We start from the raw sequence: 72,089 nt of genomic DNA, 5'->3' as shown, positions 1-72,089 counted from the left end.
GTCTCAAAGAACCATCGTAACGGGGCACAAAATCTTACAGCAGTTATATAGGCCATCGGGTTACAGGAGAGTGGGTTAGAAATGTTGACCATCGGGTGTTACAGACTGGGAATCGCCACACCAGATCTTTCAGTTTTCATTGATGATGGCTATCAGCATAGACTCTCCGTTCAGGGGTCATCATATTCCTAAGGAACTCAAAAGAACAAAGTCATCATCTTATCACAGCTGAGAGGTACGTGCACAAGTAGGGGTCGTAAAATCTACAGAGCAGTTAGATTTCCTGGAGGGTGTATATCCAGCTGAGTTAGTTTGTCAGAGGTCATTCAAAGTTACAATAGGGTTTATTTTCTACAGTGGCTTCCCTCATGTCAACCTTGTCTTGAGCCAGTATCAGGTGAATCAATGATGCCACAATTTCCAGTGTCTAGAGCCTCATTCACATAAGGCAAATGACAAGTGGAAGAATGCCTTCCAGGTGATGCACCTTGGCCAGCTAGTCTGAACACATTATCATGGCACTTGGCCACCCAAGCAGGTCCCTAAGACAGTCAAAAATGTCTGGAAATACCTGCGAGTTCACCAAGTAATTTAAAAGTTCATTCCATGTTTATCTATACTACCACCCAAATAACTGACAGCCTCAAGAAGAGAAGTAGGTTCTTCTGGAAGTTGAGGATTTTGGTCACCTCTACCCCAATGCTGGCTACCTGGCCTCAGATCCATGACAACAAAACTGATGCATCCAACATAGTGCCACCTCTCCATGGAGACTCTCCTCTTCTCTCTCTCCCACTCCCAGGAACTTGCAGCTAATTGGAGAAGAAGAATTGTACCTAACTTAAAGGAACAATTCAAAGGACTTGGCTGAGCCAAACTTTCTTTCTGGAACATTAGAACTAAGATAAAAAGACTCAATCAGATGGTAACTGGTCTGTGCAGTCATGTAGACGTAGGGGGTTTTTGTTTTTGGAACATATCCAAGCACAGAAGGTGACCTACTGAAAGGAGACCAGAGCAGATGTGCAGAGAGTTACCATGTGACCACTTAGACTCACTCCCTAGCCAGGACTGAGGGCAGGATGCAATTCCAAAGAAGTGAATGTGGGCTGGGCTGTGATGCCAAAACTTCACCGCCACAGAAATCCTCAAGTCTCATGCCAGAAAAGAGAGGAGTCACCTGAGTTTTTAAGGTGACAGAAATCACTTATTCCCACTAGGAAGGTTATGGGTCGGGGGGCAGTCTTGGGAAACATTGGGCAAGCTAGGGAAATACTGGCACCCTGACCAGGGAAGAGGAGGAAACTCTGCTCCTAACATATTGTTGTTTTTTTAACTATGAAAGAGTTTACTTGTTTACTCTACAAATATTGAGCACCTACTGTGTTCCAGGCACATTTTAGGTGCTAAGGATTCAGCCTGAGCAAAACAGACAAAAAATCCTTGCCTACATGTAGCTTATATTCATATAGAGGAAAACATTATACGATAACATAACAAACACCCACGCATGCACTGCACACCTCAAAACCCAGCATAGCTATATACCAGAGGCTGTGAACACTTTACAAAAAGTCCTGATGAAACTGAGTCCTTCCTAACTAGCTTGGCTTCACATCATGCTTAGTCCTCCTTTTTATCTTGTCACATTTTAACTTGGTAGTATGGTTCAGCTATCCTAATATTGACTTAGAAACCTGCATTGTAACCCAGGACACCCACATTTCTGACCAACTGGCTACAAACTTTTGGGGGTTCTCACTACTCCTTCAGATTCCATAATTCACTGGAAAAACAACTCACAGAACTCAGGAAAGCACTGTACTTACGATTACAGTTTTACTGTAAAGGATACAAATCAGAACTGGCCAAATGAAGAGACACCTCGAATGAGATCTGGGGGGAAACCTGAAGCTTCCATGTCCTCAGGACACATCACCCTCCCAGCACACTGATGTCTGATTACTAACCCAGGAAGCTCACTCAAGATTCAAGTGTGCGGAGTTTTTTATTGTGGTTTCATTACATAGGTATGATTGATTGAATCATTGGCCCCATGATAGAACTCAATCTCCAGCCCCCCTTCCCTCTCCAGAGCTTGGAAAGTTAGGCTGATCATGTGGCTCAAATCTCCAAACCACAATCACATGGTTGGGTCTTTCCAGCACAGCCAGCCCTCACCCTGAAAATATCCAGGAACCCACCAAAAATAACAAAGACCCTCCTATCACTCAGGAAATTCAAGGACTTAGAGGCTTCCTCCAAAGAACCAGGGACAAAGATCAGCCAAATTCTTTATTATACAACAAAACCAGACAATAGGAAGCTTCCCTACAGAATGGTCCCTCAAGCTCCACAAACACAAGCAAAGGGCACTGTGCCTCCACGCCAGCCTGTAAACACTGCTTACAGACAGTTTGGTGGTCAATGTTCCTTACCACCACAAAAATCTCATGTCATAATTCACTGCATTGTTCCACCACCCAACATACACCATTCCATAGCTCTTTTAGCTTTCAGATCATTATTTACCCCAAATTCCCGAATTAGCTGATTATTAGTAACACCCTGGTGGTTGACAAGTAGAAAAGCCACAGACCACCAATGGAGAGGTATGAAATACCTTCAGATGCACCAGTGACCATTGGGTTAAGGCAGCAGTGGGGATGAAACATCTGTTCCACTCAACCCTGTACAAAACTGGAAGATATTTTCCTTAGCATAGTCAAAATCTTTGTCTACCCTATAGAAGCTCATATTTAATTATTCTCACGCCTGCATATTCATCCTGACTTCCATTGATCCTTGCTAAGCCTAGTCCATCTAGATCTTTACCCACCTCCAAATATTATCTCCCAGCCCCAAAAACCTGGGCTTGGAATCCAGAGCAAAGTATTAGAGGCCTCCTGGTTGGTATCTTGGTTCCTTCTATACTTAATATAGATTACGGAGGCAGAATCTATACTTAATATAGATTAATGGTGGTGAGAATCAGCCTCCCACTGCAAGCATATCCTAGACCCTGTCTGGGGCCTTTAATGGAGCTCTCCCGATGGGGTTGAGTGGGGAGGTGAACCGTTGCATCAGCCATCCTGGACACGCTCTCATTTATTCCTGGCCTAGTCACTCTCAACTCTCCGTCTTCCTCTGAACTCCACCCTGCCTCTCTCTCACTCCAAACCTTTGGCTCTCTACACTTCAAACTTTGAGCTTGCCTCTGGCCCTGTGGATTTGGTATTCAAACCAAGTGTTCCCATCAAAGGGCTCTTGTCTTTTCCTATTAGACTCTTTTTTATTTAGTTTTCCCTTTGATCTCTGACTCTGTTTGCTGTCTATGAAAGCCCGATAAGCCCATGTGTACCCTATAGGAAAGGAGATGGCAACTCACACATTTGGAGTCACCAAAGATTGGCTGGTTTGCAATATGTATAGTTGCTAAGAAGGCAAACATTTATAATAATAAAAGCTAATATTTTTATGCCACTTACTATGGAGCAGAAACTATTCTAATACATTTTGTGCCTTAATTCATTTAATCCTCACTCTAGCTCTTCCATGGAGGTTCTTTATTATTCCAATTTTACAGATTAGGAAACCAAGGCTCAAAGAGGTGAAGTAACTTTATCAAAAATACATAGCTAGTAAGTGGCAGGGCCATCTGCAAGCCCGGAAGTGATGTTTTAACCAGAAACCAACCCTACCAGCACCTTGATCTTGGACTTCCAGCCTCCAGAACTGTGAGAAAATAAATGTCTGCTGTTTGAGCTGCCTAGTCTGTGGTATCTTTTTATGATAGCTATACCAGACTAATACAATCTCCTTCAAATTTTTATTCAAAAGTCACCCCTTTTGGCCACCCTATGTACAATTTTAACCACCCAATCACTGTTTCTGGCTTTAGCACTATATATCATATATTGTATTTTTCCTATTAATTTTGGTGTTTTTTCTGCCTCTTCCACTAGACTGTAAACTCCATAAGGGCAGAGATTTTTGTCAGTTTTGTTCACTATTATATCCCCAGCATCTAATGCAGTGTCTGGCACATAGCGGATGCTCAATAAATAAATGACAGAAGGGAAGAAAGTCCAGGAGCTGACTGGGTTCTCCTCATATCTCATCACACTCCATAGGACAGGAGGGAGTCAGGGCTGTGCCAATGAGTGAAACCTGGTCTGTACTTAGAATGGGGTCAGCATCATGACAAATATCAACTTCAACAAAAGATCAGAGTAGTCAAAGTCAGAAGGGCTCACTAGTTCCAAACCAAGGAGGCATCTGAAGTCACAAAAATTAAGGGCATGTAGGCAGCCAATGACTAACTCTGCCTGATTCTTGAGCCTTGTGGCTCTTACTTCTGCTTGCTTCACCTGCTCAGATGTCTGCCTCCAGAATGCTTTAAGTGCTTCTCACTCCTATTTTGACACTCATGTCCTTAGCCCAGGCAAGGCTGGTGGTGATCTGAGGAATGATATGCAAGTCTAATCAGTGCCCTCAAAAGTGTCCTTCCCTCCTACAGTGTGAGAATCCTAGAAAAGGAAACGCTTATAGCGCTCCCTCAGGTAGCAGCTGGAGTCTCTCCAGGCTCCACTGGAATTCCTTGCTTTGGCCCAGCTTCCCCCACTGCCTATTTCATTGCCTGCCACTTGGATTTCACTTCTCTCCCTGGTCCCTTTTGGTGGCATCTTAGTCATGGTTTCATTCCTGGATGCTGTCTTTGAATTACCTTAAGCCCTTTACTCAGAAGTCTCTGAGCAGCTGAACCCAGCACTTGTGGCTCCTGCAGGAGTGGATTTAGAGCAAAGGAATAGAGAGAGGCTCTGTAACACACCCCTTCTCCCGGGCACCTCCCCCACTCACAGCTTCTCCTAGACACTAGAGGGTGCTACTCACACTGTCATTGTACCCTATTTTGTGCCACGCAAACCCCATTGTCATGCTCTTCACCCCTGAACCTCCATCAGCCACATCTCTTGATGAAATGTTTACCATTAAGGCCTAAATCTATGATTCCCCCTCGAGTAAGGATAAACCTCACATCAGTTCCTGAAGGAGACAAAGATTGACCATTAACTAGGGTTTTGACCTTAACCTCTAGAACCTACTGCAGTACTAAGAAGGGGGTCAGAGGGAAATTTTTCTTGTTAACTCCATAGAGTATCTGACAAAGTTTGTGTATTCACCTCAGGACCAGGCAAGTGGAGGGAACTCCTTGTTCTGATCCAAAATGAGGAGAGAGAAATTCTTCTCTGAAGGAAGGGGTTGTTTGTGGCTGTGGAGGGCAAAGGAAGAAGATCGATTATTGGGGACAGTGAATGAAAAGAAAGGAAGTATGTCAGGAGCTGCTCTGAAGCTGAGCGAGGACGAATTCTCAACTTCTCACAGCACATCATCCCCCAGTCCCTCAACTCTGAAAGCCTCCAGCTCCACATCTCATTATCCTCCTCCCCAAACATCTAGTAGGGAGATTTCCTGCCCTAGGCAACAGAGGCTTAGAAGTGGGAGCTAGAGGAGGAAGGAAGAGTCCCTCATTCCTAGCATCATTAGTTGGACCCCTGGACACATCTTCCTGTAAAAATACTGTTCACCCAGTGGCCAAGTCCTATAGTTCTGTTGGAACTCTACTTCAGAGCATTACGGGTTAAACATAGCTAACCACCATGCACAATATGGTTTCTATGGAGAATGCACTCTGAGTTCCACACAACTCACTTCCACAAATGAACCACTGGAATTCTGCCATTCCAACATGGGGACTGCCTGTGCAACTCTCAAATGAGAGAGGACGATACAGTGATGTCTTTAGGGACTGTTAGGTTCATAGGACTATGCAAGATTGTGTGTCCTTTTTGCTTGAGACCTTTCTTACATTGCCTTTTGATCATTCTAGAGATCAAGAAATATGTTCCCTTCCTTCTGGCTTGGTCTTTAAGGATTCTGAGACCACTGGCCAATAAATCTGTTGATTCCTGTAAAGTCAAAGCAAATGTGTTGTGTCTCACCTGCTTTGAAATGGAAGAGAACTAGTAAACGTCGGAACAAAGTTTAATTTTAGCTTTTTTGGGCATTTTGATCATGAAAACTACTAAAGCATGTCTAATAAAAGTGCACTTCTTTACCAAAGCTCAGAGAAATAAGTTTATCTAAATTCATATTATTAAACTAGATTTTATCAGCTTCAGTATAATTGTTGTGTGTGTGTGTGTGTGTGTGTGTGTGTGTGTGAGGGTGAGGTGGGGGGAGAAAATGATTCGTGCAATCTTCTCAGTGAAGCTGAAAGTCTAGTCAACTCTGAAAACATGCCATTACTAAGTAAGCTATAACTCATTGTTTATATGCAAGCTAGCAACCAAATCATGTTTATCCTTTTGGGGGTCCCTTAGCAAAACAATGCAATCAACTTCTAGTACACGGAAATATTTCTACACTGCAAGATTTTTCTGGGGAAAAAAAAAACATGATTTGAAAATAGCAAGAGATGAAACAGGCTTTTTCATATGATACTTTGGTAATTAACATTTTTACATATAAGAAATGTCCTGCGAATATTTAAAGAGCATTCATAAGCGTGAGGACAGTGAGAGAGCTCAGTAAACCTTGATATCATGCATTTGAGCACTTGCTATGTGCTGAGGACTTTACATCTATTATCTTTTTTAATCCTCACTAAAGCCCTTTAAGGAAGAAATTAACACTTCCATTTCACAAATGAGGAAATTAAGGCAGAGAGATTAAGGAATCTGCCCAAGTCTTCAAAGCTTGCAAACGGCAGAGTGGACATTTGAATCCAGGTGCATCTGACTCGGAGCCAGGCTCTCAGCTACTCTGCTGCCTCTCAAATGGCAGAAGTCCTGCTGCCACTATTAAACATTAGCCACTATTATCAAGGATTGCCCAGGGGCAGCTTTAGAGGGCAAGCATCATTTGCAAAACACTCTCAAAGGTTTTCTCTGAAGAAAATAGGGCACTTGCCAGAGGAAGGTCTTCTTGAATGTTATTGCCAGTAACAAATCCTTAAAATTAATCTATACTTTTTGTGCAACAGACAGTCTTTAAGCAAGTATTTTTTAGAAGTAGAATATACAAGTAGAATATGAATAATGCAATCTGTATAGAAACAGGCATAATGTCTTGTAAGGATATAGGTGCCCTGCTTGGGGGAGCTGGAAAACAGAGGGGGCAGGCACGCACCTGTGCACACATCTGCACACACACATGTTCGTGCCTTAGGGAGTGACCCTGCTACCACCCGAGAGAGGGGGAGGCATAGTGTGTGCGAGTCCCATCTCTAGCCTTGTACAGAGGCTTCTTAATATTGGGAAGCTCAAGTCTGGTGACCTGTGCTAGCTCATTTTGCACAATCATCTCTTGAGGCTGTGGCTGAACTATAGTGGAAGTTTGCATCACTTCCCCTCATTTCCCCCAGGAGAGCCCATAAAGCTCTAGAGGTGTCAATCCTTCCTCCAGGCAGATGAGCAATGCCTACCAGTTTTAGCAAGTGGACCTTCATTGTTCCCCCTCTGGAATGGCTGTTGGGTTTCAGGAACTTTCACCTTCCACATCTCCTAAAATGTGGTATGTTAGAAATGCAATCAGTTTGCACCAACCAGCACACCCTCTCCTCCAATTCTCAACCAAAGCTCTGAATATTCATCAATAATTATGACTGCTTAATTTCAGAGAGTTCTGCTGAATTGCTTCTGAATTTCTCTGGATGGGTGAATAGGGATGAGCTTAGCTGCCCGCAGCAGCTACTAGCCCCAGTGTCTGCAAAAGCAGGGTCTGTATCTGCATCCCAACCTCCGCTGACTAGGTGGACCCAACAGGAACCTGTCCTTGGGGCTCTGAATTTTCCTTCTTTAGTGTCATATACCCCAGGCCCAGGGACTAAAGAAAAGCAAAGCCATTGCCTTGTTGCCAGGGAAACCAAGCAACAAGCAAACCAAGTGGTGCTCTGGATCTAGTAGTTCATTTAAAAATGCTCAATTTCTCCTTGCTGGGAGGCAGAGGTTGTTCTAGCTAAAGTAGAAGTTAGATTCTAAGTGGTCAGAACTGGAACAATGTTTGCCATGTGGCATCAGGAGGTCAGACCGGCCAGCTAAGTCAGAATCCATTAGGGAAAGCTTACGTTGGAAAGCTGGCAAAACAAAGAGCTAATACATAACCCCAAAACTGGATGTCGGGATTACAGAATCAGGATCTGAGAATCAGACAAACTAGGGTTCAGTTTACAAGAATGTAGGGAGCAAAGTAAGGTGTCCAAGGGCACTGCTGTAAAGAATCTCAGAGTGTTCGTAAGCAAAACCAAGACACCATGAAACATAAAGGATACATGAGCAGACTTGTCAGCTTCATAGCAAGGGGTGCAGCCTTCTATCTCCTGCCCAGCTCTTGAGTGAGTTAGAACAAGTCCTGTTTCCAATTCCAGGCACAAGAATGTGCATCAGTGAATCATATTATAAAAAAGCTCACATCAGGACGTCAATCATATTTGGATTCTGGCGCAGAGATTAGAATATTTAGAACTTGCAATCTTAAAAGAATAGTTCATGGATACTGGTTTGCTGACACAAACTAAATGATAAATGTAAGTAAAAATGATCAGATGCTATATGGCTATTCAGAAAGTCTATAGCTCTAAGAAATACTAATTTTATTAATGAATAGTAAGTTAATTTGTAGTCTAAGATAGCTGGCCAGTTATTACAGAGGTAAACAGAACTTATATTTCTGTTATGCAAATACATTTAAATGCAATCTGTGGTTAACTTTTAAAAGCAATCTATTTGATTTTTACTTTATCTTCTCCACTAATTTCCATAGAAATAATGGAGAGCAGTTGTCTTTCAAAACTTCCATCTGCTTACCTACATATCTGTTTCCTTTTCTAAGTTCAACCACCTGATGTTGGATAAGAAGAGTATAGAGGGCCATTTTCTTAGCTCAGATTTCTTAGAAAACAACATAAAACATAACTTTCTGCTAATTCTTCTTCGGAGATTCAGTCCCAGGGAGGGAAGAGTGAGGCAAATAGGCAAGTGAGGCAAGGGAGAAAAAAAGGTAATACAATCTTTTGCATGTTTACTGAGCTGACCACACCTTTCAAAGAGACTTAACAAGTTGTTTGGTAATGTGGGATATCTCCAGAAAGGCATTTTGGAATTACTGCATCTTGGAATCTTTGAAGGAAAACAATGTTTTTCCATCTCCTCTTTCCTGTTGGTAAAAGTTTGCCCCCTAGGGCATTAACTCCGTGCTGTTCCTGCCATGTAAAGGCAAACAGATTTTGATACTACCCACAGGTGGGGATGGAAAGAAAAGCATTCATGGGGAAGTGACATCAGCATCATGGCGGAGTGAGCTTTCCCCATGGACTCTCCCCCACAAGATACAACAGAAGGACATTCATAAACCAACAGAGGACACTCACACAACACAAAAGACGTCTGAGAGACCCACACAGCCATATATCTGAAGATGGAGGTGCTGGAGCCCCCAGAGGAAGTGGAAGGAGGTAAGGAGAACTCCTTTCCTTCCCAAACAACAGCGACCCTGGGACAGGGTCCACGAAGATCTGGGGGGGGGGGGCAGCCCTCTGCAGGAAAACTGTCACTTCCCAAGTTCTCTCACAGCCTGTGGGAAATTCCCATATGGAGGGGACTGAATTGTTGTGGGGGTGCCTTCATCCAGCTAGCACCCCCGGAGAGCAGATAGCAAGGAAAGCACAAGAAGCCCCTGGGATTGGGCAGGCAAAAGAAAGCTCGCCTGGAGTCTGGTGTCCCAGCACAACCAGTCAGCCAGAGCGCCCGCAGAGCACAGCGGGCTCAGAATATACAGCTCTTGACCTCCACCTGGTGGTGGCAGGTGGAAACTGTGACCAGATATTTTCAGAATGAGGAAAAATAAGCCCATGCCCTCAAGCAATATACAATAATATATTAAATCTCCAGACCAGAAGGAAAATGACAAGCACCCAGAAATCAATCCTTAAGGCACAGAAATATATAATCTAAATGACAGAGAATTCAAAACAACTATCATGAAAAGCTCAACAAATTACAAGAAAACACAGATAGACAATTCAATGAAATTAGGAACTTCTTCACAAAAGAGATTGAAACTACAAAGAAAACCAATCAGAAATGTTGGAGATGAAAAACACAATGGAGGAGATAAAGAAAAATCTGAAATATTTAAAGAACAGTGCTGACAGTATGGAGAAAAGAATTAGCATTATTGAGGATAAGAAAAGCATTCATTAAACCAATACCGGCATGGCAAACACCAGAGGATAAGTTGACATGTTTCTGTAAAGATAACCATATCCTACCCACCAGCCATAACTGGGACTGTCACTGGACTGGATATATGGTAGCCCACCATGATCCACCTTCATCCATCTGGTTTTTTGTGTGTGTGTGTGAGGAGATCAGCCCTGAGCTAACATCCGCCAATCCTCCTCTTTTTTTGCTGAGGAAGACGGCCCTGGGCTAACATCTGTGCCTATCTTCCTCCACTTTATATGGGACGCCGCCACAGCATGGCCTACCAAGCAGTGCGTCGGTGCGCGCCCGGGATCCGAACCAGCGAACCCCGGGCCGCCGCAGTGGAGCGCGAGCACCTAACCGCTTGCGCCACCGGGCCGGCCCCCATCCATCTGGTTTTGAGAGAAAAGAGAGGTGAATTGAGAGGGAATATGGTAGGGACGACCACTCCTACATCCTTCAAGTTTGATAGTGACACTAATTGCTGCAGACCCTTCTTGGTGAGGCATTGTTTCTAATTTATATTCTTGACTTGGGGGGGGTCAGTTTTTCGCATTTCCACTGGCCTTTCTGAAAATAATGGCCCTTAATCCACATAGTGCAGGAAAACCATGTAAAAGTTCTGATATCTACTCTAGCTGATACTTATTCCACTTATATATTTAAGGACTAGGGAAATAACTACAGGGCATGTCTGCTGACTTGTTGGTCCTACTGTGAATTGGACTTGGGCTAATAACCAATTTATCATCTGGATACCATAACTCCCACTCTAAATGGAAGACCAGGATGGCATTTTGAGTCTCCTAATATCAGTGCCAGTGTTACCTCAGACTTCATATCTAACAGATTTGAAAAGTCTAGGTATTGCCCCTTCCCCTGACACAGTTACCCTGGTAAATGACCAAAGGTCTCCTTAGGGAAGGATCAGAAAAATATTTATCATATATATTATGGTGGCATTGCCAGGTTCTTCCTCAAGGGCACCTGGTCTCTCCTTCAGTCAATGGACTCTGTCTATATAACAGTTTAGTTCTAGAAACTGGCTTATTTTTTCACTGTAGCACTGATGTCAGCTTTCTAGCTCTCAATTTTCTGTTACACAAATCAAGCAATGCCCTGGTCAATTCTCCATCTGTCTTGCCCCTAAGATCACCATAGATCCATGTAGGCCAAGGCACTCTAATTGCTATTCTGATTTTGATGCCCATTGCAGTAATTATGTCCATCTTGCATCTGAAAATTAAGTTCTGCCACTGGTCTCTGTCATTCTGGAATCCCATCATCTTCATTGATGTTAGGCAGCCTAATTTCCATGCCACATCTGCAGGCATAGCCTGCAGAGAACAGGCTTCCTGAAGAAGCGGGTATACCCAGCACTAGTGTATTTCCTATTGCCTTAGAGGTGGGAGTGAGCTCTGTGTCCTTCCAGGGAACATAATCAGTGACAGGTTCTCAGGTTGTACATAGCAAATCCACTCTAACATTTCTGCTTCCCTGATCCATATGTCCTCTTTGCTCAGTATAATGCCAAGATTACTGGCAATTTCACCTTACATACTCTAGGCCATTGTCGTGACCAAGTTTCAAGGGACCAACCTGACAGTGTGTTTAGACCAGCTCTAGGTCCAGGAACATTGAATCCTGAGCCATTGGAGTATACCCCCATACCAGTGAATTCTCCCCTATCCAGCATTATATTCCCTCCATCTGATATCCTCAAAATCCCACTCCTACACATGTTCCCTTGTTTCCTGCTGGTATATAATGGCCAGATCCTGTCATTTGTTTGATAGGTAGTCTATTTCTTCCCTAAGCAGAGACTGTATCTTCCCTCTCAGGTTGTGCTGAAATATGATCCTGGTTACTGTCTTGAAGGCAATGAGGTGTGGTGGAGGCAGGTTTTGAGGAGAATAAGTATCATCTTGTTAGGCACCTGCTTCAGGTGAGGCCATTGCACAGTCTCTAGGAAAGGGGAGGCTGTTTTCCTTTGGCAAAGGAAGCAGGTGGATTCCACTGGCCCGGGAACATTCCAGGGAATTTTTCAGTTCAGGGTTCTTAGATTTATCCACTCAAATATCCTCACTGCAGGTCTTCGTGCCCTCCTCCCCATCTGGGTCCTGGTTTTAATATAGTATATTCATGGAAGCAACAAATTTAATTTCCTCTATGTCTCTACTGTTCTTAGAGTCTGGATCTGATTTTCAACCTCTTCTGTCCTGAGGCCAGACTGCCATTGACACCTCTGGTTTTCAGAGGATTCCTTAAGTTAGAAATTAGTTGCCCAGAGTCTATCATTTTCTTTTTATAAGATTTCCACTGTCACCAAAAGCAGCAACCTCATGTAACAAGTCTTATAATTATCATTTTCCACATAATGATCTCACAATGTCTTGCCGTCTGTCTTGTATCTCCTCCCAACTAGCCACAGGCAAAACTTCATTAATTGTGATCCCACTGCCAGGGGTTATTACCGCCCCACTTACCACCAGCGATGGGGTTCCTATTGCCTTTAGTCAAGTAGGCAATCCAACTCCAGAATTCCAACCTGAGAGTTTGCTTTTTATGGCTAATCCTGGAATCCATTTTCTTAGCCTCAGTTCCCTAAAAAACAGAGCCTGAGGCAAAGCTTTGTGCTAATGTTTTATTGGGAAGTGCAATCCCAAGGAAGCAAGGGTGAGGAAAAAAGAGAAGTCAGTCAGGGAAGGAGAGAAGGCAAACACAGAATAGAGCATTACTAAGATGACCATAGCTTCCTAAGGCACGTGATGGATTGCTCAGTGTCACAGGACCTCTCTAGACAGGCCATATGGAGCCACTGTGTCTTGAAATCATCTGTTAGGGAGAAGACAGTGGGCAATTTATCTGCTGATTCCTTCCTGTTTCCTATCTCTCTTTAGTCAAATTTGCCCCATATAGCTGTTAATGCTCCTGCACTTCCATATTCCCTCTGGACATTCACTGGTTTCAGATAGATCAGACAAGTTCCTAGAGTTACTGTGATAAGCAGCCAAGAACCACGGAATCTGTGGGGTTGAATGGATTTGAGAAGGCACATAAGCTAGGTATGGTATAGCCATAGCACAAATGGGGGGAAATATCCTCTCACAGCTAGAGCCATTCAAACTTATTATGAAAACTGTCAAAGAGAAAGCTGGACACTAGTTAAAGGTAGTAAAGACAGATTTACTCAGTAAATACTGCAGTAGGGAAGAGAGTCCAGCATAAACCGAGCTCAATTTTGATTCATATAGAGGTGACTGGATGTTTTAAAGGGAAAATGAGGGAGTAAGGAGGGAGAATAAGCAGGAGCTCAAAAGAGTCGGGGAAGTAGAAAATTACAAAAAGTGGGTGGGGAGGTTGGTCAATGTGATTAGGCCATCTCAGTGTGCTAGCTGCTACTTATCAAAGTTAGGCTCCTACCCTCCCGCAGAGACTGGGAGACAGGGATCCTATCTTCAGGTGTTGACTGAAACAAGCAGTAAATTCTTTTGCTAGACTTGAGCTTTCCCAGGCAGGAACTTAACAGGGGCTTGATCCCAGGTATATAGCCTTGAGCTGTTAGAAACCACACTAGAGTTTGTTCAAGTCTCTTAGTGTGGGGAGAGGTGAATGGAATTGTTTGTGCTGAAAGTCTGCAGTCTTTATAGACCAAGCTTGATGCCTAATTGAAAAGAGGGCTCAGAGGAGTCTGAGTTTGGTCAAGGAAAGGGTCTTTGTCAGTACATCCATGTACTGGATGGATAAGGACTATGGTGTCTGATACATATCATTATCTAACATCAGCCAATTCTCTAGCCTAGAACATCCCACACTACAGATGCAAAAGCAAGCCTTATAAAGTTGGTGCCTTTCACTGCAACCCTTTTGTCTTTTATCTCAACTATTTTTTAACTTCTTGAGGGATGATGATAATGTTAAATGAGAAGATGTATATAAGAAAGCATTCAATAAATGTTAGTTCCTTTATCTGTTAAACTTCACTAAGAGACCCTCTGATACCAACTCTTTGTTCCCAATGGTGATTTCCTCACCAAATGTCCTCTTCAGTGGAGCCCCGGACTTTCAGACTGATGCTCATGTGTATTTAGTCCCACACTTGTCTGAGAAGGCTAGGGCCTTTAACAGTTACTGCCTGACTCACAAATGAAAGCCTCGAGCACCTTAAAATAAGACCCCTGCCCCAGCCTCCTAAAGCCACAGATAGTCTCTTCTGATTTCACCTCTGCCCTCACCTCTGGGCATTCTCTTCCTAACATCCCTTGACTCTAGAAGGCTAGCCCTGGCTCTTCAGGCAAACTCAGTGTCCTAGGGCCCTGGGTTGGCAAAGAAAGTTCAGAAACATTCACCCCAGTAAGAAAATCATCTTCCTTTGCAGGTGAATACCATCCCCTCAACCCTGACAAAACAGCGAGAAAACTCGATAAATATTCCCTCACCCCCCACTCTTCTCTGCAAGACACTGGGTAGCTACACTGCAATTTAGTCAAGATTAATTAAGCCCCTAAACCTCTAAGTGTTAGTAAATTTACTCTGGTTCTACATTGTCCGAAGAAAAATGCGTATGTTGTTGTTGTTGTTATTGTTTTAGGGGATAATGGGCATTACCCCCTACTCACTATAAACTCAGGTTTTAGTATCATTGACTTATTAAAGACATGGTTTTTAGAGAACAAATTCCTTCATTTACCTGGCTGTAATTTTATTTAAATTGGGTTTAATGGCAAAGTGACTTGCATAAAAACTAAGGAGTGGTTGCCCATCTAAAATTGTTTAATATACATTCAAGAATCTGAGTTACCTCCCCTCTTTGCTCTATGATCCAATCCTGACCTTAGTTAACAACTATTTTAAATATATGTATATATTTATAGCTGTTAGCTATATATATATGTATATATACAGCTAAACATATATAACAGCTAAATATATATATTTGTATATATAACATATATAAATATACATACATATATAAATATATAACATATATAAACAGCTAAATATATATATAAATATGTATTTATAACACAAAGTGTCATACTTTCCAGTGAAGCTACTGAACACATCATTACAGAAAAGAACTCTCTCAACTAGGGAAACTCTTTGGCCAATACTCTCTATCCCCTTATCTCTCTTTCTTCCTTCTTTCTTTCCTTCCTTCCTTCCTTCCTCTTTCTTTCTTTCTTTCCTTCCTTCCTTCCTTCCTCTTTCTTTCTTTCTTTCCTTCCTTCCTTCCTTCCTCTTTCTTTCTTTCTTTCCTTCCTTCCTTCCTTCCTCTTTCTTTCTTTCTTTCCTTCTTTCCTTCCTTCCTCTTTCTTTCTTTCTTTCCTTCCTTCCTCTTTCTTTCTTTCTTTCTCTCTCTCTCTCTCTCTTTCTTTAATGTTAAAAATCCTAGGTCTTGGCCAGTCCAAAATTGCAATAAGACAATTTGTCAAGGCTGAGAAGATATTGACAATCTGCCAGACACAGCCACCACGACTTCCGTCCTCATGCTTAACAACAAGGGCTCCTTCACAGTGTGCCAGGAGTTCATCATATACCAGTTGAAATCTAGTAGATGAGATCACAGTAGACTGACTGTATTGTATATTTGAAAGTTGCTAAGAGAGTAGATCTTAAAAGTTCTCATCACAAGAAAAAAATTTTTCTAACTATGTGTGATGATGGATGTTAACTAAACTTATTGTGGTGATCATTTAACAATATAAACAAATATCAAATTATTACGTTGTACACCTAATATATGATGAATATGACTGAAACTAATATGATTTTTTATGTCAATTATATCGCAATAAAAAAAAAAACAACAACAGTAGACTGAATTCTTTGCTAAAGTAACCATCTGCCATACAGATGCCTTTGTGTTTAGTGGGGGTTAGGTGATGATGTTCATGATTCAGCACAACTCCATCACCAGTTCAGAGCCACTTCACTGATGCTAGGTAATTTAGGAATTTATCTTTGCAGTTTAAAGTTTGGAATCCATGCATGTTTAACATTTAGCATTAGTCTCTTTTCTTTGTCCATATTAAGCTTCAATAGGTATTGACTCACTTTGGCCAAACTTGCTAATTTTCTAAAGAATTCTAAAGAATTAAGATACATCTTAATACATGGTTCTGAACATAGTTGAACCCAAACAGTATCCAAGGAAAATTTTCATGTGGGCGTATTTTTTGCTATAGTTGACCCTACAGACAAAAGACCCACATGGGACGAAAAGGGCATATGCCTCACAACATTTATGTGGGTAAAAACTATTCCTTTAAGGACACTGATGTTCTGAAGTACATTACTTTCTCCATAGGTGAGTCACTTTAAGCCACTAGCTAAGAAATATTAAATAAAATAAGGCCCTTAAAGATAAGCATTTTGAAAAAAAGTTTTAAGTAGACATTGGACTTTCCATATGAAGTTGAGTATCAAACCATGCCCCAAACTTCCTCTAAGTGATGCTTCATAAGCCCTTTCATACAGACAATAGGCCTTCTAAGGCAGACTGTAGCAGATTGTATCTTCTACAGATGGCCACCACAATATTTCTTATCCCACAAGCTCTTCTTATAGTGTACCATTGACATTTCTCCCATGAAGTGGTAGGATCTTTCTCCTCCCCCCTTAAGCCCAGGCAGACCTCTGTGACTGCCTGGACAAAGAGAGTATAGTAGAAGGAATGCTATATGACTGCCAAGGCTAGATCGTTAAAACATCATGCATTTCTGCCTCGCTCTCTTGGCATGCTTGCACTTGGAGCCCAGCCACTATACTGTGAGGAAGCTACGCAGCCACATGGAGAGGCCAAGTGTGGATGTTCCAGTCTACAGCTCCAGCTGAGGTCCTAGCCAGAAGCCAGCATCAACTGCCAGATGTGTTAGTGAGCGAGCCTTCAGAGGATGCCAGTTCTCAGACATCCAGTCACCACCAGCCTTCAAACCACCCCTATGTAGATTACAGAAATCCTCACAAATCCCAGCCCAAATCACAGATTTGTGAGAAAAGGAGATGATTCAAACCATTAGATTTGAATGGCTTGTTAGGCAGCAATAGATAACCCTAACATCCCTCTCTTTTACAGATTAAGAAAGAAAAACAAAAAACTGAGGCACAGAGATGTTGAGTGATTTGCCTAAGATCATACTGACAGTAAGGGGTTAAACCGGGATTTGAAGCCAGAGTGCGAGCTCTGAACCACTACCCAGTACTGCCTCTCATGCTGCCAGCACTGTCACTGGAAAAACAATCTAAAGCTTACGCTTGACTCTTTGAGGTTGGGAAGTAGATTTGGTTTGCTGATCAAATCTCCTCTCCTTAAACTGACTGTTTAGCATTAAGCCCTGTTCTCTTTTTTCTAATACCAATTTTCAAGGAAGTTCACTTTCTGCCCAAACTTACTCTACTAATAGTGGTACCCAGCTGGAAACAAACTAGTGGCCACTTAAGCTTTCAAATAGGCATTTATTATGTAATTTCCACATAATTAAATGAAATCTGGTGTAATTCACAAGAAAAACAGGAGGCTGAATAAGTCATTCTATTTGTGTATATTACAAATATTACATATTTGTTTTTTATATACTACAAAGCAATTTAACTACTTAAAAACTGCGCCCTTTAAAAAAACCAATTTGATTTTTTTAAATTCCCGTGCTCTCATTGATGTCTAAGGAGCATTGTTTACACTTTAGGGAGACACAGTCACAGAAGCACCTGTGAAGGAAGGAAAGCGGAGAGAGAGAAAGGGAGGGTGGAAGGAAGGGAAAATCCCCAATCGTTCCATTCTCACATCTGGCATTTCTGCAGCCCTTCTGTTCTCTCTTGAGGTGCAGTGTCCATAAAAACACATGGTACGTGGCCTTTGTGGTTAATACATTGGTTTCCAGAATTCATCCAAAAGGCCTTCTTGACTGAAGCAGACTGAGGGATGGCCTCACCAGGAAAGAATCCACAGTCTGGGTGTTAATTGACAGCCCTGAGCCCATCATCCCAGAAGCAGACTCTGAACTTTTTCCCAGTGGAATCCCTTTAGTATCATACCTACAACCTCAACCCTAATCCAAGCCACCACTGCTCACACTCAAATTACTGCAGTAAGTTTCAAACTATCAACAAGCATGCAGTGAACATCAACTTGTGAAAGGCCCACTTCTAGTCCCTGAAAAGAATAGATGGGGAAGGAGGAGGATAGAAAAGTCACTCTCCTAGGGGCTCTAACAATAATGCCATGGATATGGAACAGCTAAATAAAACAACAAATGACATCAGGGGACAAGCCCTGCACTGCTAAGAAGATAGGCTCATAACAATAAGTGTTCTTGGGATGAGACCTAGAGATGGATCAAGTTATAACAGGATCTTGAGGGATTAAAAAAAAAAATCTGAATGGATGCAGAAGAGAGGAAAAAGGATTTCATGTGAGAGGTGAAAGGTAAAAGAGAGGCAGAAAAGCGAGAGGAATGTTTGGAGCAGAACTCATCCCATATGCATACTTTGAACACTATAACCACGTACCAGGTACTGGACAGAATGGTTGGACTGACAACCTGTAGGGCATTGTCAAGCTGGATAAATCTCTCTCTCCACCTTCCATCTCTGTTCCCATCACACAGAATAACCCTTTTAATCTACTGATTTCATCATGTCACTCCCATGAGTCTATTCTATTCACAGAGCTTGAGTAATCTGGAATGCTATGACCATGAGGCTTGTGAGAAGATATAGGGTCCTGAGTATAGGCTAGATTTAGAATGGCCAAAATCTATAAGACCAAGTTAGGGCTGATGACCAATTAGAATGGAGGAGGGCAACCAGAAGTCAGAGCCAAAGAAACAGCACTGTACATCATATTATTGATGAAAGGTTGTAGACAAGAAAACAAGTTTCAGGGACAGCAGCCAAAAAGTCTCAGTTTCAGTTTCAGTTTCACCTCAGTCACAGAGATGACTGGGGCAAATGATTTAGGATGGAGGGGATGGGCAATGGGGGTCATTTTTATATGGCACCAGCTTTATGGCACTAGGGCAGGAATGATAGATCGAAAAGGTCACACGGACAGACCTGGATATCCTCTGTTCAAAATCTATGCTGCTTTGCTGTGAAAGCAGACACAGAGACGGATAGTCACTGCTGACAGTGCGATGGTGAGAGAAGAGAAGGGGCTGGGGCACACAGAGGAGCATCTGTCCCTTCTGGGTGGACAGTGTTCTCATTGGAAAGGTGACGATTATAAAACCTGACTCAAAGGTCACTGTGAGGCCATACACAAAAACCAGAGGGCACAGTCCTAAAGTATATTATGCTGCAAAAACATTAGGCTGGTGGTAAGATATCTGGTGACTTTAATTTTCTTGTGTGTTTTCTAAATATTTGATAATGTCTATAAATCTTTAGGAAATAAAATTTCGGTATTAAAAATGAGAAGAAAATACATTTTAAAAAATGACAGAATGACTGGAAGACAATTCGATAGCTCCTTTGAACTGGGGTCCTCACTGAGGGTCTAGTCTTGACTACCAGACCCTACACTGCCAACCCAACCAAACCACTGAACAAGCTCTCTACCCTGTTCTAGCTTCATTCATCTTCAGCTCATAAAATGATGCCATTCCTGAGTGGTTGGGGAGTTCTTTGTCTTGTTCTATCTTTAGTGAAAACAGTTCAGGTTTCTGGATTAATGCTTGTTTAATAAGCCGGAGACTCATGGCTTTAGTCTCACCCAGAAGAGTCCCAAACACTGCCCAGCCCATATACATTACTAGGAGAGACTGTCCATGGCTAAGGCTCACACAGGAACCCTGCTCTCTCCTTAGGAATGTTGGGTTCTTTGCCTCTTAGACCGTATCAGTCACCAAGGTCAGCATCCTGACCAGTGACACCCACTCCCCACGTAACTTCCAGCAGAGAAGCAAGACGATCAGGCTTTGCTGAGAGTAACTTTCAGTCCCTTCTCCTTGCTCCATAAAGAAACCACAACTTTAGAGGAATCCTCCAGATTCCTTTCCAATAAGTCTAAAAGGCAATTTTAAAAATCCTTTTCCTTCATTCTCATTCATAGAGTAAGGCTTAATTTTTCAAAAGGGAGCTTACAGTTATTTTCCAAGGCTCCATGACTATGAGGAGGATATTATATTTCCTAGAGAGAAATTCTTCAACAGATGCTTTATTTTCTCCAACTCAAGGGAAGAAATCCAAGACTGCTTTTTTTTTTTTTAATTTCCTTCCACTATTCTAAATTGTTTTTGTTGTCTTATTTTTACAATGTGAGAAAGCGGAGAAAAGAAGAGGAACTGGCAATAGCTAGTGAAAACAATTCATCATAATGTCTCTAAATCAGTCAAGTCTGAGATTTACAAGTTTGAAAACAACTTTTTAGATAATTAGATAATGAGCAGATTCCAAAATCTTATGAGAAAGCCCCTACTATGACAATTTAAATTTTCATTTTTGATTAGGAAAACTTTTAAGAAAAGAGAATGATTATCTAAGATAAACAGTGTTATACTAGATATCCCCGAAAAAGGGAATGTCTGGTTACATAAAGGTCACTAGACTCTTGACTGACAGTTACTGGCTGAGTAAGGAACTAGTTTCCCAGAACAAGTCTATATCACATTAAAGTTTATCAGAAAATCAATTAAACATCCCACCTGTACTGTTCATTTCTTTCCAGAAGGAGGCTGTGAATTATATCACGCAAACAGTTCTGTCCCAGGTTTGGGATAATTTTAATTTTTTTTAATTAATAGATTTTATTTTCTATAACAGTTTTAGATTTACAAAAAAAAATTGAGAGGATAGTACAGAGAATTTATATCCTAGACCCAGTTTCTCCATCGCTACATCTTACATTAGTTTGGTACAACTGTTATAATTAACGAATCAATATTGACCAATTATTAGTTACTATTAGTCATTATTTTAGTAAACTGAAGTCCACAGTTTATTTAGATTTCCTTAGTTTCTACCTAATGTCCTTTTTCTGTTCCAGGATCCCATGCAGGATACTACATTACATTTAGTTGTCACATCTCCTCAGGCTCCTCTTGGCTGTGATAGTTTCTCAGACTTTCCTTGTTTGTGGTGACCGTGACAGTTTTGAGGAGTACTAGTCAAGTATATTGTAGGATGTCCCCCTACTGGAATTTGTCTGATGTTTTTCTCATGAGTAAGCGAGGGTTATGGATTTCTGAGAAAAAGATCACAGAGGTAAAGTATCATTTTCTTCACTTCATATCATACTATTGACATGATTTATGATCTTGATCACCTGGCTGAAATAGTACGTGTTAGGTTTCTCTGCTGTGAAGTTACTTTTTATTTTCCCCCCTTTGCATTCTGCACTCTTTGGAAGGAAGTCATTGTGTGCAAGCCACACTTAAGGAGTGGAGAGAGAGGCTCCACTTCCTTTAGGGTGGAATATGTACGTAAGTATTTGGAATTCTTCTACATGGGAAAATTTGTCCATTCTCCCCTGTTTATTAATTTACTCATTTATTTATATCAGTATAGACTCATGGATATTTACTTACGCTTTGGGTTACAACCCAATACTACTTTATTTTGTTGCTCACGTTGTTCCAGTTTTGGCCATTGGGAGCTCTTTCACTAGGCTCTTGTGTCCCTTTGACATACCCTCATCATTGTGGGTTTCTGGCATGGGGGAGTGTTTTTTCCTCTCATTTTCTTACATCCTGGTATGGCAAAATGTTCCAGGCTCATCATGTATGTTTCTGTCCCAGTCATAGAATCAGACATTTCTCCAAGCAGCCCTGTTTGCTTTTATTGGAGAGTGGTATTAGAAACCAAGATCTGGGTGTTCTTGTTGCTACTAGGATGTCATTTCTTTTCACCATGTTAATTTTTCAGATAGATCTGAATAGACATTTTTCCCAATAAGACATACAAATAGCCAGCAAGTACATAAAAAGGTGCTTGATATCATTTATTATCAGGGAAATGCAAATCAAAACCACAATGAGATATCATCTCACACCTATTAGAATGGTCGTTCTCAAAAAAAGAAGAGATAACAAATGTTGGAAAGGATGTAGAGAAAAGGGAACTCTGGTGTACTGTTGGTGAGAATGTAAACTCGTGCAGCCATTATAGAAAACAGTATGGAAGTTCCTCAAAAAATTAAAAATAGAACTAACATATGATCCAATAATCCTACTTCTGAGTATATATCCAAAGAAGATGAAATCACCATCTCGAAGAGCTATCTGCACTCCCATGTTCATTGCAGCACTATTCACAAGAGCCAAAACATGGAAACAACCTAAGTGTCAATCAATGGATAAATGGCTAAAGAAAATGTGGTATATATATATGCGCGCACACACACACACATATGTATATAAGATTGAATATTATTTAGCCATAAAAAAGAAGGAAATTCTGCCATTTGTGACATGGATGGCCCTTAAGGGAATTATACTAAGTGAAATAAGTCATACAGAGAAAGACAAATACTCTATGATCTCAGTTATATGTGGAAGCTAAAAACATTGAACTCATAGAAACAGAGAGTGGAATGGTGGTTGCCAGGTACAGAGAGGTGGGGAAATGGGAAGATGTAGGTCAAAGCATTTAAACTTTCAGTTATAAGACGAATAAATTCCGGAGAGCTAATGTACACATGGTGACTGTAGTTAACAATACTGTGTTGTATACTTGAAAGCTGCTATGAGAGTAGAGCTTTAAAGTTCTCACCATAACAACAACAACAAAATGGAAATTATGTGAGGTGAAGGAGCTTAAGCATCCATGCAAATGGGAGGCACTCATTTTGAAAGAGGACATAGGAGGAAAAGTATCTGCAGAGAAAAATGGCTAGTTCAGTCTGGGAGTGTTGAGTTTTGGGTAACTTTGTAAAATCCAAGACAATGTATTACAATTGAATATACACAGGAGGAAAACCACAAACTATTAAGTTACGAAAATTTAGTAAAGAGAATGTTTCCAAGAGTAAGTTATCATCATCTATAGCTGCTGTGAGGCCAAGACAAAGAAAGAAAGGTGTCCCTTAGGTTTAGCTATAAGGAAGTCATTGGTGACCTTGGCAAGTGATGTTTCAGTGAAGAGAATATCATGCCATTTACTTGTGTCTTGTTCAATTTCTTTCATCACTGTTTTATAGTTTTCATTATAGATCTTTCACTTCCTTGGATAAATTTATTCCTAAGTATTTTATTGTTTTTGATGCTATTGTAAATGGGATTGTTTTCTTTATTTCTTTTTCAGATAGTTTATTATTACTATACAGAAATGCAACCCATTTTTGTACATTGATTTTGTATCCTGTAACTTCATTGAATTTGTTTACTAGTTCTAACAGTTTTTTGGTGGAGTTTTTAGGATTTTCTACATACAAGATTATGTTATCAGCAAACAGAGACAATTTTACTTCTTTCTTTCCAATTCAAATGACTTTTCTTTCTTTTTCTTGCCTATTTGCTCTGGTGAGGACTTCCAGTACAATGTTGAATAGGAGTGGTGATAGAGGGCACCCTAGTCTTGTTCCTGATCTTAGAGAAAAAACTTTCAACCTTTCACTATTGAGTATGACGTTAGCTGTGGGCTTGTCATATACGGTCTTCATTATGTTGAGGTTTGTTCCTTCTTTACCCAATTTGTCGAGAGTTTTTATCATGAAAGGATGTTGAATTTTGTCAAATGCATTTTCTGCATTTATTCAGATGATCGTATGATTTTTGTCTTTCATTCTATTAATGTGATGTATCACATTTATTGATTTGCATATGTTGAACCACCCTTACATTCCAGAAATAAATGCCACTTGATTATGATGTATGATCCTCTTAATGTGCTATTGAATTCAGTTTTCCAGTGTTTTGTTGAGAATTTTTACATCAATATTCATTAAGGATATTGGCCTGTAATTTTGTTTTCTTGCAGTGTCCTTATCTAGCTTTGGTATCAGAATAATGCTGGCATCGTAAAATGAGTTTAGGATTGTCCCTCCTCTTCAGTTTTCTGGAAGAGTTTGAGAAGAATTGGCACTAATGCTTCTTTACATGTTTGGTTAATTCAACTGTGAAGTCATCTGGTCCTGGGCTTTTCTTTGTTGGAAGGTTGTTTTTTGTTTTTTGGGAGGAAGATCAGCCCTGAGCTAACATCCGTGCTAATCCTCCTCTTTTTGCTGAGGAAGACCGGCTCTGAGCTAACATCTATTGCCAATCCTCCTCCTTTTTTTTTTCCCCAAAGCCCCAGTAGATAGTTGTATGTCATAGTTGCACATCCTTCTAGTTGCTGTATGTGGGACGCGGCCTCAGCATGGCCGGAGAAGCGGTGCGTCGGTGCGTGCCCGGGATCCGAACCTGGGCCGCCAGTAGCGGCGCGCGCGCACTTAACTGCTAAGCCACGGGGCCGGCCCTGTTGGAAGGTTTTTGATTACTGATTCAATCTCCTTACTCATTACTGGTCTGCTCAGATTTTGTATTTCTTCATGACACAGATATAGTAGGTTGTATGTTTCCAGAAATTTACCCATTTCTTGTAGGTTGTTCAATTTGTTGACATATAATTGTTCCTAGTACTCTCTTATGATCCTTTGTATTTCTGTGGTATCAGTTGTGATGTTTCCTCTTTCATTTCTAATTTATTTACATGAGTCTTCTCTCTTTTTTCTAGAAAAAAGCTGGTTTTGTCAATTTTGTTTATCTTTTCAAGAAAACCAACTCTTAGTTTCATTGATGTTTTCTATTATTTTTCTATTCTCTATTTCATTTATTTCTGCTCTGATCTTTGTTATTTTCTCCCATCTGCTAACTTGGGTTTAGGTAGTCCTTATTTTTCTAGTTCCTTCAGGTGTAACGTTAAGTTGCTTATTTGAGATCTTTCTTTTTCTTAATGTAATCATTTGTCACTATAAACTTCCCTCTTAACACTGCTTTTGCTGCATCCCATAAGGTTTGGTATTTTTGTTTCCATTTTCATTTGTTTCAAGATTTTCTTTATTTTCCTTTGATTTCATCTTAGATCCATTGGTTGTTCAGGAGCGTGTTGTTTGATTTCCATGTATTTGTGAAATTTCCAGCTTTCCTCTTGTTATTGATATCTAGTTTTATACCATTGTTGTCAGAAAAGATACTTGTAATGATTTCAATGTTTATAAATTTGCTGAGATTTGTGAACTAAAATATGATCTCTTGTGGAGAATATTCCATGTGTGCTTGAGAAGAATGTGTGTTCTGTTGCTATTGGATGGAATGTTCTGTATGTCTGTTAAGTCCATTGGGTCTAAGGTATAGTTCAAGTCCAGTGTTTCCTTATTGATTTTCTGTCTGGATGATCTATCCATTATTGAAAGTGGAGTAATGAAGTCTCCTACTATTACTGCGTTGTTGTCTACTACTCCCTTTGTATGTGTTAGTATTTGCTTAATATATTTAGGTGCTCCAATTATGTGTACATATATATTTCCAATTGTTATATCATCTTGATGAATTGACCCTTTTAAACTTATATAATGATCTTCTTTATCTCTTGTAAGAGTTTTTGACTTAAAATCTATTTTGGCTGATATAAGTATGGCTACCTCTGCTCTCTTTTAGTTTGCACTTCTCATAGAATCTTTTCCCATGTCTTCACTTGAGCCCACGTGTATCCTTGAAGTTGCAGTGAGTCTCTGGTGGGCAGCATATAATTGGGTCTATTTTTTTTTTTTACCCTGTCAGCACTCTATGCATTTAGATTTGAGAAATTAACCCATTTACATTTAAAGTAATTATTGATAGGTAAGGACTTACTCTTGCCATCTTGGTCATTGTTTTCTGGCTGTTTTGTAGTTCCTTTCTTCCCTTCTTCCTCTGTTGCTCTCTTTGTGAATTAATGATATTCTATTATGGTATACTTGATTCCCTTCTCTGTATCTTGTGTTTGTCTACAAAATAGGTTATTGTTTTGTGGTTATTCTGTGGATTACTTGAAACATCTTACAGATATAACAGTCTGTTTTAAGTTGTTAACAACTTAACTTTAATTGTATACAAAAATTCTACTTTTTTACTCCCTTCCCCTCACATATTATGTTTTAATGTCATAATTTACATCTTTTTATATTGCATATCCATTAACAAATTGTTGTGGCTATAGCTATTTTCAATACTTTTGTTTTTTAACCTTTATACTAGTGTTAGCTGGTTAACACAACACCATATTACATTATTAGAGTATTCTGAATAAGACTATATATTTACATTCGCCAGTGAATTACATATTTTCATATGTTTTCATGTACTAGTTAAACTCCTTTTGTTTCAGTTTGAAGAACTCCTTTCAGCATTTCTTGTAAGGCAGATCTAGTGGTGGTGAATTCCCTCAGCTTTTGTTTATTAGGCAAAGTCTTTTTCTCTCCTTCACTTCTGAAGGACAGCTTTGCTGGGTAAAATATTCTTGGCTGGCATTTTTCTTTCTTTCAGCACTTGGAATATACCATTCCACTCTCTTCTGACCTGCAAGGTATCTGCTGAGAAATTTGCTGATAACCTAACAGAGGCTACATTGTATGATACAAATTTTTTTCTCTTGCTCCTTTTAGAATTCTCTCTTTGTCTGATTTAGACAGTTTTATTATAAAATGTCTTGGAGAAAATCATTTTGGATTGAAATTTTGAGGTTTCCTATTAGCTTCATGAACAGAGATGTCCAAACCTCTCCCTGAGGTTTGGGAAGTTCTCAGCCATTATTTCTTTCAAAAAGATTTCTACCCCTTCTCCCTCTCTTTTCTTTGGCTGTAAGATCTTGCTATGGCTGCATACAGGCAATGGATGTTGATGGTGTGCAAGTGCACAGATTGAGGGGCTAGCCCCAAATGCATGAGTGTTGGTGGGGGTCAGCCACAGGGGTCCAGACTAGCATTTTGCACTCATGCAGCTGTACAGGCTTGAACTGGCTACCAGCATGGGTCCCAGGCACCAGTGGGAATGGGAAGCAAGGGGGAGGGTCAGGCAGCTGGCATAAGCAAAAGTGAATATGCACCTGTGGGGTGAAAACCAGTCAAATCTGCAGGGGGTTTGCAGTGGCCACGCTGGCCATTGGTTTCTTCAGTGGTGAAAGCAGTCATCCCACTGCTTTCTACAGGCCATTTCCTCTGATGAGAAGCAAACATTATTTATATTGATGCTCTCCTGTACATATTAAGTTGTCTTTCTCTTCTTTTAAGATTTTCTTTTTGTGTGAGGCTTTTAACAGTTTGACTATGGTGTGCCTAGGTATAAAGCTCTTTGTATTTATCCTACTTAGGATTCATTAAGCTTCTTGTATGTGTAAATTAATAATTTTTCATTAACTTTGGGAAGTTTGGGACCACTATTTCTTCAAAATATTATAACTATTGGATCCACAATATGAGAAGGTATGCTAGATGAAATTTGGGACACTTATTGGGAAAGTCTGGGAACTTGGAAATTGGAATGAGTGCATGTCTTTGGATTCTGATATAGCCTAAACTCATTGGGCATAACGAGTACCCTTTGATCTCATAAGCAGTTGTTTCTCCCTGTGTGAGGCTGTTCCTGCATTGCTGGTACTCAACGATAGGATGAATCTCAAAATCATTATCCAGAATGAAAAACAAAAAGCCACACAAAAGAGTATGCACTGTATCATTCCTTTTGCATGAAACTCTAGAAAAGATGAAACTAATCTATAGTGACAGAAATCGAGAGGGATAGTTCCCAGATGGAGGTGTCTGGACTGTTTAAAAGTGATCCAATATATTTGGGCTCTCAATAGAGGGAAAGTATCTCAAGTACTCATTAAGATAAGGTTTGAATACAAGAATATCTTCAAGAGGGACATTATGCTCCTGAATCTTTTATAAAATGATCACTACCCATATGAGGATGGATGCCAGGTAAGTACATCTTCTCCCCCAATCCCTACTAGGATGGACTCAGTGTGAGGTCAAGATCAGGGTGAAGAAATTGTATTCCTCCACTTAGGTGGATTTACCAAGCATCCAGGAAGCCAAAAGTTATTATCAGAGGAGAGGAATATGGTCAAATATCTACCACTTGTTGTTCAGAACAGATATTCTCTGCTCTGTACACTTTGCTTGGCAAATTAGGCCTTTGAGACTTACCAGATAGTTCAAGTACCTTGTACCTGGAACACTCTCTGCAATTTTAAGGCCTTTAAAGTTTACTAAAAGTCACTGCTTGTGAGGAGCTGAGAAAAAGAAGTGAAGATTAACTGACTTCTGACAGTGGTTCTCTCACTTTTCTCTCTCTCCAAATCCTAAGGGGTGATCCTACTATAACTCACCCCTGAAAGGGGATGCACACTCTCCTCAGGGCCTGTCTGTACAACCTCCTTTACTGACTCCAGGCCCATAATGAGAATAAAAAAACCAGCTATGCTGGAGGAAAATTGCAAGGTCTAATCCAGAAAGAAAACAAACAAAACACAGAGCATCATGGCAGAGTGAGCTTTCCCGTGAACTCTTCCCCCAACAAGATACAACAAAGGGAATAGTCACAGACCAACAACAGAATCCCAGACAGTGAAAAGCAAGATCAGAAAGATCCACACTGCCGCACATGTGAGAGTGGATCGTGCTGGGCCCCCGGAGGAAGTGGGGAGAGGTAAGAAGCACTCCTCTCCCTCCCCATCAGATCAGCGATCCCAGTCCCTGTGGCTCCCAGACAGGGGGGAGGGGCGGCCCTCTGCGGGGAAACTGTAGCTCTTCCCGCTCTCTCAGCCAGTGGGAAACTCCCACACAGAGGACTCAGAACTCCTACAGGGCACCATCAACATCTGAGCACCCCAGCGAGCGGATAACGAGGGGCGAACGAGAAGCCCCCCATGCCAGGGACCCAGAGGGCAAAAGAGAGAGCCCCCCCCTCCCCGCAAACCAGACCCTGCAGCTCAGCCCACCAGACCAGACCAAGCAATCCGACCTGTGGAGCACAGCGGAAAAACTGCGGCAGAGTGCAGGGGGCTCAGATTACACAGCCCTTTACCACCACACAGTGGCGGCGGGTGGAAATTGCAACCAGAGATTTCCAGGATGAGGAAAAACAAAGCCAACACAGAACCCACAATGCAAAGATACATGAAATCACCAGACCAGAAGGAAAATGACAAGCACCCAGAAACCAACCCTGAAGACACAGAAATCCATAACCTAAACGACAGAGATTTCAAAATAGCTATCATAAAAACACTCAATGAAATACGAGACAACACAGACAAACAATTCAGTGAGATTAGGAGCTTCTTCACAAAAGAGATTGAAATCATAAAGAAAAACCAATCAGTGCTGATGGAGATGAAGAGCACAATGGAGGAGATAAAGGAGAATCTGGAATCTTTAAGGAACAGAGCTGACAATATGGAGGAAAGAATTAGCATTTTAGAGGATAGGAATACAGATATGCTCCAGATGGAAGAGGAGAGAGAACTAAGACTAAAAAGAAATGAAGAAAGTCTCTGAGAAGTATCTGACTCTATTAGGAAATGTAACATAAGAATTATAGGTATTCCTGAGGGAGAAGAGAGGGAAAGAGGATCAGAGAGCCTATTCAAGGAAATAATAGCTGAGAATTTCCCAAACCTGGGGAAGGAGCAAGAAATACCAGTAAGCAAAGCCAATATGTCACCTAATATGTCAACAGGCAAAGGCCCTCTCCACGACACCTAGTGGTAAGGCTAGCCAGAGTCAATGACAAAGAAACAATATTAAGGGCAGCTAGACAAAAACAAAAACTAACGTACAAAGGAACTCCCATCAGGCTTTCAGCAGATTTCTCAACAGAAACTTTACAGGCTAAGAGAGACTGCAATGATATATTCAAAATACTGAAAGACAAAAACTTTCAGCCAAGAATACTCTATCCAGCAAAAATATCCTTCAAATATGATGGATAAATAGTAACTCTCCCAGATAAACAAAAGCTAAGGGAGTTCATGGCCACGAGACCCCCACTACAAGAAATACTCAAGAAGGCCCTCAGGCCTGGAAAAAAAGAAGAGAAAGGGAATACAAAGCTTGGAGCAAGGAGAAAAATAGGTAGATAAACTCAGAAAAATAGTAGATCTTTACCGGAATAGGTTAGCAACCACTTAAATACTAAAATCAAAGATGAAAGGAAGGAATTCACCAAAAATAAATTTAACCTCATCACTGTAAACACACAGCCACAATACAAGATAGAATAAGGTATAACAAGAACGACTTAGAAGGGGAAGAGGAAAGTGATTGAATTGACTTAGTATAAGGAAATAGGAGGCCATCAGATAATGGACTATCTCATACACAAGATTTTTTACACAAACCTCAAGGTAACCACTAAACAAATAATCAAAACAAAATCACATATGATAAACAAAGAGAAAACTAGAAGAGTCATAAGACAGAACAACCAAACTGAATTGGCAGTCCAAAACAAATGGGACAAGAAACAAAGGAAACACAAAAGAACCAGAAAATAAGTGACAAAACAGCAACATTAAGCCCTCATATATCAATAATTACCCTAAATGTAAATGGATTGAACTCTCCAATCAAAAGATACAGAGTGGCATGATGGATTAAAAAGCAAGACCCGACAACATGCTGCCTCCAGGAAACACGGAAACACATCTCAGCACTAACGACAAGCACAGGCTCAGAGTGAGAGGATGGAAGACAATACTCCAAGCTAATGGCAAACAAAAGAAAGCAGGTGTTGCCATACTCATATCAGACAAAGTAGACTTCAAGATAAAACAGGTTAAGAAGGACAAAGAAGGGAAATATATAGTAATAAAAGGGACACTCCACCAAGAAGACATATCACTTATAAATATATATGCACCCAACATAGGAGCACCAATGTACATAAAGCAACTATTAACAAACCTAAAAGGAGACATTAACAACAACACAATAATAGTAGGGGATCTTAATACCCCACTTACATCAATGGATATATAATCCAGACAAAAAGTCAATAAAGAAATAGTAGACTTAAATGAAAAACTGGACGAGATGGACCTAGTAGACATATACAGAGCACTTCATCCAAAAACAGCTGACTACACATTCTTCTCAAGTGCTCATGGAACATTCTCAAGGATAGACCATATGTTGGGAAACAAAGCAAGCCTCAATAAATTTAAGAAGATTGAAATCATAACAAGCATCTTTTCAGACCCTAATGCTACAAAACTGGAAATGAACCATGAAAAAAAAACCTGGGAAAGTGACAAAAATGTGGAGATTAAACAACATGCTACTGAACAACCAATGGATCATTGATGAAATTAAAGGAGAAATCAAAAACTATCTGGAAACAAACGAAAATGAAAATATGCCATACCAAACCATATGGGATGCAACAAAAGCAGTCCTGAGAGGGAAACGCACAACGATACAAGCCCACCTTAACAAACAAGAGAAAGCCCAAATAAGCAACCTTAAATTACACCTAACAGAACTAGAAAAAGAAGAACAAAGCCCAGAGTCAGCAGAAGGAGAGAAATAATGAAAATCAGAGCAGAAATAAATGAAATTGAGACCGAAAAAACAGTAGAAAGGATTAATGAAACAAAGAGTTGGTTCTTCGAGAAGATAAACAAAATCAACAAACCCTTAGCCAGGCTTACTAAGAAAAAAAGAGAAAAGGCTCAAGTAAATAAAATTAGAAATGAAAGAGGAGAAATTACAATGGATACCACGGAAATACAGAGGTTTATAAGAGAATACTATGAGAAATTATATGCCAACAAATTGGACAATCTAGAAGAAATGGATAAATTCTTAGACTCATACAACCTCCCAAAACTGAACCAAGAAGAAATGTAGAATCTGAATAGACCAGTAAAGAGATTGAAATAGTAATCAAAAACCTCCCAAAAAATAAAAGTCCAGGACCAGATGGCTTCTCCGGTGAATTTTACCAAACATTCAAAGAAGATTTAATACCCATCCTTCTCAAACTATTCCAAAAAATAGAGGAAGATGGAACACTTCCTAAATCATTCTACGAGGCCAACATCACCCTGATACCAAAGCCAGACAAAAACAATGCAAAGAAAGAAAATTACAGGCCAATATCGCTGAAGAACATAGATGCAAAAATCCTCAACAAAATATTGGCAAACCGAATACAACAATACATTAAAAAGATCATACACCATGATCAAGTGGGATTTATACCAGGGATGCAGGGATGGTTCAATATGCGCAAATCAGTCAACGTGATACATCACATCAACAAAACAAAGAATAAAAACCACATGATCATCTCAATAGACGCAGAGAAGGCATTTGACAAGATACAACATCCATTTATGATAAAAACTCTCAACAAAATGGGAATAGAAGGAAAGTACCTCAACATAATAAAAGCTATTTATGACAAACCCACAGCCAACATCATACTCAATGGGGAAAGACTGAAAGCCATTCCTCTGAGAACAGAAACGAGGCAGGGCTGCCCACTCTCACCACTCCTGTTCAACATAGTACTGGAGGTTTTGGCCAGAGCAATTAGGCAAGAAAAAGGAATAAAAGGAATCCAAATAGGTAACAAAGAAGTGAAATTCTCACTATTTGCAGATGACATGGTTTTATATATAGAAAACCCTAAAGAATCCATTGGAAAACTATTAGAAATAATCAACAACTACAGCAAAGTTGCAGGGTACAAAATCAACTTACAAAAATCAGTTGCATTTCTATATTCTAATAATGAACTAACAGAAAAAGAACTCAAGAAGAAAATCCCATTTACAATTGCGATAAAAAGAATAAAATATCTAGGAATATATTTAACCAAGGAGGTGAAACACCTATACAATGAAAATTGTTGAAAGAAAATGATGATGAGATAGAGAAATGGAACGACATCCCATGTACACAGATCAGAAGAATAAACATAGTTAAAATGTCCATACTACCTAAAGCAATCTACAGATCCAATGCAATCCCAATCAGAATCCCAGTGACATTCTTCATGGAAATAGAATAAAGAATGCTAAAATTCATATGGGGCAACAAAAGACTCCAAATAGCTAAAACAATCCTGAGAAAAAAGAACAAAGCTGGAGGCATCACAATCCCTGACTTCAAAATATACTCTGAAGCTATAATAATTAAAACAGCATGGTACTGGTACAAAAACAGACACACAGACCAATGGAACATAATTCAAAGCCCAGAAATAAAACCACACATCTATGGACAGATAACCTTCGACAAAGGAGCTAAGAACATACAATGGAGAAAGGAAAGTCTCTCCAATAAATGGTGCTGGGAAAACTGGACAGCCACATGCAAAAGAATGAAGGTAGACCATCTTCTTTCACCATACAGAAAAATTAACTCAAAATGGATCAAAGATGTGAAGGTAAGACCTGAAACTACAAAACTCCTGGAAGAAAATATAGGCAGTACACTCTTTGACATTGGTCATAGAGGGATCTTTTTGAATTCCATGTCTATATGGACAAGGGAAACAAAAGAAAAAATAAACATCAGACTAAAGAGCTTCTGCAAGGCAAATGAAAACAGAATCAAAATGAAAAGACAACCCACCAGCTGGGAGAAAATATTTGTAAATAATATAGCTGACAAAGGGTTAATTTCTATAATATATAAAGAACTCACACAACTGAACAACAAAAAAACAAACCACCAGATCAAAAAATGGGCCGAGGATATGAACAGACATTTTTCCAAGGAAGATATACAGATGGCCCCATAGGCACTGAAAAGATGTTCAACATCACTAATCATCAGGGAAATGCAAATCAAAAGAACACTAAGATATCACCTTACACCCATTAGAATGGCTATAATCACTAAGATAACAAATGTTGAAGAGGTGGTAGAGAAACGGGAACCCTCATTCACTGCTGGTGGGAATGCAAACTGGTGCAGCCTCTATGGAAAACAGCATGGAGATTCCTCAAAAAATTAAAAATAGAAATACCTTATGATCCAGCTACCCCACTACTGGGTATCTATCCAAAGAACCTGAAATCAATAATCCAAAGAGGCTTATGCACCCCTATGTTCATCACAGCATTATTCACTCTAGCCAAGAAGTGGAAGCAACCTAAGTGTCCCTTGACTGATGATTGGATAAAGAAGATGTGGTGTATATATATATAAAATGGAATACTACTCATCCATAAAAAAAAATCATCCCATTTGTAACAACATGGATGGACCTGGAGGGTATTACATTAAGTGAAATAAGCCAGACAGAGAAAGACAAACACCACATGATTTCACACATATGTGGAAGATAAACTAACACACAGACAGAGAGAACAGTTTGGTGGTTACCAGGGGGAAGGGCGTTGGGGGGTGGGCACAAGGGGTGAAGGGACACATTTATATGGTGACTGGCAAAAAATAATGTATAACTAAAAGTTTGCAATGTTATAAACTATTACGACATCAATAAAAAAATGAAGAAGAAAGGAAAACAAAATAAATCTTGAAAAAAATTGTTGAAACAATAAAAGAATTCAGCAAGGAACAATGTCAATGTATAAAAACCAATAGCTTTCCTATAAACATCTACACCTGGAGCACCTGTCTCCACCCCCAGTAGAACCTCCACACTGGGCCCTAGGGGTGGGTTGACACAAATAATCCATAACCAGTCTATAAATCAAAATTGGGGTGAGTTTATTATGAGCCAAATTTGAGGACCATATAGCCGGGGGCCTTCCTTCCCCAAGGAAGGAAGGTCATCAAAGAAGTGGCGTGTACAGAGTGGTTATATACCATCAAAGAGCATGTATCACATATGATTGGAATGTCCCTTTTACAATAGTCACGAGATTGCCTAGCCTGCTATTATTTTAAGTTATTATTTTTGTTAACCAGTTTTGTAATAAAGATAACATCAGCTTATTTGACCAATAATTGTATAATAACGGTGGCATGTCTGCATCATATCCAGTGCTGATAATTCTGAGGACATGCCTATTTTAGTCAAACCAACAAACTTAATTAAGCTTTTATTTACCAAAGATTATTTCATATCATGTTAACTTGAAAGACATTTGGATTAGTTGCATTTAGAAATCTTAGAAATTTTGTAAGCACTTACTTTAAGCCAATTAAACAGAGCTCTTAATTTTAGCCATACCATCTGGAGGAAAATATCACACACATAAAACATACACAGAGACATACACATAAACAACAGACAGATGCAATAAAGATTTTATAGCCTCTGTTTTAAAAATTTTAGCAGTTTGTGTCTGCAAAAGCTTCTTTTCCCATTTCTTTTCTTTCAGTCTTAGGAATCTGAGATGGGCTAGATATTTCCTTTTGTTAAGCACTTGCGCAAGTCTCCAGAGTTCAGAGGGGAAGCTGGCCATTTGGGAACTTATCCGGCTTGTAGAAGCTCAATTTCCCACTTTTCTTTTAGTTTCATTTTGTTATAAAGTCTGAACAATTTCTAGGGACAGTGCAGTGGGTCAGAAGTGTGCTGCTTATGAGTGTCACTCCCTAAAAAAAAGGTTGTAATCACTCTCTTATGTGCCATGGTTTTTCCCACCAGCCATCTAAGACCACCATGGGGCCTTGGAGCTTGTGGGTGACCAACCCTCGTAAGCACTTCCCCAGACAAGCCTTTAATTGATTAACGTGAATGTTAGTGGAGTTCCCTATGGGACCACTGCACGTCATGAGGGTTGCCTCTGACACTCCCACCGAGATTCTCAGTCACCTGAGAAGGCCTTTTGGCCGGGAGGAACAATGTCCCTTTTCTTTGGAGCTGAACACATTCAGTCTCTCATTTCTCTATCAAGCAGTTTGTTCAGACTTTATAAACACAATTCTTTCCAATTTAAAGCCAAATTAAAAAGGTCAGCCTGCCCCATTCACTCTAAAAGGTCCCCCTAAGCTTCCCTGGCCTAGGAAATTCCCCCTAGGTTTCTCTTTCCTAGGAATTCCCCCCTAGGTTCCTCTTACCTAGGGTATGTACTGGTACCCCCTTAACACACCTAGTCTTAAGACTTGAAATAGCTCATATAAACTCTGGACCATCGACTTAAAATAAGGAGATCCAGGTTTCAGGAGAGCTCACCAGGGTTACCTAAAGAATACAGTGATCCGAGGGTGCTCAACAGGCCCCTATTGGCACTGAATGCGGTTCAGTATAGATTCCAGGTGGTCTTTGGTGGATTTCTCTGAAACCCTGCTGACTATGCCAAGAAATGTCAACACAAATAATCCATAGTCAACCTATAAATCAAAATTGGGGTGAGTTTATTATGAGCCAAATTTGAGGACCATATAGCCCAGGGCCTTCCTTTCCCAAGGAAGGAAGGGCACCAGAGACATGAGGTGTACAGAGTGGTTATATATCGTCAAAGAGCATGTATCTCATATGATTGGAATGTCCCTTGTATAACAGTCACAAGATTGCCTAGCCTGCCTAGCCAGCACAGCGATTCACACAGCAATTGATGAACACAGTAGAGAGCAGGTCTGTGGTCTCCAGCTAGGTGGTCACAGCAGGTCAGCAATCAATCCCTAGCCTAGAGAGAGAGATGCTTATCCTTAAGGAAATGCTGATGTGGGGGAAGTTACTTTATCTTAAGGACATTTGTTCTTGTCTTTTTGACATAGTAAATGCTTAAAGCAGATATGCTCAAAGGCCACAGGCCCTTTTGGAAAAAACAAGGTCAGGCCGAACTAGTTTTATACCAAATGGCTTCCTCATATACTCCAATATCTCCTATTGCTTGCCATTTATTTATCAGGTGCCAGGACAGGGCTCAAGGGTTGGTGGATCTGGTGGGTGTAAAAGAGTGGAGGTCCCAGGTTGAAAAATGATAAAATTATAATTTTACAACTATATAATATCAATCCTTAAATACTTCAGTTGTCACGACTGTTTTTTTACAAAATCAATTTTCTTACTTAACTCCAAATTTTTTTAACACTTCACCTAAGCAACAGTCATTTTAATATTTTCAATATCCAATCCATATTCAAGTGTCTCCAATTGTCTCCAAATGACTTACAGAAAAAATGCTATTTCAATCAGGAGCCAATAGACGACCATCCTTTTCATCTGGTGGTAGAGTTCAAGTTTAACCCTTAACCTCTTAGGGCTCAGAAAGAACCTGGGCAGATGACTTTTAAGAACATCATCCTCCAGCTTTCTAAAACACCAGAAAAATGACTTCCAAAGTGCACGCGGAGGTCTATGGGAAACGTGGTCTAAATCTGTGTTGTTCACCGCGCGGCACTCTGGGAAGGGGATTCTAGGCTCCTTCTGCGCATGTGCAACGGTAGCCGTGTCCTCATTCTTCTCGTGTGGACGCCTGGGAAGCGGATTGGGAACCTGTGGGTCTACTAGGAAAGTCAAGGGTGCGCACTTCAGGTGAGAGTGCGGGGGACCAGCTGGGAGGGGGGCGACTGTGCCTAGGGACCAGAGCAGGAAGTCTTTGGGACCCCCATCTCCCCACACTCCGCCCCTGGCGCTGCTGGTGTGTGCGCCCGGGCGAGCCCTCGGCAGGGGCAGGCCGGGGGGCGACCCCGGCCCTGGGGCTCCTGGGGCGCATGTGGGGCTGAGCTCAGTCAGGAGCAGGTGCCCGGGGCGGCCCTGGGTGTGTGGGGACTGTGTGCCGGGCCCCAGCTGCAGCCAGACCCCAGAAAAGCCCAAGTCGGTGGCGGGAGGTGGGGGTGAGGAGTGCGCTTATAACGATGACGGTGACCCCGGGTCTGCGGTGGAGCCCGAGCTCCGGAGCTTGAAAGGCCCCAGGTAAATTCCAGCTCTGTCACCTGCAGGCAGGGGCGACAGAAGGAACCTGGGTAAGAGTCAGGGTTCTCATCTGAAAATGATATTAATATTGACAGTTTTGCAGCGTTGTTTTGCAATGTAGATCTAAGTCATCCCTTGTAAAGTATTTAGACAAGTGTCAGGTACTAAGTGCTCAATGAGAGTTGCTATTACAGTTAGAAGACACTGTTTTTCCCTTGGATGGCTTAATGTAATATAAAACTGGCATTGCAGGCTTCAGAGCACTTAGGAAAGTGGCCTGTCCCCAAATCCCCAGGTATATAAGGGAAAGTGAATGTAGGTGGAACCCTACCATGTGTCACATGTATCCTGGGATTTCTAGTGTCTCTTCAGGTCCCTTGGATCAGGCAGAGATTGGTAGCCCTTTCTGCATTGACAGGCTATCTGTCTTTTGAGTCTGATATATTGAATTCCAAGAGTCAGGTTTTTGCCCCTAAAATGAATTTGTTTCTCAGACCCACATCTCAGTTGCCTTAAAACAAAGCAACCCTCATGAGGTAGGAAGTAGGGGCCCTCTGTGAACAGGAGTCTTACCTAGGAGAGAGCACCCCTTTGACCTTAGACCCTTGTCTAGAGCTTCAGAGCAGAGACAGAAGAGCCCAGAAAGGAGCAGATCCTAGATTTGCAAGGTCAGAAGCAATTCAGAATCTACCTTAGGGAGCCACCACACTGTGACAGTGGGGAGTTTGGGCCGTCCTTGAGAAGAGCAGGGAGAGCTGGGGTGGCCCAGGGGCAGGCTGCTCAGGGAAGGCTGCTTTGTTGAAGAGCTTGTGAGGGCAAGGTCCAGGGGTAAGGGATAACCAGGCAGAGGGAGGAAGTTCTGTCTCCAGTCCCCTTAAATGTCCCCCACTCTTTACAGATGCTGCGCTGCTGTCACAGGTGTCCATCACCACGTGTGACACTAGTGACGTTGTCCTGACCTCACAGGATCCCAGCCTGATGATACGTGAAGGGTTTTCCAAGGTCGTCTACTTCTTTTTTTGAAAACGTTAAAGACATTGGGCCTGAAAGTTTCAGTGACTTGTCCAGGGAAACCCAGTTTGTTTGTGACAGAGTCAGAAGGAACACAGTGCTGTTCACTTTCTCACAGGTAAGTCACCAAAAGCATCTTATCAAAAGGGCCTTTTGAGAAATACATCACAGCTGAAACAATTAAAAATTCCTGCCTTTAAGCATCCCTTCTCTTTTACTAGGCTTTCTGTGGATTGTCTATACCAGGGGGTAGATATTACTGAGAAAAACAGATAAATGATGCATACTGAGTATTTTTCTGCTAAGTTAATTTTAATGAAAGAATAGTAGCTTATCCCTTGATGTACTTTAGTTCAACTGATCTGTTGTTTTTTCTGTTTTTGTGTTAGTCGGAAGGACACATGCATTATTGTTAAATCAATCGAGAAAAATTTCTGTTCACTCAGTAAAAACCTGCCGATTTAAGCCCCGTGGTCATTTCAGAGTCATACAAAGATAGATGGTGCCACTTGTACATGACCTTCTCGTGCCTTTTCAAGGCCCAGAGGGCCCATGCCTATGGGGAGGATGATTCCCAACTGGGGTGCTGAGATTTGGGGAGTTAAATCTAGGAGCTGTAAGGCAGGCCAAATCTCAGGATCCCTGTCTTCTTTCTGTCCCCCAGCTGAACCACAGTTCTCTACACTCTTCCAGGAGCCATAGGAAATGAACATCCCTCAGGTGAGCTCTTTATTCATTCCCCACTTTATATTGTAATGGATTTACAAGGTTTAGAAGGATCCATGCATTAAATGGCGAAGGAGAAATAGAAATAGATCAAGTCAATCTTGAGGGAAAATAAACCCTGTTTTACTTTAAACTGTGATGTTTGCTGTCAGCTTTTGGTAGATAACCTTGTCAGGGTAAGTAGGTTCCCTCCAGGTACCAGTTTGCTAAGATTTCATGTTAGTCATGAATGTGCGTTGAATTATATTGATTACCTTTTGTGCGTCTATTAGAATAAAGCTATAGCTTATTTCCTTTAATCTATAAGTACTATAAACAATATAATGGATTTTCTAATATGAACTTGAATTCCTGTATAGACCCTATTTGCTAAGTATAGTAAGTTGCTTCTTACATATTTTCCTAGGGCTTTTTGCTAATACTATATTTAAGATTTTTATTTCTGTATCCACAAGTTGGATTAGACTATACTTTCTGTTTCTCTGTCCAATTATGGTATCAAGGGCACAGTCTCATAAAAGGAAATGGGACACTTGCCTGCTCCTTTTCTTCTCTAATAATTTAGATGAGAAAATTGTGTTACATGTAGATTTTGTGAAACTCACCTATAAATTTGGGCCTTATAAAGACTTTTTGTGTGAAGATTTTGATTATTGAATTAATTTATTAGTCATAAGCCTATACTGGATGTGTATTTTCTTTAATATAACTTTTGTCGTTACATTTTCATAGAAAATTAATCATTTTCATTTATGTTTTTCAATGTATTTTCATGAACTGATTGATGCTATTTGGATTTCAGTCTTTTATCTGTTATATCAATAATTTCCTGTTTTGATCAGCTTTTAAATTTTATTTTAGTATAAAGCCTGCTAATCAGAAAAGGACAGAATATGTTCTGGTTGGCCCAATCTGAAACCAGCAGTTTAGGGTCAGAGGGTCTTCATATTTTGTGCTGGCAGCGGACTCTAGATATTGGGAGTAGAGGAACATGTCCTTGCCATGCTTGTGCTCCCCAGCTTTGCACAGCCACCTGTCAGCACCGTTTGCTGACAGGACTGTCCTTTCTCCCTTGAATTATCTTGGCACCTCTGTGGGAAATCAACCAGCAGTGTATGTATGGGTCTGTTTTGGACTCTGTTTACTTCTGATGATCTGTGTTAATCCTTTTGCTGATACCACGCTGTCCTGATGAGTGTCTGTTTACAGTAAGTTTTGAAATCAGTTAATGCAGGTTTTCCAACTTTGTTCTTTTGTAAAATTGTCTTGGATATTCTAAGTCTTTGTTTCTTTATAGAAAGTTTCAAAAGTCAGCTTGTGTATCTCAAAAAACCTGCTGAGATTTCGGTTTTGATTGCACAGAATCTATAGAATCTGTAGTATAGATCAATTTGGGGAGATCGTATGATTATAGGAGTCTTCCAATTCATGAACACAATATCTCTCTCCATTTAGTTAGGTGATATGGAGGGTTTTGAGGGTTTTGGTTTTTATCCTTCTGAGTCAAAAGGATAGTTTTGACTTACAGTTAATAAAATAACTCGTCTACTGTTTGAAGATAGACTCTGGGGGGCAGTGGTGGAAGCAGGAACAATATAAGAGTCCATTTCTGTAATCCTAGCAAGAAATGATCATCATAGAGTGTTAGTTACTTTGAAGCGGTCAGATTGTGGGTGTATTGAAGGTAGAGCCAACAGTCTGAGAGTGCGTTTCCTCCCCACAACCTTGCAAATAGAGCATGCGTCACACTTTGAACTTTTACCAATATGATTTTAAAATGATCTCTCAGTTTAGTTTTACAACCTTTTTTCTCTTCTCTTGAGTGAGGTAGAACATCGTTTTTTGTTTGTAATTCATCTATATTTCTTTTCTGTTGAACTCTTTATCCCTTACCCATTTTCCTGTTGCTGTGCTGATTTTAATGACTGTATCCAGTATACCTTTACAGCCGTTTTTCTGTGATGTAAATTGCAGAAAAATTGGTACAGGTTTTTGAATTTTTGCCTTGCTCATGATTTTTTTGTTGTTGTTAGAAAGGCATTTGATTTTTATGTTGTCAAATTTAGCAATTTTTTCTTTTCTGATTCCTGGATTTTCAGTCAGAGTTGGGTATTGCCCACTCTAACGTTGTAAAATCGTTGTTCTGTGTAGTCTTCTGGAATGTGATTTTATTTTTTACATAAATCTTGAAAGCATTTTAATTTTATCCTGCTCTGTGGTGTGAGAGAGAGAACTGTCTTTTCCCAGGTGGCCTCTAGCGAGCTATCCCTGTGACATTAGTGTCCAGCTTTTCCTCAGTCATTTGAATGATGTCACCTGTATTCAAATAGGAAGTTGACTCTGTTCATCGTTCTTCCCACCACATACTTTGTTTCAGGTCTTGTTCAGTTGAAGCTTGGACGTCTTTCTGGGCTCTCATCAGCACCCTGCTCCTTCCAGTCACTTCTCTGTTAGCATTAGATTGTGGGCTACAGTGTCCTGTCATTCTTATCTAATATTGTCTTACCTTCTGTCTCCCAAAATTTGTCCAAATTTTCGGGCCTTCTGCTGGGACTTTTCTCTGCAATCTTTTTTTGTCATACTTTTATAACAGGTTTTGTATTTCACCTGAGTGTGTTTTTGGAGGCAGGGACTCCTGCGTGTGCTCAGTGTGTTCTCTTGAACTAGAGGAGTCATTTATGCTTCTGATTCTCTCTTCTCTTAATTTCCAGTACTCGAATCTTTCTGCTGTCTCTTTCCACCATTTAGAAATTTTTTCTCAGACTTCATGGCCTCTTGTTTTTCTACCTGCCTCTTCAATTTTGTTATTCCCTTCAATTCTGTGCTTGGTCCTTTTCTCTCCTCAGATTCTATGTCCTTTCTGAGCCAGCCCTTTTTCTCTGATGACTTCAGTTACCATCTTAATGACTAATGTCTCCTAAATCCTTAATTTTGTTTTAGACCTCCTTCTCTGTTCCAAAATCACGAAACCAATGGTGAAATAAATAATTCCATCTGTAGGTTCCACAGGCGTTTTGGATGCAAACGAAAAACATCTGCCTCACTGTGACCCAGCCTCTGACTCTCATTTTTTTCTTCCAGTCTCTGTGTATGGCCTCGGCATCCACCCAGTTGCTTGTGCAGCATCTCTGTGTATAGCTGCACAAGAAAATAATGACCAGATTTTGTTTCCTATAAGGATTAGTTTCCCATTCTTTATCTTTGTTGCTTTGCCTTAGTATAGGTCATCTCTTGAATTAGGTCTTCTGTTTTGCTGCTTAAGATATTGTCCACTATTCATATAGAGTAATGGTTCCTAACTAGGGTCGATTTTGCTCCCCAGGAGACATTGGGAGATATTTTTGATTGTCACAACTGGGGATACTACTGGCATCTAATCAATAGAGGACAAAGATACTGATAAATATCTTAAAATACATAGGACAGTCTTCCACAAAAATAGCATCATCTGGTCCACAGTGTCAGTAGTGCCATATTGAAGAAACCCTGTTCTAGAGCATTGCTCCTGAAATATAAATCTGGTGGTGTGTCATACCTTCCCAGGCTTACATGTATTTCTTATTGGTTCCCTGTTACCCCAGCAGAGATCTCCAGGCTGGGGTGTGTATACTCCACAGAGTGCTCAGCATAATCCCTTGATGTATGGGAAAGGTATACAGGAATCCCATTTATAATAACTTTACCTAAAAAAAATAAAGAATAAGGCATTGAGCTTTCTCATTATATTAAGTGACATTATATGTTTGTAAATTAAAAATAAATATATATAAATGAGAACTTGAGAATATATTTTTTTTTTTACTAATTATGTAAGAATCCCCAAAGCATAAGACAGAATTAGGGCCCTGTGATAGTCATCCTTTATAGCATTTTGTTTTAAATTCTGAACAGTAAACATAGTAAGACATAGTTTCCAAAGGTATTCTCTGTGTCACTGACTCTGGACCCTCAAGTTGATTAGAAATGTGCTGTTACGGGTGTCAGTGTCGTTCACGGACGTGACTGTGGAGTTCACCGGGAGGAGTGGTAGCAGGTGGACTCTGCACAGAGGACCCTGTACAGAGATGTGACGATGCTGGAGAGCTACAGCCACCTCGTCTCCGTGGTGAGCAGACCTTACCATGTGACTCCCTTTAGACTGCAAATTCTGTTTTTTCTTTTTTAACTGTTAATCACTTTTGTTGAGGTGTATTTAACAGAAAATAAAACTCAGCACTTTTCAGTGTACATGTGAGTGAGTTTTGAAGAATTAACAGTAGATGACCATCATCAAAATCATGATTTGGAATATTTCCATCATCCCAGAAAGATCCTTCTATCCTTTGCAGTGAGTCTCCTCCCTCCATCCCTACCTCTCAGACCCGTCAGAGCAATCACTGGTCTGCTTTCCATTGCAGTAGTTTTCCCTTTTCTCAACTTTCATGTCAGTGGAATCATAATGTATATTCTCTCTCTTGTCTGGCTTCTTTCACTCCGCAGAATGCTTTTGAGACTCGTGCTTGTGTGTATCACTAGCTTATTCTTTCTGTCCTGAGTCGTGTTCCTTTGCGTGCATAAACCACAGTTTGTTATCCTTTCAGTTAGTAGACACATAGGTTTTTTTCGGTTTGGGGTGATTATGAATGAAGCTGCTGTGAACATTCACATACAAGTCTTTGTGTTGACACGTTTTCATTTCTCTTGTGTAAATACTTAGGAGTGGGCTTGCTGGGTCTTCGCGGAAGTGTATATATAACTGTAGAAGAAACTGCCAAATGTTTCCAAGTTGGCTCTACTATTTTTCCTGCCCATAAGCAATGTCTGAGAGTCCTCATTGCTCGTTGGTTACCAACATTTGGTTTGGTAAGTTTTATTATTTTTAACCATTCTAGTTGGTGTCTAGTTGTATTTTATTGAGTTTTAATTTGCTTTTCCCTGGTGACTAATGATGTTGAACCTCTTTTCATGTGCTTTTTAACCATTTGTAATCTCCTTTAATGAAGTGTCTGATCAAATCTTTAGCCCATTTAGTTCTTTGGGTTTTTGGTCTTACTGTAGAAGTTCAGACCTTTATTGACTATATGTTTTGCAAATTTTTTTTTCTCCATCTCTGGCTTGCCTTTTTAAAAAGAAAATGTTATGAGATTGTTTTTGGTTTTTACATGTACTTTTAAAAAAACTTTTTTTTATCACCACAAAGATTTCTCTCATGCTACCTTTTTATGATTATAACCATCCCCTCTCCCATACCATAGCTAATCTCTGCCAACTACTAATCTGCTCTTCATCTCTATAATTTTGCCATTTCAAGAACATTATATGAATGAAATCATACAGTATTTGATGTGTTGAGATTGAGGTCCATCCAAGATGTAGTGTGTATCAATTGTTTATTTCTTTTATTACTACATAGTGTTCCACTGTGTGAATGTATCGTAGTTTGTTTAGCCATTCATCTATTGAAGGACTTCTTGGTTGTTTCTGAGCTCGGACTATTATAAATAAAGCTGCTATGAATGTTCAGTTTCAGGTTTTTGTGTGAACATAAATTATTATTTCTCTGGGGTAAATGCCCAGGAGTGTGACTGGAGTTGTATGGTAAGTATATGTTTTGTTTTTTAAGAAACTGCCAAAATATTTTCCAGAGTGGCAGTACCATTTTCATTTCCACCAGCAGTGTATGAGAAATCCGCTTCTTCCTGTCCTTCCTAGTCCTTGGTATTGTCACTATTTTTTATATTAGTGATTGTAGTAGGTGTATGGTGATATCTCCTCATCTCCTCCATTTCCTTAATGGCTAGGGATATTATATATCTTTTCATGTGTTTGCCATCTAAGTATGCTTAGACGGTAAAATGTCTGTTCGTGGCTTTTGTGCATTTTTTCCCATCTTTATTGATACATAATGACAAATAAAATTCTATCTTTTTAAGGTGTACAACTTGATGTTTTGATACACAGATACATTGTGAATTAATTGCCACAATCAAGCTAATTAACATATCCATCACCTGACATGGTTACCTTTGTGTTGTGTGTGGGTGGTGGGAACACTTAAGATATACTGTCTAGGCAGATTTCAAGAATATAATACAGTATTGTTAACTGTAGTCACGTTGCTGTACATTAGATCTCCGTAGCTTATTCATCTTGCATAACTGAACTTTGTACCCTTTGACTAACATCTCCCCGTTCCCCGTCTCCCCACCCCTGGAAACCGCCATTCTACTCTTTGTTTCTATGAGATTGACTATTTTAGATTCCACTGAGATCAAAGACAAGTATTTGTCTTTCTGTGTCTGGCTCATTTTACTCAGCAAAATGCCCTCAAGGTTTATCCACTTTTGGGGAAACGTCAGGATTTCCTTTTTCCGGCTGAATAATATTCCCTTGTATGTATATATACCACATCTTCTTTAATCATTCATCCATCAAGGGACATTTAGATTTTTTCTTTTCCTGGCTATTGTGAATAATACTGCAATGAACATGGGAGTGCACATATCTCTTTGAGACCCTGATTTCATTTCCTTTGGATATATACCCAGAAGTGGGATTGCTGGATCATGGAGTAGTTCTAGTTTTAGTTTTCTGAGGAACCTCCGTACCATTTTCTGTAATGGCTTTACCAGTTTACATTCCCACCAGCAGTGTACAAGGTTACGTTTTCTCCACATGCTCACCAACACTTATCTTTTGTCTTTTGGATAATCATCATTCTCTAACAGGTGTGAGGTGTTACCTCATTGTGGTCTTGATTCGCATTTCCCTGAGGATTAGTGATGTTGAGCACATTTTCACACACTTGTTGGCCATTTGTATGGCTTCTCTTGAGACTCAGGTTCTTTGCCCATGTTTTTAATCTGGTTATTTGCTTTTTTGCTATTCAATGATATGACTTTCTTTCTTTTTTTTTTTTTTATAATTTTATTTATTTATTTATTTTTTCCCCCAAAGCCCCAGTAGATAGTTGTATGTCATCGTTGCACATCCTTCTAGTTGCTGTATGTGGGACACGGCCTCAGCATGGCCGGAGAAGCGGTGTGTCGGTGCATGCCCGGGATCCGAACCCGGACCGCTAGCAGTGGAGCGTGCGCACTTAACCGCTAAGCCACGGGGCCGGCCCTCAATGATATGACTTTCTTATATATTTTGGATATTTACCCCTTATAATTGTTATTATAATTTGTAAATATTTTCTCCCATTCCATAAGTTGCCTTTTCACTCTGTTGATTGCTTCCTTTGCTGTCCAGAAGCGTTTTAGTTTGATGCAATCCCACTTGTCTATTTTTGCTATTGTTGCGTGTGCTTTTGGTGTCCTATCCAAAAAAACCATTGTGAAGACTGAGGTCAAGGAGCTTTTTCCCTGTTTTCTTCTAGGAGTTGCCAAGGCCACCAGTGACTTCCTTACGGCTAGGCCTAATGCGTACCTTTCCATCTTTGTCTCACTTGGCCCCACAGCGGCTGTGGATGATGATAACGTCCTCTTGGAAACGCTGTCTTTACTAAGTTTTCATAACTCAGTAGTTGCATGGTTCCCCTCCTGTGACTATTCAGTTGTAATACATTGTCTTGGATTTTACAAAGGCACCCAAAACTCAGCATTCCCAGACAGAACTTGCAGTCTTTCTGTGCAGATACTTTTCCTCTTATGTCCTCCTTCAAAATTAGTGCCTCCCATTTGCGTGGATGCTAAAGCTTAAGACTCAAGCAACATCTTTGAATCTTCCCTCTCCCTTGGTACCCAATCTCTCATCCCACCACCAACCAGTCAGTCAGTGCTGATTATTACAGTCCCTAAATAGCTCTCAAATACTTCTACTCTTCTGCATCCTTTCTGAAACCACCCTAGCCCAAGTAACCAACTAAATAACTGAGTTATCTTAATGACCTTATGCCTCTGAGCCTCAATTTCCTGGTTTGTAAAATGAGGCAGTGAGAATGAACACCAAGTTTCTTCCTTCTCTATATTCTGTGATTTTAATACTTTAAAACCGATGAGAGGCTGAGGGCAAAATCAATTCCAGTGTTTTGGGAGACCATCTCACTTTCTCCATTTAAATTAACTATTGGGATGACCAAAGATTGTGCCTTATATCCTCCCATAGCACTGCTCTTAAGGACAATCTCAGGGTCTTCAAGACATCTTATAATAAGGCCCTTTCTCTTAAGAAGGGATCTGCTTTATGCTATGCTTTAAGCTGTAGAAAATATTTTAGAATGAGATTCTAATGTTGGTAACAAATTTATTTACCTTGTTTTGTTAATTCATCCAAAAGCTCCTATTTTTGAAAATGTCCCATGTAAAGATTTAGTCCATCTTTGTTGACTGCCTCTTGAGTGTATATTAAAAGGCCATCAGATAATGGACTATCTCATACACAAGATTTTTTACACAAACCTCAAGGTAACCACTAAACAAATAATCAAAACAAAATCACATATGATAAACAAAGAGAAAACTAGAAGAGTCATAAGACAGAACAACCAAACTGAATTGGCAGTCCAAAACAAATGGGACAAGAAACAAAGGAAATGCAAAAGAACCAGAAAATAAGTGACAAAACAGCAACATTCAACCCTCATATTTCAATAATTAACCTAAATGTAAATGGATTGAACTCTCCAATCAAAAGATACAGAGTGGCAGGATGGATTAAAAAGCAAGACCCAACAATATGCTGCCTTCAGGAAACACATCTTAGCACTAAAGACAAGCACAGGCTCAGAGTGAAAGGATGGAAGACAATACTCCAAGCTAATGGCAAACAAAAGAAAGCAGGTGTTGCCATACTCATATCAGACAAAGTAGACTTCAAGATAAAACAGGTTAAGAAAGACAAAGAAGGGAAATATATAATGATAAAAGGGACACTCCATCAAGAAGACATATCACTTATAAATATATATGCACCCAACATAGGAGCACCAATGTACATAAAACAACTATTAACAAACCTAAAAGGAGAAATCAACAACAACACAATAATAGTAGGGGATCTTAACACCCCACTTACAGCAATGGATAGATCATCCAGACAAAAAGTTAATAAAGAAATATTAGACTTAAATGAAAAACTGGACGAGATGGACCTAGTAGACATATACAGAGCACTCCACCCAAAAACAGCTGACTACACATTCTTCTCAAGCGCGCATGGAACATTCTCTAGGATAGACCATATGTTGGGAAACAAAGCAAGCCTCAATAAATTTAAGAAGATTGAAATCATAACAAGCATCTTTTCGGACCATAAGGCTATGAAACTGGAAATGAACCAGGAAAAAAAAACTGGGAAAGTGACAAAAATGTGGAGATTAAACAACATGCTACTGAACAACCAATGGATCATTGATGAAATTAAAGGAGAAATCAAAAACTATCTGGAAACAAACGAAAATGATAACATGCCATATCAAACCATATGGGACGCAGCAAAAGCGGTCCTGAGAGGGAAACTCATAGCGATACAAGCCTACCTTAACAAACAAGAAAAAGCCCTAATAGGCAACCTTAAATTACACCTAACAGAACTAGAAAAAGAAGAACAAACAAAGCCCAAAGCCAGCAGAAGGAGAGAAATAATAAAAATCAGAGCAGAAATAAATGATATTGAGACCAAAAAAACAGTAGAAAGGATTAATGAAACAAAGAGTTGGTTCTTCGAGAAGATAAACAAAATAGACAAACTCTTAGCCAGGCTAACTAAGAAAAAAAGAGAAAAGGCTCAAGTAAATAAAATTAGAAATGAAAGAGGAGAAATTACAACGGATACCATGGAAATACAGAGGATTATAAGAGAATACTATGAGAAATTTTATGCCAACAAATTGGACAATCTAGAAGAAATGGATAAATTCTTAGACTTATACAACCTCCCAAAATTGAACCAAGAAGAAATGGAGAATCTGAATAGACCAATAACAAGTAAAGAGATTGAAATAGTAATCAAAAACCTCCCAAAAAATAAAAGTCCAGGACCAGATGGCTTCTCCAGTGAATTTTACCAAACATTCAAAGAAGATTTAATACCCATCCTCCTCAAACTATTCCAAAAAATAGAGGAAGATGGAACACTTCCTGAATCATTCTATGAGGCCATCATCACCCTGATACCGAAACCAGACAAAGACAATACAAAGAAAGAAAATTACAGGCCAATATCGCTGATGAACATTGATGCAAAAATCCTCAACAAAATATTGGCAAACCGAATACAACAATATATTAAAAAGATCATACACCATGATCAAGTGGGATTTATACCAGAGACGCAGGGATGGTTCAACATCCGCAAATCAATCAACGTGATACATCACATCAACAAAACAAAGAATAAAAACCACATGATCGTCTCAATAGACGCAGAGAAGGCATTTGACAAGATACAACATCCATTTATGATAAAAACTCTCAATAAAATGGGAATAGAAGGAAAGTACCTCAACATAATAAAGGCCATATATGACAAACCCACAGCTAACATCATACTCAACGGGGAAAGACTGAAAGCCATTCCTCTGAGAACAGGAACGAGGCAGGGCTGCCCACTCTCACCACTCCTGTTCAACATAGTACTGGAGGTTTTGGCCAGAGCAATTAGGCAAGAAAAAGGAATAAAAGGAATCCAAATAGGTAACGAAGAAGTGAAACTCTCACTATTTGCAGATGACATGATTGTATATATAGAAAACCCTAAAGAATCTGTTGGAAAACTGTTAGAAACAATCAACAACTACAGCAAAGTTGCAGGGTACAAAATCAATCTACAAAAATCAGTTGCATTTCTATATGCTAATAATGAACTAACAGAAAGAGAGCTCAAAAAGATAATACCATTTACAATTGCATCAAAAAGAATAAAATACCTAGGAATAAATCTTACCAAGGAGGTGAAGGACCTATACAATGAGAACTACAAGACATTATTGAGGGAAATCTACGATGACATAAAGAAATGGAAAGATATCCCATGCACGTGGATTGGAAGAATAAACATAGTTAAAATGTCTATATTACCTAAAGCAATCTACAGATTCAATGCAATCCCAATCAGAATCCCAATGACATTCTTCACAGAAATAGAAAAAAGAATACTAAAATTTATATGGGGCAACAAAAGACCCCGAATAGCTAAAGAAATCCTAAAGAAAAAGAACAAAGCAGGAGGCATCACAATTCCTGACTTCAAAACATACTACAAAGCAATAGTAATCAAAACAGCATGGTACTGGTACAAAAACAGACACACAGATCAATGGAACAGAATTGAAAGCCCAGAAATAAAACCACACATATACGGACAGCTAATTTTCGACAAAGGTGCTAAGGACATGCAATGGAGAAAGGAAAGTCTCTTCAATAAATGGTGTTGGGAAAACTGGACATCCACATGCAAAAGAATGAAAGTGGACCATGTGCTATCGCCATTCACAAAAATTAACTCAAAATGGATCAAAGACCTGAAGGTGAGACCTGAAACTATAAAACTCATAGAAGAAAATATAGGCAACACACTATTTGACATTGGGTTTAAAGGAATCTTTTCGGATGACATGCCTACCCAGACTAGGGAAACTAAAGAAAAAATAAACAAGTGGGACTTTATCAGACTAAAGAGCTTTTATAAGACAAATGAAATCAGAATCAAGATGAACAAACAACCAACCAGCTGGGAGAGAATATTTGCAAAACATACATCTGACAAGGGGTTGATCTCCATAATATATAAAGAACTCACACAATTGAACAACAAAAAAACAAACAACCCGATCAAAAAATGGGCAGAGGAAATGAACAGACACTTCTCCAAGGAAGATATACAGATGGCCAATAGGCACATGAAAAGATGCTCAACATCACTAATCATCAGGGAAATGCAAATCAAAACAACACTAAGATACCACCTCACGCCCGTTAGAATGGCTATAATCACCAAGACAAAAAACAACAAATGTTGGAGAGGATGTGGAGAAACAGGAACCCTCATACACAGCTGGTGGGAATGCAAATTGGTGCAGCCTCTATGGAAAACGGTATGGAGATTCCTCAAAGAATTAAAAATAGAGATGCCCTATGATCCAGCCATCCCACTACTGGGAATCTATCCAACGCACCTGAAATCAACAATCCAAAGAGGCTTATGCACCCCTATGTTCATTGCAGCATTATTCACCATAGCCAAGAAGTGGAAGCAACCTAAGTGTCCCTCGGCTGACGATTGGATTAAGAAAATGTGGTATATATATACAATGGAATACTACTCAGCCATAAAAAAAGACAAAATCGTCCCATTTGCAACAACATGGATGGGCCTGGAGCATATTATGTTAAGTGAAATAAGCCAGAAAGAGAAAGACAAACACTGTATGATCTCACTCATATGTGGAATATAAACCAACACATGGACAGAGAAAACTGGACTGTGGTTACCCGGGAAGTGGGGGTGGGGGGTGGGCACAAGGGGTGAAGGGAGTCATATATGGGGTGATGGACAAACAAAAATGTACAACCCAAAATTTCACAATGTTAGAAACCATTAAAATATCAATAAAAATCAAAAAAAAAAAAAAAACCTGGATAACACGAAAATGTTAATGGAGATTGGGGGGAGGGGCAGTGATGAGGAGTTTGGTTAATTTTCAACAGTGGAAGGTCAAAATAAAAGCATTATAAAAGGGGCCGGCCCGGTGGCGCAAGCGGTTAAGTGCGCGCGCTCCGCTGCGGCGGCCCGGGGTTCGCTGGTTCGGATCCCGGGCGTGCACCGACGCACTGCTTGGCAAGCCATGCTGTGGCGGCGTCCCATGTAAAGTGGAGGAAGATGGGCACAGATGTTAGCCCAGGGCCAGTCTTCCTCAGCAAAAAAAAAAAAAGAGGAGGATTGGCGGATGTTAGTACAGGGCTGATCTCCTCATAAAAAAAAATAAAATAAAAAAAAAGCATTATAAAAGAAGAGTAAAGGATTTAGGTCAGGGGTTTCTATGGAAAAAACTTAAAAACCATCAGCAGATGGAACAAGTGAAGTGACACAATATGGCAGAATCCGCTAATGAGTTTAATAGGCAACCATTTTAATGGGAGAGAGTATATTGCAAAGTGAGAAGAAGTTGGGAAACTTCAAGGGGCAAGAGCCAGAAAAGTAAGGGGTCCCTTCCTGCCCTGAGGATTCTTTTGGTTCTGAGGTATTTTAGCCCAGCTGAGTGAAGACCTGGGGAGGATGTCATAGGTCCTCTAAAAGGGGCATCTGTCAGCTGGAGGAAGATGTGCCACCTCTCTCCAGCTCATTAGCAGATTGAAAGGGGGACCCTGCATTACTGTGATTAGGATTAATTTTCTAATTCCAGGGATGGAACTCTGCTCTACATGAATCAGCCTTCGCACAAAAACACAAACTCACCTGGTGTGGATAAAACACAAATAACCTTTACTGCTGCCTCCCATCTTCCCAGGACCCAGTGGGAAGGAAAAGGTGGTTCTCTAGTAAAAAGGGGAGGTAAGGGTTGGAGTTTTCCAGCTCTCCAAGCCAGGTGCAGGTTCCACGAATGGGGGAGAAGTGCGATGCCATCTTTCTGGCAGACCGAGACCCTGGGAAAACTGGGTCCTTCTGATGTGGTTAGGGAAGACACGGTACTTCCAACAGCCGCTGCAGCAGGGCACCAGCAACATCACAGATGAGATGAGGAACCTGTTACCTTAGAGCCTCCCAGGGAAAGAGCATTTAGGCTCCTACCATTTATTGGGATAACTGGCTCCTGGCCCTTTGGAAACTGTCCAGTCATCCCAGGGCTAGGCTTCTCAGGAAAAGTAACTTGCCATTCCCTTTAAAATATGTAACTAGGAGGGCCAGCCTGGTGGCATAGTAGTTAAGTTTGTATGCTCTGCCTCGGCGGCCTGGGGTTTGCAGGTTCGGATCCTGGGTGCAGACCTACGCACTGCTTATCAAGCCATGCTGCGGCAGGCGTCCCACATATAAAGTAGAGGAAGATGGACACGGATGTTAGCCCAGGGTCAATCTTCATCAGCAAAAAGAGGAGGATTGGCAACGGATGTTAGCTCAGGGCTAATCTTCCTTGCCAAAAAAAAAAAAAAAAAACACAATATATAACTAAAACCTACCTATACTTTTATATTTTAAATGTATTGTTGGGGCTTCATTTCAAATGCTATATTGTGTAACTGTTTCAGATAGCTTTAAGTCCAAGGCAGTTGCTTTCAAACTCTTTGACAGCAACTCACAAAAAATATGTATAAAAATAACTTTTTATCGTAAACAGGTGTACACACGTGCACAAAACTAGTACAAAAAGTTTTATGAAACTTTACTTACCTTTATTACATGTAATGCACTCTAATATTATCTCTTCCATTTCATTTCATTGGGGTTTTTTGCTGAGGAAGATTGGCCCTGAGCTAGCATCTGTGCCAGTCTTCCTCTATGTTGTCTGTGGGATGCTGCCGCAACATGGCTTGATGAGTCCAGTGTATGTCCATGCCCGGGATCTGAACCCGTGAACCCTGGGCCGCCGAAGCGGAGCGTGCAAACTTAACCACTATGCCACCTGGCTGGCCCGTCATTTCATTGTTTTTTAAGTGCTTGTCACAACACCCAGAATTATTTCATAATCCCACTGACGGGTGAGGACCTGCAGTTTGAAAGACACTCTTCTAAAATTTTGGGTTCCAGATACTCTAGCTGATGGTCTGGTGTCCAGATTTTTAAAAGCCTCATTAAAATGCATCATCAAAAAGCAGTATTTGCTAAAGGAACCTCAGTCTCCATGAAGAGCACTGTCTTGGGGATTCCAACCATAAGTTACCAAATGAATAACCAGCCTTCCCTTTGAAGAACTGAGATGTGAGCTCAACACCGAGTAAACGTAACATAAAATCAGAACAGAGTTGCAAAAGGAGGACCATCTCCAAATGCAGTGTGTGTCCCTCTAGAAAACATAAAGCATTCTACAGTAAGGTGAGGGGAACAAAACAGAAAAACAATGTTAATGGAGAAAAGGTCAAGCTTGCAACATCTATCTCCAAGCTTCACAAGGTGCAGTTGTACTTTCCAACCCTGTGAGACAAGAGTGATGTTCAGGATGACTCCACTAATCATGTGGCCTTGAATATCTCAGCAGACATCAGTTATTTAAAAGGATAACTGCAGATTAAATTAGTTCACCCTAATTATGCAAAAATGGTAAATTCAAATCAGTAAGGTAATTCGCTTCTGAATTAAAAATTTTTTCAATCACTTGGCAGCTCAAATCAAAGCAAATGGATAATGTTATCTGTTGTATCAATTTAACTCTTAAGTTTAAATACATAAACATATTATAAACTGAATTAAAAATTCATATTTAATATGTATTTATTAACATATAACAATGTAGGGAACCACATTCAAGATGTGAAATAGAGTCATGTCCTTGAAAACCAAAGAAGGTTGTCACAAAAGTGCCTTTGTGAGAATCTAGCAACAGAATGAGTCCCCAAAATCTATTAAACAAGCTATCCCACAGGGAAAGTGAGGTAGATCACACTAGTAAAGCCAACACTATGGAAACTTAGGAAATATTTATCAAAGGAAATAAAAATATTCAGTTTTAGGAAGCAGTATGATAAGCTTCAACGTGCTTATACTTATGAACACAGGACTTTCATAGGAAGGAAAGAAATGGAAATTTATTGAATATCTGCATTTTGCCAGGCCTCACTAATATTTTCAAATACATTATAGCATTGGAAACTAGGAATCAGAGATCTTGAATAATTTGCCCTAGGTCACACAGTGATAAATGACAGAACTAGGATTTAAACTCCATCTTCTGATTACACATCAATTGTTCCTTTCACATCAATATCACTTTATCCTGAACCAGTACTCAAAATATGATAGTGCTTAAAATATTCGCTTAAACATTTCCTAAGATTTCTGAGCAACGTCTATTCAGATTCCAATTTCAAAGCTAATGAGTAATAAAGTGATCTTTAAAAGAAAAATATACATGCGTTCTGGATGGCATATGAATCTTTCAGACATTTGATTTTAGTATTCTTTATGTCTCATGTAAGGGTGAAAGAAGTTACCTATTGTTATATAACAAACCACACAAAAGTGTAGTACCGTCAGACAGTAATTTATTCTTGTCTCTTACTGTTCTGTGGATTGGCTGTGGTTGGCTGGGCAGTTCTTCCTTGGGGTCTCCTAGGAAGTGCAGTCAGATGTCAGCTGGGACTGCAATCATCTATAGGCCCCATTGGGCTGGACGTCAAGATGGTTCACTCCTAGGAGGGCAGAGGATGCTGGTTGTTATCTTACTTGGGGCTGCCAACTGGAGGGCCTACATGTGGCCCTTCCATGTGACTTGGGCTTCTCTCAAAGTGGTGGCTGGGTTCCAAAAGAAAGCATCCCAAGGGGTGGGCGAAAGGGGTAAAGGGACACATATGTATGGTAACAGATAAAAACTAGACTATTGGTGGTGAGCATGATGCAGTCTCTACAGAAACTGATATATAATAATGTATACCTGAAATTACACAATGTTATAAATGAATGCTTATAACAATAAAATAAAATAATTAAAAATAATAATTAAAAAAAAAAAAAAAAAAGAAGGCATCCCAAGAGTAAATGTTCCAGGAGACCCAGGCTTTTTACAACCTAGCCTCAGAAGTCCCAGAAAGTCACTTGCAGGGCATCCTATTGGTTGAGCCAGTCGCTGAGGCCTAGGTGCCTAGGGTGATGTAGCCTCCACCTTTTGATATGAGAAACAACATGACAATAAGGGAGGGAAGGAGACTGCCCATCTCACCTTAGTCTTTAGCCTCCCATCCTGGCATCTCTGCTTTACCCAACTGAGTTAGAAGGGGAAAAATACAATACAATTACAATAACACAAATTATTTTGTTGTATTTTCTCCATCTCTTTGGCTCTGTCACTTTCTGTAGAAACACAGCACTTGAATGAATGGATGATTGAAAGTCTCTGTCTCTCCCTTTCCCATTCTACTCTTTTTTTTTCCTCATCACATTTCTTGTCTATTCTTTCCTTCTTTCTAACTGAAGATAAAGAGTAAAAAAAAAAATTAAAGCAGCAACATGTTCTAATTAGTGAGTAAATCTTATGGTTGATTTCTACCCGGATCTCCCATTTGACATCTGCCCAACTGATTCAGTCATCATCCTGTATAGGAAGGTAATAGGGTAATTTTTTTAATTCCAGGCAAAAGAAAGAAGAGAGAAAAAAGTGAGAAAGAAAAAGTCGATTATCAAGGGAAGAAGGAAAATATAAATGGGAAGGGAAATGAATCAGGAAGACTAAACAGTATTAAGCTCAAGTGGCTGAGAAAACAAAGAGAAAGAAGCCAAATTCTCCCCTTATAATGCTGCATCCATCCTTCCTTTCCAATCCATTGCCACCAGAACCAGCCTAACTTGATTTCTTAATGCCTGAATTATTGCTATATCATCTTACCTAATCTCCCTGCTTAGGGTCTTTATCCTCTTAGAAATCATCAAAAACACTGTTTTCCTCATGGTGCTCCCAATTAAAAAAAAAAAAAAAGAAAACACTGAATGACTTCTGAAGGATAAAGTCCAATATAAGCATTTTAAGGATTTTCCTAATCTGACCTAACTTTCCTTGCCCATGTTGTTTCTCAAGTCTCGCCTGCGTGAAACTGTTGACTCAGCCAGGGCACTCTACTCACTGTATCCAAATACACAGAAAAATGAGACTAGATCTCACTATTTATTACATCATGAAAAATATAAAACCTGAATCAAGGAAAATAATTAATCAACAACAAAAATATTACATTTCACAAAGCAGTGTGGCAATGTCGTAAGCTTATAATTACAGCACTTATGGTCCAGATCACTTCTCACAAATACAGCCTTCTCCTTTTTGTCTTCTGTCCTTTGCTCTAACGGATCTTATCACCAGGAGCTTTCTCTGCTGCTCTCTGCCTTCCCAAATCCTATCTCACCAGGACCCACAAGAAGTTCTCTTCTTCATGGAAACTGACTGATTAGCTGATTAATTTGGAAGAAGTGTGATTAGCAGGATTATTCTGGACCCAAAGTGCCTTGTTAACACTACAGCATCTGATCGGCTTCTCTATGGAGACCAAATCACTCAAGTTCCATTTCAGTTTTTACTCTGTAGATTTGTTCAGTACAGTAGTTTAAAGGACCATTTCACCCCAGTTTGGTAGATGATTCAACCAGCATCCAATCATTTGTACAACTTGGATTTGCAATAATTTACGAACGGTAATTACAGAAACAGGTAAAAAAAAAAAACATTGCGAATATTATAACTCTTTGAGAGCCTGATATAAATGGCTCTTCAAATACGATATTTGAAGAAAATGAGGGGTGCAGTCCATGAACAGATTTTGTGGTGAGAGAAGTTTATTGTCAGATATAATTAAAGCTGTAGATACCATTTTGAAAGTACAGACTTTAGGGGGCAGGGGAAGAGACTTTTTGAAGCAAAGTACAAGTTAGGAATAATTACAGTGATGATCATGGAATGCCAACATCTGTTTCATCATGATGAGCTCAGTCTCCTTCAAAACTCAGTTGAGTCCAGGAAAGCATTAGTATAAGACCAAAGGCAGCTTTGGGAAGAATGCCTTTGAAGTATTTAGGAGTACAGTGACTGGCAGCTAGCAAACACAAAAGTGAACTAGAGAGTGAATGTCTTTTTTTGTGTGTGTGTGAGGAAGATCAGCCCTGAGCTAACCGGTGCTAATGCTCCTCTTTTTGCTGAGGAAGACCAGCTCTGAGCTAACATCTATTGCCAATCCTCCTCCTTTTTTCCCCCCAAAGCCCCAGTAGATAGTTGTATGTTATAGTTGCACACCCTTCTAGTTGCTGTATGTGGGACGCGGCCTCAGCATGGCCAGAGAAGCGGTCTGTCGGTGCGTGCTGGGGATGGCATCCGAACCCGGGCTACCAGTAGCGGAGCGCACGCACTTAACTGCTAAGCCATGGGGCGGGCCCGAGAGTGAATGTCTTTATCACCAGTAGAAATTTTACACTTCAAAATATCTTATTTAAAAAAAACTAGGTTTCTTTTTCAAGTCCAGTGTTGAACGTGCATGCAATTGTTGTTTTTCTTTTTTAATCTATTTTGAGTTCAAAACTGGGTAAAACTAAACATTTTAGGGGAGTTTATAAAGGTGGTGAAATTATAAAGAAAAGTAAGTAAAAGATTATTATATCAGACAGGAGAGTGGAGGCTTCTGGGGTGATATCAACGTTGTATGACTTGACATGGGTGGTGGTTCTGTGGGTGCTCACTTTGTTCTCCTCGTTTATGTTTTATGCATTTTGCTGTTTGTGAAGCAGTTACGTAGAAAATCCACTGACAGTAATGTGCTGTTCGCCTTTGACAGCTCATTAGCCCGTGGGTGTCTTATGCCATAACCAGGGCTTTGCTCATGTTCCCTTTTGCCCACACGAAGCCGGTTGTGCATTAAGAGATGACTTCTTGTTTTCTAGAAGAAATAGTGAACCTGGTCTGGCCCTCGGTGATATTTCAAAACAGTCCTTTTGTGAATGGGCATGAGAAGATGTCCTTCTTCAGCCCAGGATGAAGTCTTACACTTTGTATTATTTACAGTACCTGATGCAGTGCTACACAACTAGTGTGCATTCATTCATTCATTTGACAGATATTTATTGAGTTACCTACCAGCTGACTCCCTGGGAAGCCAGAGCAGTTTGCCAACTAATATGGTTAAATGGTGTTTGATCAGTGCTGTAAAGACACTAGCGATTCAGCAGTTTCTCCTGGCTATCAGATTTATTTTGGCTAATGGATATCACTTACTCTCACTCCCGTTAAGGTCTTACAAGGGGATGCTAGAAGAGGATGGACCAGTTAGAAGGTGGAGACAATAAAAATGGAAAGAGTCAGAGACAGGAGGGAATAAAAACAGCGCAGGAAGCAGGAGACAGAGACTGGACAGCCAGCAAGTCCTCAGTGCCCTAAACAGTTTAAGTTGAGCCAGAGATTCTTCCTGTTTCCATACTTGATCTTTGCTTGCTCCTTCCTCTTGCCCATGCTGCCGCCTGGGAGAGTCAAGCTCGGCGCAGATGCCAGTGAGTCAGGTCTTGGGATCAATACTTAGCTGAGTAGGGTGAAAACTTCTGAGCAGCCAGAAGTAGAAAGAGCCAGAAGACAAACCTAACCCGTTTTCAAAGGAGTGCCAAAGGTGAAAAGCAGGAAAGCCCGAATTACTCATCGAGTCTAAAGGGGGAGCACAGAGCCAGAAGCTGAGAGGAGAGGGGAGTCAAGAAAATCAATCCAGGTAAAAACAGAAATAGAGATTTGAGAAAAAACAAGGCAAAGTGAAATGAAGGGTCTAAGGCAATAATTGGGAACGTTCCTTGGGGTTTGATACTGGATTTTGTTGAGTATGCGTTAGCTTAATTTAAAAGCACAGGGTCTGAGCAGGTACCTTCCCTCCTTATAACTTTAGCTTCCACCTGATTGACAGTTCAGTCTTGCCAAGGCATTAAAAACACTTCCAGAAAAGATCTGGAAGCCCTTTAGGCAGTCCTGCCAGTAAACCAACCTACTCCAGACTGATTTGGCCGTGACAATGACCACATCTTCTGAGGACAGTTCTCTCTAGATTCCACCATTGACCGTTTTGGGAAACAAAACACTTGAACCAATGGTCTACTTAAATAAATGGTTCAGGTCTGAGCAGCCTGAGACACTGGCAGATGGAAATGCCTCACTTACCATCAGGAAATTGGCTGAGCACTTACCATGTCCCGTGCAGCATGCTCGCCCAAAGGACTTTAATATAATATCCTGGTGAATTTAACAATTTATTACTCCATTTGGTTAAAGTCAGTTAGATTTTTTGGAGGATCTTGATCCTCCCCCACCCAATTTAAACCATAATTTCCTGAAGAGTAGGATTATCTTGCCATATTCTTTTTAACCCCTGTCATTTCTAGTCAAACCTCAAAACGTGAAGTCTGCACTGTGGGTTCTTAGCGCCTCAGAGATCATCTCGAATCTCCCCATCCCACAGTGGGAAAGTCACCTGCTCAGCAACGTGGACCAAAGTGTTTACTATCAGCCTTAAAATAAGCGTTTTCTTTTTTATTGTCTTTTCTTCCTTTCTGCTTTTCAGGGAAAAAGCAACAATACTTTGAACTTTTCTGCTATGTGACCTGCACTCCACAGGCACTCTAGAATAGCTGAGCCAGGGCTTAACAGAGGAGTTGGGGGTGTGTGCGTGTGCGTGTGTGTGTGTGTGTGTGACACAATGTGATTGCCCATGTGTGGTGGGAGACAGGAAAGAACATTTAGGCACGTGCATATTTATATCAAAGAGAAGGTAGGACCCACAAAAAAAGAATTCATTTTTTGTGGTGGTAAAGGTATATTTGGGGGGGGTTTGGGGGGATGGAAGAGGAGCTGCTAGGGGGTGGATTCGTATCTCTGTGGGGGAGGCTCAGCTATGAAGACAGCTGAAGTCTCTCCCGGCATTGGGATATTTTATTCTAGAAAGGAGAAAATGCAATGCCTATCCCCCCTCTCTCCCTCTCCACTTCCTTGGTGCCTTTCCAAGGTAGGGCCCCTTGCTGCTGGCTGCTCAGTGCCCCTCAGGGGAGGCTTGCCAAGGCCAAGAGGGCCAGAGGGGGCTGCTGGCAGAGATGCTGCTGATCCGGCTCCTTGTCACCCAACTTTCCATCTGCCCGGGCTTTTGGTGGTGGCAGCGCCGTCCTGACGAGGTTAGAGTACCGCCTTGTGGCGGGTGACATGTGCACCAGCAAGCATCCAGTTGGTTCACCTGTTACCCTCTGCCTGTGCTGGGCTGTGGTGTGCCGTTATCTTCCTGCTCCCATTTTACGCTTCATACACCAGCTTTCTCTCAAGACAGTTGATCACTAACCACTTTGGATATCAGGACCAGCGGCTCATTTATTTTTTCTGTTTTAAAGGATGGTGCTGGTGTGCACAGGGAGCAGCCGTGTTGATTTCCACATTTGCTGAGGCATCTGAGTCTGAGCTGCTGATCACGGTGCTGACGTTAATAAAAGGTTCCTGTTGTCATCATTATTTAGCATTTATATAACTCCTCACAACTGTTTGCCCATTATTCCTCAGAGCACCCCTGTTGAGGTGATCACTATTAGCAAGCCGCATTGTAGAGGCAGTAATTCAGGGGTCCTGGAGAGGTTTTAGGAATATCCCCCAATGGACACAAAGTGAATAACCACAGAGCTGTGACTGGCCTGGACCCTCCTCCCTCTAGCATACTTGGCGAGTTCACTCATTCCATCATCAGATTAGCAGATGTACACAGGGTGGGCTCCTCTCACAGGTTGCAGCTCAGATACCCTGAGATGCCTTCCCTGGCCACCTTATCTACAATAACATCCCCTCCCTAAGGCTCTGACTATCACATTCCTGTGTTTGTGGACTTCACAGAGCTTAGTAAGATACCTGAAGTTATCTTGTCTGTGTGTTTATGTTCTCGTTTGTTGTCTGTCTGCACCGTTCAGGAAGGTCATCTCCCTGAAAATAGCAGTCATACCTGGGTGGTTCATTGCTGTGTCCATCCTCTTTGTTGAAGGCACCTTGCATACAGTAGGTGCTTAATAATGCTTGTTGAGAGAATGACAGTGACAAGAGCCCTGTAAATACTGTTACTCATGCATCATTTCCTATGCCTTTTCATCTCTTTCTGGACTGTCTGGCCATAGTCACACATGTAGTCAATTATTCTCAATTACCCTGGAGTTAATGATCTAGTTTGTGGATGGCCCGGGTCCTTGGCTTCCTTCCCTCCTTGGCTTCCTCTCTGGAGATTACTCCAGATCTTTCAGTCATTTCTCACCTTTAGTGGAGAGGGATCAAGAAGACAGTAGGGTGATGAAAGTCCTATTAGACAATTTAGTAGTTCTAGTAGCTTTGGAAAGGTACAAAGTTGAAGTTATTGATTCCAAGATTTCTTTTTTGTGGATTTAAAAAAAATCCATCTGTTTTATATATACACTATAGTGAAAAGTGCTTTGAAGAAGTTAAAAGCACTGTATAAATGTAAGAGATATTTATGTATGCATGTAGTCCCACTAACCTTGGTGACTGAGAGTTGGTTGTGCATTTAAGATTTAATAAGTTTTGAGAGAACAATAGCTCACAATTTTCTAATGGGTAGGGCCAGAGAAGGGCTTAGAAAGTGTGCCTTGGGTTGATTTTTTTTTCCCATAATCAAATCAAGGTAAAGCTTGAAATCCCTTTAAAGCCTGAAAGGTTGGTAGTAATGCTAATTTCTCATCAACAAGTAGAAATAGGCAAATGGTACTAAACGTTCGAATTGTCTTGCTTCTAATTTCAGACAATGAGAATACAGTTTCCTCCCAAAAAATTTTAGGCTGGTCTTGGAAGAAAGCCCCCTGGATAATCTAAAAATGAACTTTTCTATTTAAAGGTTGTTTTTAATGTTCTTGATAGCCCTATGTACAGTAGAAAATGGGTTGCCTTTTTGTTTTAAATATAAGGAATCAATGTAATTCTGTATATTTGATAGTGTGCTGTTGCATTTGGTCCTCTACAACTCTGTCCATAGATATTATTGTTGCCACTTCATAGATGGAAAACTGGAAGCAAAGCCATTAAGTGCTTCAGCCAAGGTCTAAGAAGAAGTCACCAAGAAGACAGTCTGGCTCAAGTCTCCTGACTCCAGTTTAATATTCCCCACAACAATGTTGGAAAACCACATTGGAAAGGGAAGATTCCTTCCTAGTAATGCTGTCACACTACCAAGCTTCAAAGGTTGGGCAAATATTTTACTTTATGGTTAAATTTGCCACATTTACTCCGTGTGCACTATATCGTAAGCCCTATGCTTTGCCGTGGGAGGATTCAGAGAAAGTAAAAGATGGATGAGACTTCCCTGGCTCTTACAAACTGGGGGGGATGGGAGACACACACATACAGACATGGCTGTAATACAAGGGCCGGGGGGACAGTGCACTAAGAGAGATACAAAGCTCTGTGGGGGCAGGTGAGGAACAGTATCTGAAAGCATTCCAGGAAAGGGGTTGCCTTTCATGCCAAGACGAACTTGGCATGAGTCGAGATTCAACTGAGGACAGACTGAGAAGAGGGAAGAGGGCAGAGGGGTGTTGACCAAATTTTATCCACCCACAATTTTATCTATTCAAATTTTATCTACCATGGCAAGAAGTTAGTAGGTAACATTTTTAAATTACTTTTAAATAGAAGTATTTGCATATTAGTTATATAAATAGAGGTAAACACAAGAAGAACTACCATAGAAATGGCTAAAGTGGTTATTATTAAGTGGGCTTTAAAAAATGAGTAAGGTTTCTACAAGGAGGGGAGAGGCTTTCCTAGCAGAAGACCCAACATTAACAGAGAGAGGAGGCAGGAGGGCAGAGGGAAGAGAGGGTAACTCATTAGGATGACAGTCCCTATCCCTACGTGGACAGGGACACATGAGCTGGTGCTCGATTGCAGAAGGCCTTGGAGAGAAGGACATGCTCACGTGCTTGTTGGCAGGAAGACAGTAAAGGGCGTTGAGCAAAGGGGTGATGTGCTGAGAACTGAACTCTACATACGGCAGTGGTTCTCACCTTGGAGATCACCTGCTTGTTGAAACAAAATTGCCGAGCCCCACCTCACATCCAGTTTCTTCTTGAGTAGGTCCAGGGTGAGGCCCAAGGATTTCCGTTTCTAATAAGTTCCAGGCAATGCTAATGCTGCTGGTCTGGGAACCGTGATTTGAGAACTGGTAACAGAGTAATCTAGCAACAAGGAGAAGTCGAGACTGGAGTAGTGTGAGAATGGAGATCAAGGGACTGTTCCACCAGGACAGAGCAGAAGGAGTGGAGCCCTGAAAGGAAGCTGATGGTGGAAAAGTACAGAACACAGATCAAGAAAACAGACCAAGGGGCTGGCCCAGTGGCATAGTGGTTAAGTTCGTGTGCTCCACTTCAGCGGCCGGGAGTTCACAGGTTCAGATCCCAGGCACGGACCTATGCACCACTCATCAAGCCACGCTGTGATGGCATCCCATATGGAAAATAGAGGAAGATGGGCACAGATGTTAGCTCAGAGCTAATCTTCCTCAGCAAAAAGAGGAGGATTGGCAATGGATGTTATCTCAGAGCCAGTCTTCCTCACAAAAAAAAAAAAAAAACAGACCAGCTACTTCAAAGAACAGGGGACCACTGGACCATGTTCTGGGTCATGTCAAATCCCAAACCACCGTTAAATCTCCAGTGCCTGGGCCAGCTACAGGAGAAGCACCTGAAATCCATTTGTAAAATAGCAATCCTGTCTAGAATATAAGCTGTGAGTTTTATCTTACTTTCCCTTCCTCCCACGTCAATAACCTCATTCTACTGCAATTCAGGTTGCAAAAGCATCTTCCAGGGAGAGCATCCATATCTGCACTAATCAACAAGTATATCTATCTGTATATGTAAAATCGTACTAAAACTGATTTCCTTATGGTTTCATTTTAGGACATCCTTGTAGCTAAATAGTGTTCAAAATAAATACGGAGTGCAGGAAGCATCCATCTCACCTAGTGGGGCAAAATGTGATTAACTCCCCATACCATAGAAATACTCTGTGAAAATGTAGAAGAATCCTTTATCCAACTAACAGTCACTGAGAATATACCACGTGACAAGCACCAGGGGTGTGCTTGGATACAAAGATGCATAAAACATGGGCTCCGCTCACAGCAGTTCAATTTCTAGCAGTCTTTGTCTTGTGCTCTTAAATCTGCCTGAAGATTGGGTTTTGTTTGTAATGGAAATTCTAAAGCAGGGACAGAAGAAGATAGTTAGCTGTTCTAAATTGATCACCTCTGTTGTCTGATTATTCCACTGAGGAGAACACTTGGTCCTGGGTTATTCACTGAGCTCTGATGTGTTTTGCTGACACATAGAGTCTGGGGAGTATCCAGCCCCCGTTTACTCCCTGGTCTTTGAGTCTAGTGAGCGTTTTATCACTTACACCTTTCGATGCCCAAAGAGAGTGCCACTGGGGGTTTTGAAATTATCGTTTCCTCTACTACTTCCAAATAACAGGGTCACTTCAGGACCAGTGAGTGATTGGGACTGAGACATGTTTCCCAGAAGTACTAGTAGTTCTGGAGAGGAGCAAGTATTGTCACAGCTACAGGTCTGGGTGCTGACTTTCTACTGTAGGTGAGAGTCGTGTCCCAGTGAAAATGTAGAAGTGGAACCGACCCTTGAAGGGATAAGGTGACAGGGGATGTTGTTTACTCGAGTCAGAGAGCAAAGGAAAATGATTTTTGCAGCTGGAACAAAACAAATACAAGGGTTGAAGGTCAACTTCCTCTTTGATTCTGGCTAATCAGTAGCCCAAGCAGCCTTTCTCAAATGTGTTGGGTCTGCTGACTTCCAGTTCTGTAAAAGACCCCACATGTTGTACCAATGTAGAGCCCTGGGGCACTGGAGGGAAACAAAAGGAAAAATGTTCCATCTCATTAGAATTAGTGAAGTCAGCCGTGACACCCAGCTCTCCCTGCGCCATCCTCAACCTCATCCATCTCCAAATGTTAGGAACTTTGTTAATGCCACTCACATCCATCCACATCACTCCACCTTGGCCACCAGCAGCGTGGTCCACGTGACACCATCTCTCTTGTAGATTACTGCAGTAGCCTTCTCACTGGCCTCTCACATCCTCTTTAGCCCCCCTCCAAACCATTCTTCACATTAATTCACAGTAACTCATTAATTCACGGTATTAATTCATAGTAATTCATTCATAGTAATCTTTCGGAAACTCAAATAATACTACTAAAATCTGAATACCCTACAGACACACGTAAATCCAGCTTAAAATTTTCCCCTGGCTCCCCGTTGCTCCAAAGACTTAACTAGTTGATTTGGCCCAGAGAGCTCTGCATAGCCTGTGCCTCCCTCGCTGTTCCCTCTTCCTGTTGCATCACATTCCTCCCTCCTCACTCTCTGCTCCCATCACCCAGATTCCCCTGCCTGGAACACTCCTCCCTCCCTGCTTTGCCGAGTTGTCTCCTACTCACCTTTTACCTCTTAGCCCATATCAGCTCCTGAGGGACCCCTGTGAGGCCACATCCCCATGTTTTAAACACCCTTGGCACCATCAACCAGCTCATAAACCCTTCCTAGAATGTAACACAGGACATTTACATGATCTTGGGTGACTGTTTAATCTCTGCCTGGTCTCCCCACTAGACTGTAAGATTCAAGAAGGCAAGGACTCTACCTCTTTTTTTTTTTTTTTTTGTGAGGACGATCAGCCCTGAGCTAACATCCATGCTAATCCTCCTCTTTTTGCTGAGGAAGACCGGCTCTGAGCTAACATCTATTGCCAATCCTCCTCCTTTCCCCCCCCCCCCAAAGCCCCAGTAGATAGTTGTATGTCATAGCTGCACATCCTTCTAGTTGCTGTATGTGGGACGCGGCCTCAGCATGGCCGGAGAAGCGGTGCGTCGGTACGCGCCCGGGATCCAAACCTGGGCCGCCAGTAGCGGAGCGCACGCACTTAACCACTAAGCCACGGGGCCGGCCCCAGACTCTACCTCTTTGCTTTTCATTGTATTCCAGAGCCTAGCACAGTGTCTGGCACATATTGGGTACTAAATAAATACACTCATTAGGAAGAAAGGGAAAAAAGGAAGGATGTATGCGTGGCAAATTGATACTTCTAAAATAATAAATAGGAGGTCTAGCATTTTAAGTGAGTGATAATAATAGGTAACACATGTTAAACTTCTAATGTTAGAAGTTTAACTGTTCTAACTGTTCAAAGCTCTTTACTCCTTCATTCCAGCTCTCAGGGCCAACTCTATTAGCACATATTAGTATCTCCATGCATAGTAGATGAAATCTGAGACTTAGGTTACTTGTGCAAGGCCAGGCAGCCAGTGCAAGGTGAAGCCTTAATAATCATCAATATTGTTACTCTATTTGTTGCTGTGATCACCGCGGTGGAGGTCCCTCAAGTGCCCTCGGGAAAGGGGCAGTGTCTGGCAGGTGCAGCCCTGCCTCCAGACCTCTGAGCATCTTTTGAGGCTGGGCCTCAAGTTGGGGTTGGGGCTGAGAGGCCACGAGGCCTGGCTGGCCAGGATGGAAAGGCAGATGGAGAGAAGGACCCTACAGGCAGGGCAGGGGGAAGGTCACTTGGGCATCCAGAAACCTTCGTGAGAACTTGTCTTTGAGTTAAATCTCAACTCTTGTTTTCCAGAAGCAATGGAAACAGGATCCAGAAGCCTGAAGTGAGACATCTGGCCAACTGGCCTGTGCTGACACCATTAAGCCAAACAGACCTCTCAGACAGCCTCTCAGGCCCCACCCCTGGGTGTGGCCCAGCCCCCAGGGCACACTGGGTGGGGCCTCCTCTTAGAAATCCCTCCCATTGCTTGTATGTTCCTCCAGAGGACTCTGAGCTCAGCTGGATGTGCCTGGCTGTGATGAGGCAACCATGGTTTCGGTCCTCTGGGAAGGTAGATAATAATCCAGATATTCCACACGTGAAAAGTGTTGAGCATTGGAAAGCAAGGACAGATCCCAGCTTGGGAGGATCAAGGAAAGCATTGAGGGAAACCTTTCAGTATAATGGGAAGGGAAGGGGAAGGAAGGGATGAGAAATCACATTTTCGTTTTGTTGTTTTGAAGTTTTTGTGATGAACAGTTCCCATCTGATGGCTTCTGATTCCCCTGTGATGGTCCAGCACATGTGCTCAACGAGTGTGGAATGTGGAGAAGTTGTAGGAAAGTGGAATCGTTCTGAGAACTTGGGCAAGAGAGTTCACTGAGAAAACAATCACAAAAGCTCCGCTGAGGCGGGGGCTCTGTTTGCTGCCTTCACTGGGTGTCCCGAGTGCTTAGAAGAGCTCCTCGTTCATGGTAACACAGGAGGAATGACCAGATTCTCAGGCAACGTGGGAGTTGAGCAGTAGCTGTAGAAGAGAAATTTATGGAGACGCCAACATACTTAATCGTGTCATTTTATCCAAGAGGAATCATCCCCTTATTCAAGGCAGGTCTGAAAAAGGCAGAGTTGGATTTTGCCAGGTGGGTCAGATGAAAGGAGAGTGAGGTAAACTGTTTACAGCAGAGCTATGTAGGTTTGGGGTTAATGATGGACCATGAAGTTTTCCTTGGAGAGGGAGGAAATGGAGACAGAAGGTTGTCAGATGGACAAGGAGAAGTATAAAGTGGCTTATAGTTCCTGAATAGGTTGAGGAATTGGCATGCGGAGGGCAGAAGCTGAGAGGATAAAGGGTGGAATGTCAGTCTTTTTTCAGAATGCACAAGCGTTCCTGGTGATATGTTCTAGGATATGGCCATAACTGACCTGGAATGGAGGTAAAGGGCTCTAAGATGAGGAGGGGTATTCAGTGAGAGGCCAGATTATTGGCTAGTCTGTCCACATGGGTGTATGGGACTCTGACTGGTTCCTCTGACTTCAAGGTCCTCTCCTGGGCCTCTTTCCTGTCCCAAGGTCTCCACAGAATTGGCATTTCCAGCAACTCTAAGCTTCAGTCTGTGGTATGACTCTGAACAAAAGGGCAGAAATGGGGCAGTGAGAGAGAGGGCTGTAGTAGACATCTGTTTTGTTTTTAGTTTTGATTTTGTTTTGGCACCTGGCATTCACTCACCTTCCGTACAATAGTCTTTCTATTGCCCTCTGGGGAACTAACCCCATTCTCAGTCCAAGAGCAAGTGGAGTTGTCTGTCCTGACACTCTTACTATCACGATGGGTATATAACTCAGGCTTGGCCAAAAAGATCGGTCCATGCTTTTTGGCTACAGTGATTGGTCAGGGATGGGCATGTGACCCAGCTGGAGACAGTAAGGCACAGTGGGACGTTTGAAGGGACTAGTGGGAGAGACAACCATTCTTAGCTGCACTTGAAGGTTGGAAGATGTAGCTACGAACTTGCCAGACAGGAACTGTTACAATGAAGCCAGTCCAGAATATAGAGCCAAGAAATGGATAGAAACTGAATCTTAATGGCATCAACCGAGCCCCAGCAGCGCCCTCCTGCCTGAGGGCAGCCTTACTCCCAGACTTTTTCAGGTGCCTGAGTCAACAGATCCTCTTTGTATTTGCTGTCATTTACGTCCAAAGAATCCCTCCCACTATAAGGAGGCTCTCCATCCCTGGCTCCCTGTGCTGAGCTAGCACACTGGATATGTATTACCTCCTCTGTCCTTCAGCTTGTGCCCTTCTGTAAAGGAGGATAAAAACCTACTCCAAAGGGTTGTAAAGATTAAACAGGATAATGTGCATAAAAGCATAAGTTTGTTCCAGAACACTGAAGTACAACAAGCAGTACTTAATTTTTCTAAATTAAATTAAATCTGGCTCAAAGCGCCCATTTTAAAGGGCGGGAAGATATCCAACGTTAGTCATTACTGGGGGCCTTTTGCCTGTTTAGTTTAGTGTTCACTGTCAAACAAATATGTAGGAAAGAGCCTGTGATCTTGAGTCCATCTTGGTTGCCCCTGCGATGTTCATTGTCCAAGCCCATCCGGCCTGTTAAAAGGCCAGTGAGTGGCCGCACAGCCTCTGTGCCAAGTGTGAGCCATGCAGTGTCTGCTGCGGCTCTCAAGATGAGGGGACTTGTTGATTAGTCATCTCAGTGACATCACTTCATCCCGTAAAACATTGTGCTGTCTCCTAGAGGACTTCCACACAGAACCCGTCCACCTAAGGGACTCGTCTCTACATCCTTGTTCTCTAGGCATTGGAGCCACTGCTACCTTTAGACAACTCTCTCTCTTTCAACCCAGCACTTGTGTCAACCTCTGTCTCCTCTCTCCTGGGGACACCCAGCTGAATTCTCCTCCCACGTGAGGGTCTGGACAGGACTGTACAACAGGTGCCTCACAACTTCTGTTTGGGGCCAGGAAACATGAAAGCCATTAAGAACGCCTGAGACGAGAAGCCCAGAACTTTCTGTAAGACAAAAGGGGAAAGTTAACTTTTATTCCTTCTGGAGTCCCCTCTGGCAGGGAGTAGAAACAGCAATCAATAGCTTGGTAAATTATCCTGCCTCAAATGAAAGTTGCCTCAAGCTGGGCAAGAATCCCTGCAGAGAAGTACCCAGTCTTGTCCTTGTCAGCCCAACCCCCTCCCACAGTGAAGCATTGCTAAACTTGTGTAATAATCCATTCCTTTCCTACCCGCTGGCCCCCTAGCAGGAAGGAACAGACCCTGCGTCTCCTGGGAGAGATGAGGAGGCAGCTTCCACAAGTCTGTGAGCTGCCACTGGCCTCCCTAATGAAGACCAAACGTGACCTTGTGACCCCAGGAAAGTAACAGCCTAATTTAGGCTCTGATCCAGGACCAATGGAAGTTCTAGAAGAAAGGCCTCAACAGAAGAGCCCCTTCTCATAGCCTGGGCCCCTTCATTGTGACTGCAGATTGGGGCACACTTCTCAGTGTTAATCCTCATGAAGGCTGCCTCAGGGAAGCTGATCCCCTTAGGCAGCACCTGGCACCAGAGAAATTCACAATGCCTGAAGCTGGGATCTGGGGTTCCTGTGCCCAAACCACATCAAGGTGCCAGTCAATTCATACATTTTGTTTGCCTTGACATTAGGTTTGCAGTGTGGGCTGGAGGTTGTAAAAATTCCAGTAGCCCATTCCCATTACATTCTATGTCAGTGACAGTTCTTCAGGCACTAGGAAATATGTAAATGAGACCCCCCTGAAATTGCACAGCTCTGTGGTCCCTGGGCGTGGGCACATGAAAGCACATGAAATCTTTTTCTAGAGAAATTGATCCTCATCTCTGTAATCATTGTTCAGCTAATACACTTTCCTTCTTTCAATGACAGTCTTGTTTTCCCATAGGAACAGGAGTCTGGGAAAAAGGAAAACCGTCCTAGAACTAGAAGAAGAGTGTGGGATCACTCCTGGATGGTGCTGCCACCTCATTTGGTCAGGCAACTTCCTAGGTGTGCTGAGTGTGCAAATTCTGTCTCATTGCCTCCTCCAGTGTTTCTCTGAATGGAAGCAAATATCTGGGCACCAGGTGTGACTTGTTACGTGACCCCAGCCAGTAACTCAGCCCCTTTAAGCCACCATCTCTCCTGGTTAGAAGTTCTCGGACCATGGGTACGTGGAAAACGTCCCAGAGTAAGAGTGACATGCTCTGAGTTCCCTAGTACTGGCTTTGCCATCGATTGTGTGACTCATTCTCTCTGATGTTCAAGCTGTGAGAACCAAATTGGAAATGATGGATGTGCTCTATTACATATATTAATAAGAGCAGAAATTAAACTTTGCACCCTGTAGGGTTTGCTTCCTCTATAAGCCTGGCT

At 41.1% G+C, this 72,089-nt stretch overlaps 1 long non-coding RNA gene across 1 annotated transcript; it reads left to right on the top strand.

The window, feature by feature from the left end:
* The first annotated feature begins 37,565 nt into the window (after positions 1-37,565).
* Positions 37,566-69,645, top strand: LOC131419952 (uncharacterized). The gene is made up of 8 exons (XR_009223392.1): positions 37,566-37,630; positions 38,910-39,140; positions 39,687-39,742; positions 44,445-44,590; positions 61,703-61,801; positions 63,334-63,539; positions 67,998-68,256; positions 68,429-69,645. It is a non-coding gene; the product is annotated as an uncharacterized LOC131419952 (long non-coding RNA).
* Positions 69,646-72,089: the final 2,444 nt, after the last annotated feature.

Source organism: Diceros bicornis, chromosome 22 (assembly GCF_020826845.1).
Source record: "Diceros bicornis minor isolate mBicDic1 chromosome 22, mDicBic1.mat.cur, whole genome shotgun sequence".
In the NCBI taxonomy this organism is placed as follows: domain Eukaryota; kingdom Metazoa; phylum Chordata; class Mammalia; order Perissodactyla; family Rhinocerotidae; genus Diceros; species Diceros bicornis.
The sequence above is the reverse complement of the archived record's forward strand: the minus strand, read 5'-3'. Positions and strand labels throughout refer to the sequence as shown.